General features: G+C 42.8%; 2 protein-coding genes across 4 annotated transcripts; both read right to left on the bottom strand.

Moving 5' to 3' along the window:
- Window positions 1–9,895: 9,895 nt before the first annotated feature.
- LOC124596178 (proline-rich protein 2-like) lies at window positions 9,896–12,240 on the bottom strand. Its single transcript, XM_047135218.1, has 2 exons — window positions 12,096–12,240; window positions 9,896–10,313 (listed from the first exon to the last, which is right to left on the bottom strand). Exons 1-2 carry the CDS (start codon window positions 12,132–12,134, stop codon window positions 10,053–10,055), a joined length of 300 nt encoding a protein of 99 aa, XP_046991174.1. The 5' UTR covers window positions 12,135–12,240; the 3' UTR covers window positions 9,896–10,052.
- Window positions 12,241–17,069: 4,829 nt separating this feature from the next.
- On the bottom strand, window positions 17,070–57,496 carry LOC124596177 (proline-rich protein 2-like). Of its 3 annotated transcripts, none has more exons than XM_047135217.1 (2): window positions 57,345–57,400; window positions 17,070–17,487 (listed from the first exon to the last, which is right to left on the bottom strand). In XM_047135217.1, exons 1-2 carry the CDS (start codon window positions 57,381–57,383, stop codon window positions 17,227–17,229), a joined length of 300 nt encoding a protein of 99 aa, XP_046991173.1. In that variant the 5' UTR covers window positions 57,384–57,400; the 3' UTR covers window positions 17,070–17,226. The 3 variants fall into 3 exon arrangements, with proteins under 3 accessions (XP_046991173.1, XP_046991172.1, XP_046991171.1); XM_047135216.1 differs by lacking the exon at window positions 57,345–57,400 and adding an exon at window positions 19,870–20,022; XM_047135215.1 differs by lacking the exon at window positions 17,070–17,487 and adding an exon at window positions 50,075–50,530 and having other exon boundaries at window positions 57,345–57,496.
- Between the last annotated feature and the right edge of the window lie 14,593 nt (window positions 57,497–72,089).

Below are 72,089 nucleotides of genomic sequence, written 5' to 3'. Positions count from 1 at the left end.
AAACACCCTGTAGGTAGCATCACTTATAGTGTTACACTAGAGTAATTTTTGTGTAGTTCCAGCTCATTCTTCCCTTTCACAACTTACAAGGGGAAGGCCTCAGACACGGCAGTTCGCTTGTGTACAACCTAAAACGAAGGAATCTAAGTTATTTTGAGAAAATCACCCCTAATGATTATGACGGGCAATCGACTCAAAATTGGAGGGATCGATAGACAATTGTTAATACAGCATTTTTCATCATCAGGTATGGGGTCCGCAAACGCAAACTTTACCAGAAATCGGGGTAAGAATTTTTTACAACTGCCGTTTCTGTAACCACATGGTAAACACTTTTCGCCCGCAGCACCGATAGCGCAATGGGCAAGGTAACTGGCAGGGAGTCGGAAACCCGGGTACGAATGTCAAGGAAACCTATCCGATGTTATTCTTTTCGTTTTTATTTTTCCCTATTTCAATTGATAGGGATAGGAGGGTTAATAAGGTAAGTAAATTAATAAGGAATGATAATAATAAGACAGGCAGACTAATTTCCCAAACGCCGTGAGTTGTTAAAGTATTAAAATTTTAAGCCTTGTCACATGAAAGCAACTACTGTAGGTAGTTTGTAGTAATAATGGAGCATGTGCACCCTTCGACTAGCGCTGTAATATACGGGGTGTTACAAAAACATCTTTTCTTTATTTGTGTGTGAGGAATGTTTCCTGATAGTTTGGCCGTACCTTTCTGTAACACCCTGTATAGTTGGAAGCCTGTCACGGACGATGGCAAGCGGGAAGTTACCGCACGTCACTAAATACGTCTCTCATAAGGAGGTACAAAATATAGAGGATATATAGAAAGTGACGGCTCTTGTCAGCACGCAAACGGCGTCTCTGATGACCAGTTTTAATCGTGAATACGTGATCAATACCGATCAAACAGAATGCGAGTATCGGGTGAACATTCGACGCACATTATCGCATATGGGAGAAAAACGAACCCTTGCGCAGGTGGTAGTAAAAACAAACACATTCGTACACGGCGCAATATGCCATCACAGCCTCTGGAATAATTTTGCCTAAGGTTTTCCTGTGTTTACAAGAAACGAATGTTACATTTGCTCCTCGGGTTATAGAAGTGGTCAATCGTTTAACCGACTCGTTGAAAAATGTTTACATTACGTGCTTCAAATCCCGGAAACTGACGAATGCGATTTACTACAATATTTGACACAATGTGTATAGATGTCGAGGGTCAGCCGACGTGCACAGCAAACGTAATACCGCCAAACTGCACACCTGTGTGCCAGCCGTGTGATGTTTATTTCTATCGCCAGGTTAAAAACTCTATTTCTAGGCTTCAGAATTGCAGTGTGCTTCTGGAAACCCAACGGGAATTGCACAAGCGCAAGGATGTAATAACTATTCACAGCATAATTCATAACTAACTTTCAGCATCGATTTTTCAGACAATGATATCGTATGCGTGGTACGCCTCAAAATTAATTCCCGAAAATAGACATATTTTTAAATGTAAACCAAGTTTGTTTTTCGCCCATTCTTCAGAAGGAACAGTGTAGCTGTCGAAAGAATGCAATCATTAGATGTTCTTGGTACCGTGAGTATATTTGTTTCGAATGTTTATATGACAAGTACCATCCATCCAGTTGTTTGAAGAAAAGTGAGGACACGTAACAGTGACTGGAAGAGCCCTTGTAAAGTGACCTGGAGTAACATTTCAGTTGTTTACTATCCCAAAAGGTTTGAGAAATTTATTTGCCTACCTTATTATTATCATTCCTTATTGATTTACTTACCTTATTAACCCTTCTATCCCTATCAATTGAGATAGGGAAAAATAAAAACGAAAAGAATAACATCCGCTAGGCTTCTTTGATATTCGAAACCGGGTTCTCCGATTCCCAGCCAGTTACTTTGGCCATTGCGCTATCGGTGCTGTCGGCGAAAAGTGTTTGCCATGTGGTTACAGATGCGGCAGTTGTAAAAGTTTCTTACCTCGATCTCTGGTAAAGTTTGCGGGCCCCATACAAACGCGGGGGTGTTGACCCTAAAATACCTTAGATTCCTTCGTTTTTGGTTGTACACAAGCGACCTGCCAAATTTGAGCCGAACCGGTTGGCCGTGTCTGAGGCCTTCCCCTTGTTAGACGCAAAGCTAAATTGCTAGACGATCTAAATTAGTCACAATTAATAATAAATAGAGATCCATAAGGCGTACCTTAACGGAGATCGTGGTTATATGACGCATACCTTAAGTTTTAGGACCGGCCGCTGTGGTCGACTTGTTCTAGGCGCTTCACTCTGGAACCGCACGACCGCGACGGTCGTAGGTTAAAATCCAGCCTAGGGTGTGGATGTGTGTGATGTCCTTAGGTTAGTTAGGTTTAAGTAGTTCTAAGTTCTAGGGGACTGGTGACCTCAGATGTTAAGTCCTATAGTGCTCAGAGCTCAGAGCCATTTGTACCATTTTAAGTTTTAGGAATCGCGAGCTATGTAATATAGATCGATTCACATTCTTGAGAAGTTAACGCATCAATGCTCTTATGCAAGGTAGCCTTTGAAAGGGATAAAATAATAACACAGATACTAGACTCGTATTAAGAGGACCAAAGTTAAGATGACCCTGTGCCCGTCAAGATTTCGGTTTCTGTGGATCCCTGACACTCTCAAGGCAACTGTTGTGAGACTGATTGTCAATACGACTCGTCCAATTCCCTTCCTCATAGCTATGTTATTAGTGAACCCGCCGTCGACAGGAAAATAAAACTCAGTTTTCATTTTCTCTTTACTATGTTTGACTGGACAGAAAAAATTTCTTTCCCGTAAGACATTATGGGGAGAAAACGTTTCTCGATATGTCCGCTGTAGATAACTGTTTCCTGATTTCTCACAGTTATATATCCCACCTAACCACAGGGGAGACAGAGTATCTGATCAAAAGCATTCGGACAGCCTTACATGACACAGGAATGAGCAATAGATGTAACGAGAGGCGGACGTGTAACCATAAATGAAGGCAGGGAGTATAGTAGTGTCAACAGGAAAGCAGAATGGGTCTGTCGGGAGAGCTCAGTCACTTCAAATTTGGACCAGGCAGCAGATGTCACCTGAGTAACCAATCCCTCAGTAACATTTAGACCCTAATAAAGCGCACTAATTTTGACGTGATGTTCAAGTGGAAACGCGAAGTAACAGCCACAGGTAAACTGACACCAGGCAGGACTCCGAGCATTGCAAAAGTGCCTGAAAACGGGGCGAGGATACACTCGTGAGTTCAAAAGCGCTACCAGAAGTTCAGCAAGTACAGTGACTGCCAGTAGGGAATGCAAAAGAATGGGATGCAATGGTCGAGCAGCAACTCATAACCCACACATTTGAGGTGCAATACACAGCGAATCTGCTGAAATCTGGATGAACGGAAACAGGTGGTCTGGAACGAAGAATCATGCTACACTATGTGACTATATTATAGCGTCCCCTTAGAAAAATCATAAATAACTATGCTGGTAAACTTCTACGTGATTTGATTTTCAAACAGCTGAGCAAAACTGAACCTTTTGAACAGACAGTTTTCTCGTTACTTATTCTGATCATCACTAAACTGACACACAATATTTTAGCGCAACGCAATCTGACTTTCAATAATACCTACAAAAGAATGGCTCTGACTAACAATAACCTTTACCTTTCATGAATCACTTTTAACAAAAATCTTCGTTACTCGAACTACTGCAATACAGCGAGCGCAAATACTGCCAGCTAAATAAAAGATGCTAATTCTTGAAGGCACTAACTACTGATAGGCATAGTTAGCACATGAAAGATTTTGATAGAGAACAAACAATGTATTTACCTTAATAGTGTTGAGGTGGCATAGTATATACACTCCTGGAAATGGAAAAAAGAACACATTGACACAGGTGTGTCAGACCCACCATACTTGCTCCGGACACTGCGAGAGGGCTGTACAAGCAATGATCACACGCACGGCACAGCGGACACACCAGGAACCGCGGTGTTGGCCGTCGAATGGCGCTAGCTGCGCAGCATTTGTGCACCGCCGCCGTCAGTGTCAGCCAGTTTGCCGTGGCATACGGAGCTCCATCGCAGTCTTTAACACTGGTAGCATGTCGCGACAGCGTGGACGTGAACCGTATGTGCAGTTGACGGACTTTGAGCGAGGGCGTATAGTGGGCATGAGGGAGGCCGGGTGGACGTACCGCCGAATTGCTCAACACGTGGGGTGTGAGGTCCTCACAGTACATCGATGTTGTCGCCAGTGGTCGGCGGAAGGTGCACATGCCCGTCGACCTGGGACCGGACCGCAGCGACGCACGGATGCACGCCAAGACCGTAGGATCCTACGCAGTGCCGTAGGGGACCGCACCGCCACTTCCCAGCAAATTAGGGACACTGTTGCTCCTGGGGTATCGGCGAGGACCATTCGCAACCGTCTCCATGAAGCTGGGCTACGGTCCCGCACACCGTTAGGCCGTCTTCCGCTCACGCCCCAACATCGTGCAGCCCGCCTCCAGTGGTGTCGCGACAGGCGTGAATGGAGGGACGAATGGAGACGTGTCGTCTTCAGCGATGAGAGTCGCTTCTGCCTTGGTGCCAATGATGGTCGTATGCGTGTTTGGCGCCGTGCAGGTGAGCGCCACAATCAGGACTGCATACGACCGAGGCACACAGGGCCAACACCCGGCATCATGGTGTGGGGAGCGATCTCCTACACTGGCCGTACACCACTGGTGATCGTCGAGGGGACATTGAATAGTGCACGGTACATCCAAACCGTCATCGAAACCATCGTTCTACCATTCCTAGACCGGCAAGGGAACTTGGTGTTCCAACAGGACAATGCACGTCCGCACGTATCCCGTGCCACCCAACGTGCTCTAGAAGGTGTAAGTCAACTACCCTGGCCAGCAAGATCTCCGGATCTGTCCCCCATTGAGCATGTTTGGGACTGGATGAAGCGTCGTCTTACGCAGTCTGCACGTCCAGCACGAACGCTGGTCCAACTGAGGCGCCAGGTGGAAATGGCATGGCAAGCCGTTCCACAGGACTACATTCAGCATCTCTACGATCGTCTCCATGGGAGAATAGCAGCCTGCATTGCTGCGAAAGGTGGATATACACTGTACTAGTGCCGACATTGTGCATGCTCTGTTGCCTGTGTCTATGTGCCTGTGGTTCTGTCAGTGTGATCATGTGACGTATCTGTCCCCAGGAATGTGTCAATAAAGTTTCCCCTTCCGGGGACAATGAATTCACGGTGTTCTTATTTCAATTTCCAGGAGTGTATATATATATATATATATATATATATATATATATATATATATATATATTCATGACATGCAGTCTTACAAATTTCCTTTTTTCTGACGGACGCACGGCCAGATCGTCCGCTCTCAAATCTCTGGTATCTCTCTCCCCACATCCACCACTGCTGGCGGCTCACCTCCAACTGCACAACGCTACGTGCTGTTCATATCCAACAGCCCAACAGTATATAAGCGAATATTATGAGTCCAACCAGCCACAGACTTCACACTGCACAGTCAATGGCGGCGTTACCAACATAAAAACCGAAAGAGCCTTCTTACAATATGATGGAAGATTTGGATTTGGCGGAAATCTGGATGAAATTACCTGCCATCATGTGTCAACAGTGAAGCACAGAGGAGATGGTGTTTCAGTGTGGTCGCATTTTTGGTGGTTGTACTTCTGGTACCCATATTACGTTTAGGAAAAGGTTGAATGTGGCATCATATGGACACACTTTAAAGCATGGTTTACTGTGTACAGTAGACATTCAGTTTGGTGACGATGGTCCCGCTTAAAAGACATCATTGTTCCTGAAATGGACTGGCGTGCAAAGACTTACGACCTGAACCCAATGGAACAGAGTCAGAACGTCGAGACCGCCCTAGCCACCAGCGTTCAGCGTCACGATTTTCACTGGTATCGGCTCTTGAGGATGAACGGTCTGCCATTCCTCGCCAGATATTCAGATACCTCAACGAAAGTGGAGTTCAAGACGTCAAGTTGGCAAAACCCTGCATATTAATGTGCACTGATAAATGTCCAGATATTTTTGATTGGATAGTGTATATTTAGTAGGGATAGATATAGTGCATTTGCCTCTTCATAAACTCGCTCTCCGATACACTATTATCTGTGTTTTCGCCATCAATGCTCGACATCAACTCAGTAGCCACGCACAGATGGCGGGTGGCAGCACTAACAGTTAAGTGTATATAAGGCGTGTCAGGGGGACGAGGATAACAGTGCATCCGTTGTCGTTATGCATTAGCAGGGCTATTTATTTAGGCAAACCAAAGACTACGTTTTACTGACAGAAAACCTGTAACAGTTCTGCTAAAGAGACGGCCTTCACTGTGCTTGTTCGTCCTCTACTGGACTACTGCTGTTCTGTATGGGATCCTTACCAGACAGATCAGGTCAAAGAAGGGCAGCTTTCTACTATCGGAAAACAGGCGAAATACTGTCATGGATATGATAAAATAGTTTGGTGGTCATTAAGACAAAAGGGTTATTTGGTTGCAGTGAGATCTTATAACGAAATTGCAATGACCAGATTTCTCCTCTGAATGTGAAACCTTTTTATTATCGTCAACATGCTTAGGGAGAAATGATCATCATGATAGAATAACACGAATCTGAGCTCGTACAGAAAGATGTGTGTATTCTTTTCCCCCACATGCTGTTAAACAATGGAACGGTAGAGAAATATTCTGAAGGTTTTTCGAAGCATCCTTTACCACGCACTTAAGCGTGAATTACAGAGTAGTTACGTAGATGTAGATGTTTTCTAAATCTACAATATTACAAACGTGTATTTGCTTTTCATAGACTGTCTGCTGAGATTTTATAAGAACGAAAATATTTAGTTGTGATCTAATTTTTATGACTCAGTACTTTGACAGAGCTTTTCCTGGTGTCTCACCCTTCCTTCTCCTCCGTAACGAAAGATAACGTCTGTGATGAGATGTTCGTCCACTGCTGCAGAGATAAACTTTTTTACTTTTTTTTAAACTTGTCCAAACTTAATAATCTATTTCAATGTCTGAAAACATTTTCTCACTGATGTGCCACGATCAGTTATTTCCTGACAGTCCGAGCTATCTCTTTTCTCCTTCCTTGGACCTCATAAAAGCTCCTGACTTTTCAGTGTGATATCAGATTTTGTACGAAACATCTGATACACAAGATTTGGCTGTATTATTGTAGCTTACTACTGGCTAAGTACTCCGAGCACATATCCCAAAGTAAAATGTTGTATAATTTTGATTGTGTATAAATTAACAGGTTATGGGTTCATATGCTGGTTTGTGTAGTATTTGTGTGCTATAAACTAATGACATTTTCCAGATTATGTTATGATTTATTGATGACTTTCACTTATTGTTCCAGAGTTGCCATAACATCTCCGAAGTCGACGTTATTAAACTTATATTCAAAAAAGTGTATTTAAACAGGATGCTCATAAAATATTAGCTGGAAATGTATAACCAACCATCTGTGTTACATCTTCCTACAGTTGGCGCACGTGGGACAGTTTGAGATGGCGAGTCTCAAGACTAACATAATACCTTTGTTGTTGCCTTTGTATTGTATCTTTATTACACAGCACTTATGACATGCCTGAAAATTGCTTTTGTATGTACATCAAGCCTACATGGAAGTAATCAGTAACAAAATAACTACAGTTTTTTGTATAAATGTGGAGAACGCTCCTAGCTGTAATGTGGTATAAGATAACATCAACTACGACGTCCTCTGTAAAAAAGTTTCAAGCATATGAGGACCAGAGATCTTGTCCAAACTACGTTGCCCACTCTCTCAATTTGATTCCGTGTAATCCCATTGAGACACTTATTTAGTAACTCAGAGTCAGACCAGTCTCTGAAAATTTACTTTCTAATGCCCATGACAATATTTGGTAGGTAATTACGTGCATATACACGCTTTGGTCGTTGGTACCTATCGTATGTCAACCAAGTGTCTGGAGCGTTTAAACATAATCAATATAACTGTTCAAGGTTTGTAGGCAGAGCACATTATACGCTATGGAGTATACCATTCTACTGCCATATGCACCAAAGCGAATATTATTAGGTGTCTTGTTCTCTAAAAATCACGTATTCAGTAATACGTCATTCACAAACAATAAGAGAAGGAGGAGTGGTGCGAGGAAAAATAAATACTTTCACGAGCAAGATACACAAAGCACGGAACCTGCTTAAAGAATTCATGAACTTCTGTTAAAATTTCAAACATCGTTTCCCCCAAATATTCTCTTTCGCTATATAACGAACATTTTCCTGTCAACCACTAGCAATAATGACCTACAATTTGCCGTATTTTTGCTGCCTATCAATTGGCACATTTTATCATTTTTAATTTTCTAGTTTTGCAAAAGTATTATCTGAAGAATAATTACCACTTCTTTGAAGTCCTTTTGGGAACAGGCGTCCAACAAACTCATCATCTCTCTATACAACATTATCTTTACAGGACATGCAGCACAATAGAATACGTTCCATTTATTTACCATGGCTGGGATAGCAGTGTTTGGGTCTCCTGAAAGAGTGCAGTATAATAACATATTGTTTGTTCTTAACCGTGGTCCCATTCGTGTTACATTGAAGTATGCTGTGCGAGAAAAATTGAGCCTTTAAATATGTGGACATGCATTAAGCTTATCTAGTGCTAATATCTTGCCCCTACATATAAATGGGCACCAGTACATTCCCATATGCATTTCGAAAACGTAGTTCGGAAATTTTTGGAAGGCCAACCTTGAATTATCAGAAAAGTTATGGTTTGAGAATTTTTTACTGAAGTTTAATTATCAATTACATATTTCTTCTTTAGACTTTCAATAATATTTCAGTCTACCCAATTTGATATGGGTGGATGTGTATTACTCAGAGCACATATTGCTGAGAGAACCGTCAAGAATATTTCCGCTATAAAGAAGATGCATCCACTAGTTATTTCCTTAATGACTCTCAGTCTGTTTTCTTTCCTATTTAATCTTTTACACTGAATGTAGTAGCGTTCACATAGCCATTCTGCTACAGACTGAAGGGAATGGTCATATCGGTCTGATTAAGTTTAGTGACTTCTATTTTTATTGGTGACGTTATTCTAAAACAATACTGAGTACACCATCTACTTATAATGATTAATATTCATATCTTCATGAAGGAAGCTTAATTTCTCATTAGCGACAGGTTCCCTGCAACTGGCAGCACGAACGGTCTAAAAGGGGTACGTACCCTTCCCTTCTGCCATTGCTACCGCTGGTGTAACGCTGAATTGCGGTTAATATTCGTTCTAGATGCTGTTATCTACGAAACATAAAGTCCAGATCCCAGATAAATACTGTTGTCGAAGGCAACTTATTAATCAAATAACAGAAGCATAGTTAAATTTAAGAATCACACTATCAAACTAATGTTTGCTAATACCCATACATAAAAAGAGGTAAAAAATATATAGTTGAAGGAGGAGTAAATAGGCTTCAAGGAAACCATCTTAAACCGCAAGTTGTATTAAAGAGCATCAAATCCTTTTCGTTCAAAAGTTATGTATCAGTAATCTTTCACAGGGCTCTCTATAGATGAGAAGAGTGTTTTCTCAAAGTATGTTATTTGCACATATCAGTTCATGAAGTACACGTAGTCTGTAACACGGGCTCCTTCGGCAACGTACAGCATCTTTTGGAACTGCAAATGAAGTGGTAAAGAATTTGATGAGGTATGAAGCGATAGTAACTCCTGTAATAATTTTTAAATATTGGTACCATATTTTTGGAGAACTGGTTGCTTTTACAGCACACAGTAAATAAAGCATTAATGGAGCTTTTTCATTGCTAGTTCAATCAGAATTGGTTTTTATGAATCATAAGAACACTTCCATCAATTAATTCGGTTAAAGTCAACTACAAAGGTAAAAACTGAAATCCTTTAACGTTCCCAGATGCGCTGATCTTGCACCAATAGAAAACACCACTCTAAAACAGGGGAGGCGGCCCTGGTTGTCCAGTTGGTTCAGGCCCACCAGTTGGTTGTGGCCCTCCAGTTGGTTGGGGCTCTCCAGTTGGTTCAGGACCTCCAGTTGGTGGGCCTGGTGGTCCAGTTGGTTCAGGACCTCCAGTAGGTTGACCTGTTGGATCAGGACCTCCGGTTGGTGGGCCTGGTGGACCAGTTGGTTGTGGCCCATCAGTTGGTCCAGGAGGGCCAGGAGGAGTCTCTTGGCTGCGGCATGCTGATACCTGTATTTGAATGTCATACTGTGAACTACGTCATATATGTAGATGGAAATTAAGTGGTATTCCATCTGAATGGAGATTAAGATTCCGCTAATGTAGTTTTGAAACAAAGACAATAAATCGCGGAAATTATGATGTGTGACTATTCTGTCTGTTGTGATCTCTGATGAAAGTTGATTTCGCCTCAGTGCCAGTGATGGCTGTGTGTTGGTTAGCTGGAGGTAATGCGAGGGCCTGCAGCCTATCAATTGCCGTGCTAGACACACTGGACCTACAACTGGAATTATGGTCTGGTGTGGCCTGCCACTCTGCATGGCAGCACCAGCAGTCTCAAGGTCATCCCACGCACTCTGACTGGAGGTATGCACATCAGTTTGGTGATTCGACCTGCAGTGCTGCCATTGATGAACAGCGTTTACCAAAAGGACAATGCTCGTCCACATACTGCTGTTGTAAGCCAACATGCTCTACAGTGTCCACATGTGCCTTGGCCTTCTCGATCGCCAGATCTGTCTCTGGTCGAGAACGTATGGGACGTCATCGGCTGACAACTCCATCGTAGTCCACAAACAGCATTAACCGTCCACGTATTCACCGACCAAGTGCAACAGGCGTGAAGCGCCATCCCAAAAACTGACATCCGCACTTGTGCAACACAATGCATTCGCCTTTGCGTGCTTGCATTCAACAGTCTGACGGTTACGCCGGTTATTAATGTACCAACATTTCATATTTGCGATACCTTATCTCGCACTTACACTGTCCTGTCGTCTTGCTATGTAAATGATTTAAATATGATACGTAGTTAAATCTGTTCCCGAAATTTCTTTACTCTATATTAATTATTTTTTGTTGTTGCGGTTTTCCCGTAACGTCGACTTGCGACCATATGGTGTAATCACTGTTGCCTCAGAAATCGCAATGGAGCAAAATCTCTAAGTGTTTCAGGCATTCTTCAGAATTTCTTGAAGAGAAGCAAAGTCTGTACAAGGTTTGTCCCATTCGGGTTGTCTCATGAACGAAAGCAACTATGCCCGGGCACATGCCGTGACTAGCTTGAAATCAAACACGTGGACAATTCTTTTCTAGAACAAGCCATCACGGGTGATCAGATTTGGTGTTATGAAATCGAAGCTATCGCAGAATGATAAAATGCATAATTTCATATGAAGTTTTAGCGATTTGACGACATAACTGACATTCAAATCAATGGGACACACCAGTTGAACAACGTGTCAAAGACAGATTTCACTGACAGTTACTCATGGGTGTATGAATGTTCTGTGCCTTCTAATTAGGTGGGACAGGGGAGGGGATGTAGAACACCTAGAGCGTTGAAATCAACATCTTAATTTTCCTGTACTTTGTATTAATTTATTGTCGAATCTTTTTGGATTGATGTCGTGCGATTTAGGAAATCCCCTTTAATCGCGTGTGAATGGTGAGACAGTGATTGCAACTGTCACCCTCTCAAACATTTGTCCAATAAGAAGAAATATGCCGATTATTGAATGAAATTATGGATGTATAGCTTATAACGAGTCACACGTAGTTGAGAAATTTTTAACAATCTCGTACACTCTCTTCACTTATGCGTGTAGAACTAATTTGAAGTCGCTTACAGATCCGAAAATGTTGGAAATAATTTTCCACCCTTACACTCGAGAATACCATGTTGTAGGTACATTTTGAAGCATACAGTGTTTGCAAGTTAATATAGAAATAAGTACCAGTAAAGATACGTTGAGCACAAATTTCGATAAAGTCTCAGTCCTTACTACTCACCACAAGACACACGAGAAGAGCTGCCACTGTCGCCCTCATGGTGATGGAAGTGTTGTTGTGAACATGGGCTGCAGAGCTTTTATAAGGCTCGCCACTGCGTGATGTGGAGTACTCGTGATTCCGTGACTCTTCAACAAAGGGACGAGCAGAGACTGTAGTCTAAATGTGGCAGTGGAGTATCTGGTTATATCACAAGGTCACAGAGCACAGCTGCGACGAACTGAATATCTTACTGTCGCTCAGTTTTTCATCGACACCCGCTTGTTCCTAGATGTCTGCCTCAAAGAAATAAAGAACCAACAAGGCATGACGAGAGTACTCGTACATGAAACTCTTTGTGCCCTGACAGAACAAGAGATAAGTCGTCCTTACCGAGTGAGGTGGCGTAGTGTTTAGCACACTGGCCTGGCATTCGGGAGGACGACGGTACGATCCCGCGTCTGGTCATCTTGATTTAGGTTTTCCGTGATTTCCCTAAATCCCCTCAGGGAAATGCCGGGATGGTTCCTTTCAAAGGGCACGGCCGACTTCTTTCCCCATTCTTCTCTAATCCGACGGGAGCGATGACCTTGCAGTTTGGTCCCCCTAACAAAAACCAACCAACCAACCAAGTCGTCTTTCGCCGCACACTCCTTCATCGACCTGCTGATTCTCGAAGCTCAACCTAACTCCAGTGTGTAAATTGGGAGATTATCTGTCACATCGACGGGATGACGTATACCATTGTCTTACGTATGTGACTTCATGAAGTATGTGTATGGTCCGCTACCGCCGTATCACCCGTTTAAATGACTAATATACCTGTAGCTGCCTTGTAGAAGCTTATATTTGAAGTAAATCATCAATGCAATTTGTAGGATAGACATCCTGAAACGCATAAAGCAACCTCGGTTCTGCAGGTGTTCAGGACTGCGAAGACTGTGGTTAAAACCCTTGCCCACCGTATAGAGTTACGTCGTCCGTGGTTGCGATAAATATGAATGCTGATGTGGTCCTGTGGTAAAAACACGACGCAGTTACTGCCCAGGTTTTTCCCATTTCAAGCTTGTGGTCTGTCCCTAACACGTTGTCGTGAAGTTAACTCCCTATCATTCTTTCTATCCCAGCCGCCGAACAGAGGTTCCTTTGCATATTTTTATGCTGAACTAGCATTAAACTATCGCGGATCCTCGATATATAATTACTAATCTATATTTCGCAACTACTCCTGGAAATTTGTCTCCTGGTGCACAGAAAATGGCATAGCCAAGCTCTTTTAACGTATTAGAGTATGAGGAATGTTCTTCTTTTCCTTTCGTTTCGGCCTTTGTGGCACCACATGTAGCCACGTCATGAATTCCGCTTTCTACTCTTGGCCATATATCCTCTTCATCCTTCTCTTCCGCCCTTCTTTCGTGATCGTCAGTATCATTTTGTCCGCTCCACTGGTGACCCTGTGTCGTATTCCTGGCCTTCTCTGTCATCAATCTCTGGTGCGTTGAAAAATATATGTGTGCAATTGCCTCCTTAGTTTCCAAACTTCATCCGCAATTTCGACCAATACTTAACAACCCAACTCCTACTTACCTCACGGCTCGTCATACCATTCTTCCCCTACACTCATTTTTCATACTATCCACATTCATCCTTATCACATATCCTGGAGGAGGAGGAGATTAGTGTTTAACGTCCCGTCGACAACGAGGTTATTAGAGACGGAGAGCAAGCTCGGGTGAGGGAAGCATGGGGAAGGATATCGGCCGTGACCTTTCAAAGGAACCAGCCCGGCATTTGCCTGAATCGATTTAGGGAAATCACGGAAAACCTAAATCAGGATGGCCGGAGACGGGATTGAACCGTCGTCCTCGCGAATGCGAGTCCAGTGTGGTAACCACTGCGATCACATATCCTGCAAATCTTACAGTTTTCAGTTTGGTTTTCCTGATACAAGTTGCAGGCACTGCGCCTCCAATGTGATAGAAGTATCCGATCTATAGGAGGCGTCATATATGGTGGGCTGCGGACGTCCGTTGTCTTGGCACTACTGCACGCTCCGTGTGGTACGTCACCGCCAACGGTAAACAATCGTTCTTGTCTCCACAAAGTTCATCTCGCCGACTCTCCGTTTTGCAGGGCGGAGATCTCCAGCAGTAGATGTCTGGCATCTGGTCCAGCGAATTCTGGCATTCTTCACACGTGCCACTCTTGACAGACTTACACCACAAATGATACCTATGTTCCAAGTTTATGTGTATTACCGGCAGGCGAACAGTCACTGTGTGAATTGGTTCACACAGTGAGTTCACTCGAAGAAAGAAAAATTCTGCTCTGCTACATACATAAACAAACCACTAAAACGCAACCTGATCATTAGAATAAAAAACCGCTCTTACAAGCATATGATATCCTCTCGCTCCTTTCCTTTCCACCTTTGTTATGTTTAGGTACAGCTATTCGGATAGGCGTAGTTAGGGGTACATGTCTGAAGTGGCGTTATTGTTACTTTTTCTTTTAGGGTCAAAGTGGTGGTGACAAACAGATCCTTCTTCTCTTGTAGTTTCCTTTATAATCAGGAAAAAAAGGATGCCTCGCTGCCATTTGTAATAAAAGACTCTGTGGGAAGAAAAAAGTATAGAGTTTTTGACTAGCAATGAAAAAGTCTTGGATTCCAGATGCCAACCTCTCCACTACTTAAAAAAATTGATTAAAAATCATCAGCAATGGCAGCCGAATAAATCTGGCATAAGAAATCACCCTTGTTCTGCCAACTTCATTGTTAAAGAGGATGGAGGTGCGGACGGAGATCCACGGCACTCTCTCGCCCCATGGTGTAGGAGACTGCTCCTAAAAGACGGAAGAATCCGCAGTGATCAACTACAGTTTTTTGTATAAATGTGGAGAACGCTCCTAGCTGTAATGTGGTATAAGATAACATCAACTACGACGTCCTCTGTAAAAAAGTTTCAAGCATATGAGGACCAGAGATCTTGTCCAAACTACGTTGCCCACTCTCTCAATTTGATTCCGTGTAATCCCATTGAGACACTTATTTAGTAACTCAGAGTCAGACCAGTCTCTGAAAATTTACTTTATAATGCCCATGACAATATTTGGTAGGTAATTACGTGCATATACACGCTTTGCTCGTTGGTACCTATTGTATGTCAACCAAGTGTCTGGACCGTTTAAGCATAATCAATATAACTGTTCAAGGTTTGTAGGCAGAGCACATTATACGCTATGGAGTATACCATTCTACTGCCATATGCACCAAAGCGAATATTATTAGGTGTCTTGTTCTCTAGAAATCACGTATTCAGTAATATGTCATTCACAAACAATAAGAGAAGGAGGAGTGATGCGAGGAAAAATAAATACTTTCACGAGCAAGATAGACAAAGCACGGAACCTGCTTAAAGAATTCATGAACTTTTGTTAAAATTTCAAACATCATTTCCCCCAAATATTCTCTTTCGCTATATAACGAACATTTTCTTGTCAACCACTAGCAATAATGACCTACAATTTGCCGTATTTTTGCTGCCTATCAATTGGCACATTTTATAATTTTTTAATTTTCTAGTTTTGCAAAAGTATTATCTGAAGAATAATTACCACTTCTTTGAAGTCCTTTTGGGAACAGGCGTCCAACAAACTCATCATCTCACTATACAACATTATCTTTACAGGACATGCAGCACAATAGAATACGTTCCATTTATTTACCATGGCGGGGATAGCAGTGTTTGGGTCTCCTGAAAGAGTGCAGTATAATAACGTATTGTTTGTTCTTAACCGTGGTCCCATTCGTGTTACATTAAAGTATGCTGTGCGAGAAAAATTGAGCCTTTAAATATGTGGACATGCATTAAGCTTATCTAGTGCTAATATCTTGCCCCTACATATAAATGGGCACCAGTACATTCCCATACGCATTTCGAAAACGTAGTTCGGAAATTTTTGGAAGGCCAACCTTGAATTATCAGAAAAGTTATGGTTTGAGAATTTTTTACTGAAGTTTAATTACCAATTACATATTTCTTCTTTAGACTTTCAATAATTTTTCAGTCTACCCAATTTGATATGGGTGGATGTGTATTACTCAGAGCACATATTGCTGAGAGAACCGTCAAGAATATTTCCGCTATAAAGAAGATGCATCCACTAGTTATTTCCTTAATGACTCTCAGTCTGTTTTCTTTCCTATTTAATCTTTTACACTGAATGTAGTAGCGTTCACATAGCCATTCTGCTACAGACTGAAGGGAATGGTCATATCGGTCTGATTAAGTTTAGTGACTTCTATTTTTATTGGTGACGTTATTCTAAAACAATACTGAGTACACCATCTACTTATAATGATTAACATTCATATCTTCATGAAGGAAGCTTAATTTCTCATTAGCGACAAGTTCCCTGTAACTGGCAGTACGAACAGTCTAAAAGGGGTACGTACCCTTCCCTTCTGCCATTGCTACCGCTGGTGTTACGCTGAATTGCGGTTAATATTCGTTCTAGATGCTGTTATCTACGAAACATAAAGTCCAGATCCCAGATAAATACTGTTGTAGAAGGCAACTTATTAATCAAATAACAGAAGCATCATTAAATTTAAGAATCACACTATCAAACTAATGTTTGCTAATACCCATACATAAAAAGAGGTAAAAAATATATAACTGAAGGAGGAGTATATAGGCTTCAAGGAAACCATCTTAAATCGCAAGTTGTATTACAGAGCATCAAATAGTGTTCGTTCAAAAGTTATGTATCAGTAATCTTTCACAGGGCTCTCTATAGATGAGAAGAGTGTTTTCTCAAAGTATGATATTTGCACATATCAGTTCATGAAGTGCACATAGTCTGTAACACGGACTCCTTCGGCAACGTACAGCATCTTTTGGAACTGCAAATGAAGTGGTTTATTTTTAAATATTGGTACCATATTTTTGGAGAACTGGTTTCTTGTACAGCACACAGTAAATAAAACATTAATGGAGCTTTTTTATTGCTAGTTTAATCAGAATTGGTTTTTATGAATCATAAGAACACTTCCATCAATTAATTCGGTTAAAGTCAACTACAAAGGTAAAAACTGAAATCCTTTAACGTTCCCAGATGCACTAATCTTGCACCAATAGAAAACACCACTCTAAAACAGGGGAGGCGGCCCTGGTTGTCCAGTGGGTTCAGGCCCACCAGTTGGTTGTGGCCCTCCAGTTGGTTGGGGCTCTCCAGTTGGTTCAGGACCTCCAGTTGGTGTTCCTGGTGGTCCAGTTGGTTCAGGACCTCCAGTAGGTTGACCTGTTGGATCAGGACCTCCGGTTGGTGGGCCTGGTGGACCAGTTGGTTGTGGCCCATCAGTTGGTCCAGGAGGACCAGGTGGAGTCTCTTGGCTGCGGCATGCTGATACCTGTATTTGAATGTCATATTGTGAACTACGTCGTATATGTAGATGGAAATTAAGTGGTATTCCATCTGAATGGAGATTAGGATTCCGCTAATGTAGTTTTGAAACAAAGACAATAAATCGCAGAAATTATGATGTGTGACTATTCGGACTGTAACTTTAGAAGCGTATTTTTACACTGACACACATTAGAAGCCAGTTTCATTATTTTATTGCAAAATCTGAATGAAGGAATGTGTTCAACCGTTATTGATGATTACTTCAAGTAAGCATAACGAAATGCATGCACTGATGCCAATTGTCGTTAGTACCAAGCCGTTATTTGTGTTTCGCCAGAAACACATCACTGAGTTTGAACAAGGTCGTATAAAAGGGTTTCGAGAAGCTGGATGTTGCTTACGTGACATTGCAGAAAGACTTGGCAGGAATGTGGCCACTGCAAATGATTGCTGGCAGCGATGGTCGCTAGAATATCCAGTAGCAATAAATTGGGATCCGAAGAGCCATGTGGTACTACCGAGGGGGAAGAGCATCGTGCACTGTCTGGCTCAGGCACATCGTACTGCATCTGCAGCAGCAATCTGAGCAGCAGTTGGCACCACAATAATAGAACGAACGGTTATAAATTGGTTAATTCAAGGACGGGTCTGTGGCACACGGTCTGTGGCGTCCACTTGACTGACCCAAAACAACCGCCATTTGCGACGTCAGTGTTGTCAAGCGAGAGCCTGCAAGGGGGCAGGGCAAAAGTCTGTTGTGATCTCTGATGAAAGCTGATTTCGCCTCAGTGCCAGTGATGGCTGTGTGTTGGTTAGCTGGAGGCAATGCGAGGGCCTGCAGCCTATCAATTGCCGTGCTAGACACACTGGAGCTACAACTGGAATTATGGTCTGGTGTACACTGCCACTCTGCATGGCAGCACCAGCAGTCTCGTGGTCATCCCACGCACTCTAACTGGAAGTATGCACATCAGTTTGGTGATTCGACCTGCAGTGCTGCCATTGATGAACAGCGTTTACCAAAAGGACAATGCTCGTCCACATACTGCTGTTGTAAGCCAACATGCTCTACAGTGTCCACATGTGCCTTGGCCTTCTCGATCGCCAGATCTGTCTCTGGTCGAGAACGTATGGGACATCATCGGCTGACAACTCCATCGTAGTCCACAAACAGCATTAACCGTCCACGTATTCACCGACCAAGTGCAACAGGCGTGAAGCGTCATCCCAAAAACTGACATCCGCACTTGTGCAACACAATGCATTCGCCTTTGCGTGCTTGCATTCAACAGTCTGACGGTTACGCCGGTAATTAATGTACCAACATTTCATATTTGCGATACCTTATCTCTCACTTACACTGACCTGTGGTCTTGCAATGAAAATGATTTAAATATGATACGTAGTTAGATCTATTCCCGAAATTTCTTTACTCTATATTAATTATTTTTTGTTGTTGCGGTTTTCCCGTAACGTCGAATTGCGACCATACGGTGTAATCACGGTTGCCTCAGAAATAGCAACGGAGCAAAATCTCTAAGTGTTTCAGGCATTCTTCAGAATTTCTTGAAGAGAAGCAAAGTCTGTACAAGGTTTGTCCCATTCGGGTTGTCTCATGAACGAAAGCAACTATGCCCGGGCACATGCCGTGACTAGCTTGAAATCAAACACGTGGACAATTCTTTTCTAGAACAAGTCATCACGGGTGATCAGATTTGGTGTTATGACATCGAAGTCATCGGAAAATGATAAAATGCAGAAGTTCATATGAAGTTTTAGTGATTTGACGACATAACTGACATTCAAATCAATGGGACACACCAGTTGAACAACGTGTCAAAGACAGATTTCACTGACAGTTACTCATGGGTGTATGAATGTTCTGTGCCTTCTAATTAGGTGGGACAGGGGAGGGGATGTAGAACATCTAGAGCGTTGAAATCAACATCTTAATTTTCCTGTACTTTGTATTAATTTATTGTCGAATCTTTTTGGATTGATGTCGTGCGTTTTAGGAAATCCCCTTCAATCGCGTGTGAATGGTGAGACAGTGATTGCAACTGTCACCCTCTCAAACATTTGTCCAATAAGAAGAAAGATGCCGATTATTTAGTGAAATTATGGATGTATAGCTTATAACGAGTCACACGTAGTTGAGAAATTTTTAACAATCTCGTACACTCTCTTCACTTATGCGTGTAGAACTAATTTGAAGTCGCTTACAGATCCGAGAATGTTGGAAATAATTTTCCACCCTTACATTCGAGAATACCATGTTGTAGGTACATTTTGAAGCGTACAGTGTTTGCAAGTTAATATAGAAATAAGTACCTGTAGAGATACGTTGAGCACAAATTTCGATAAAGTCTCAGTCCTTACTACTCACCACAAGACACAGGAGAAGAGCTGCCACTGTCGCCCTCATGGTGATGGAAGTGCTGTTGTGAACATGGGCTGCAGAGCTTTTATAAGGCTCGCCACTGCGTGATGTGGAGTACTCGTGATTCCGTGACTCTTCAACAAAGGGACGAGCAGAGACTGCAGTCTAAATGTGGCAGTGGAGTATCTGGTTATATCACAAGGTCACAGAGCACAGCTGCGACGAACTGAATATCTTACTGTCGCTCAGGTTTTCATCGACACCCGCTTGTTCCTAGATGTCTGCCTCAAAGAAATAAAGAACCAACAAGGCATGACGAGAGTACTCGTACATGAAACTTTTTGTGCCCTGACAGAACAAGAGATAAGTCGTCCTTACCGAGTGAGGTGGCGTAGTGTTTAGCACACTGGCCTGGCATTCGGGAGGACGACGGTACGATCCCGCGTCTGGTCATCTTGATTTAGGTTTTCCGTGATTTCCCTAAATCCCCTCAGGGAAATGCCGCGATGGTTCCTTTCAAAGGGCACGGCCGACTTCTTTCCCCAAACTTCCCTAATCCGACGGGAGCGATGACTTTGCAGTTTGGTCTCCTTAACAAAAACCAACCAACCAACCAAGTCGTCTTTCGCCGCACACTCCTTCATCGACCTGCTGATTCTCGAAGCTAAACCTAACTCCAGTGTGTAAATTGGGAGATTATCTGTCACATCGACGGAATGACGTATAACATTGTCTTACATATGTGGCTTCATGAAGTATGTGTATAGTCCGCTACCGCCGTATCACCCGTTTAAATGACTAATATACCTGTAGCTGCCTTGATGAAGCTTATATTTGACGTAAATCAACAATGCAATTTGTAGGATAGACATCCTGAAACGCATAAAGCAACCACGGTTCTGCAGGTGTTCAGGACTGCGACGACTGTGGTTAAAAACCCTGGCCCACCGTAAAGAGTTACGTCGTCCGTGGTTGCGATAAAGATGAATGCTGATGTAGTTCCTGTGGTAAGAACACGCCACAGTTACTGCCCAGGTTTTTTTCCATTTCAAGCTTGTGGTCTGTCCCTAACACGTTGTCGTGAAGTCAACTCCCTATCATTCTTTCCGTCCTCAGCCGCAGAACAGAGGTTCCGTTGCATATTTTTATGCTGAACTAGCATTGAACTATCGCGAATCCTCGATATGTAATTACTAATCTATATTTCGCAACTACTCCTGGAAATTTGTCTCCTGGTGCACAGAAAATGGCATAGCCAAGCTCTTTTAACGTATTAGAGTATGAGGAATGTTCTTCTTTTCCTTTCGTTTCGGCCTTTGTGGCACCACATGTAGCCACGTCATGAATTCCGCTTTCTACTCCTGCCCATATATCCTCTTCATCCTTCTCTTCCGCCCTTCTTTCGTGATCGTCAGTATCATTTTGTCCGCTCCAATGGTGACCCAGTGTCGTATTCCTGGCCTTCTCTGTCATCGATCTCTGGTGCGTTGAAAAATATATATGTGCACTTGCCTCCTTAGTTTCCAAACTTCATCCGCAATTTCGACCAATACTTAACAACCCAACTCCTACTTACCTCACGGCTCGTCATACCATTCTTCCCCTACACTCTTTTTTTTTCATACTATCCACATTCATCCTTATCACATATCCTGGAGGAGGAGGAGATTAGTGTTTAACGTCTCGTCGACAACGAGGTCGTTAGAGACGGAGAGCAAGCTCGGGTGAGGGAAGCATGGGGAAGGATATCGGCCGTGCCCTTTCAAAGGAACCATCCCGGCATTTGCCTGAAGCGATTTAGGGATATCACGGAAAACCTAAATCAGGATGGCCGGAGACGGGATTGAACCGTCGTCCTCCCGAATGCGAGTCCAGTGTGCGAACACTGCGATCACATATCCCGCAAATCTTACAGTTTTCAGTTTTGTTTTCCTGATACAAGTTGCAGGCACTCCGCCTCCAATGTGATAGAACAGAAGCATCCGATCTATAGGAGGCGTCGTATATGGTGGGCTTCGAACGTCCGTTGTCTTGGCACTACTGCACGCTCCGTGTGGTACGTCACCGCCAACGGTAAACAATCGTTCTTGTCTCCACAAAGTTCATCTCGCTGACTCTCCGTTTTGCAGGGCGGAGATCTCCAGCAGTAGATGTCTGGCATCTGGTCCAGCGAATTCTGGCATTCTTCACACGTGCCACTCTTGACAGACTTACACCACAAGTGATGCCTATGTTCCAAGATTATGTGTATTACCGGCAGGCGAACAGTCACTGTGTGAATTGGTTCACACAGTGAGTTCACTCGAAGAAAGAAAAATTCTGCTCTGCTACATACATAAACAAACCACTAAAACGCAGCCTGATCATTAGAATAAAAAACCTCTCTTACAAGCATATGATATCCTCTCGCTCCTTTCCTTTCCACCTTTGTTATGTTTAGGTACAGCTATTGGGATAGGCGTAGTTAGGGGTACATGTCTGAAGTGGCGTTATTGTTACTTTTTCTTTTAAGGTCAAAGTGGTGGTGGCAAATAGATCCTTCTTCTCTTGTAGTATAAACAGGAAAAAAAGAATGCCTCGCTGCCATCTGTAATGAAGGACTCTGTGGGAAGAAAAAAGTATAGAGTTTTTGACTAGTAATGAAAAAGTCTTGGATTCCAGGTGCCAACCCCTCCACTACTTAAAATTTTGAATAAAAATCATCAGCAATGGCAGCCGAATAAATCTGGCATAAGAACTCACCCTTGTTCTGCCAACTTCATTGTTAAAGAGGATGGAGGTGCGGACAGAGATCCAGGGCACTCTCTCGCCCCATGGTGTAGGAGACTGCCCCTAAAAGACGGAAGAATCAGCAGTGATCACCGGTATGAGGATGCAGAATCCAATGGAAACCACTGCGCTAAGGACACGTAATGTGTATCCCTAGTACGTGAGACCAGTACTGAACAAGTGTCATGATGATCTCTCTGTAAGCAAAAGATTTCGGACAGTCCCCCATCCAGATCTGCCGAGGGGAAATGACTGTGAGAAAATATTGAATGACCAATGAAAGATTGACGTTCTAAGAGTCGGGGTGTGGAATGTCAGAAGTCTCAACATGTTAGTTAAGCTAGAAAGTCTAGAAGAGATAGGAAAATTGTAATTTTGAACTGGTAATTCAGTACGTAATGGGACACGAAAATCTAGTAGTCATTGAGGATTGGAATGCGGTTGAAGGGGAAAGAGCTGAAGAAAACTCTACGGGAGAATATGGGATTGGTAGTTTTGCAATAAACTTCGGCTAGCAACAGCAAATAAGTACTTTCTTTACGAACGACAAGAGGACGATTTGCACTTGGATAAAACGGGAGATATAGGAAGACTCCAGTTAGAGAAAGATCAGGCAAAGATTTCGAAACCAAATATTGGACTGTAAGGTGTACCAAGGAGCAGATACAGATTCAGATCACAATTTGGTAATGATAAAGAGTTGCCTGACATTTAAGAGTCTAGTGATGATGAATCAGTGCATAACTTAGTAGTCAATTCAGTTGTAGAGGAAAGGACGATTATAGAAGGAATTCACAGAAGCTGGAAAGAGAAAGATAGGTGCAAGGAAGGTCTCTGCGAGGAAGCCATGGCTAACACAAGAAGTAGTTCAGGTGGTTGACGAAAGAGGGAAGTACAGAAATATTCACGGAAATTCGGGGATACTGAAATACAAGTCACTTAGGGTGAAATAAATAGGAAGTGCATGGAAGCTAAGGATAAATGTGAAGAAATCGAAAAATAAATGATTGTTGGAAGAACTGACTCAGCAAAGAAAGAAGCCAAAGCGATCTTGAGGGAAATTAAAAGCAAAGACGGTAAAATTAAGAATGTAGTCGGAATATCACCCTTAAGCAAGAGCCTACAAGCTGCTGACCGGACTAATAAAATAATAAATACGTAAAATAATGGAAAAGAAAATGAGGATCTGTTAGATGATGATCTGTTTGACTTTAGCGTCCGACGATGTAAAATGTAAAAACATGTTCGTAATTCTGAGAAACATGCGGGTGAGCTATAGGGAAAGACGAGTACTATAGAGTATGTACAATAACTATGAGAGAACAATAAGACTGGAAGAACAAGAGTGTAAGACAAGGATGTAACCTTTCGCCCTTATTCTACGATCTGCACGATGAAGAACCAATGACGGAGAATTAAAGCTTTAAGAGCGTGATTAAAATTCTACGTAAAAGGATATGAATGATGAGATTCGCTAATGACATTACAGTCTTAAGTGAAAGTGAAAAAGAACTACAGGTAGTGTTAAATGGAATGAACAGTCTAACTTAATACGCAGATGATAAGCATTTCAGCACACACCCACAAAGTAGGTGGGAGTAACAACGCATACATTCTACATATATGGACCAGATACCGTATTTGAAGATTGATTTGTCATATGAAGATGATGTCATACGTCTCGTAAGAAGGGGAAAAGTCTACCAGCATGTTTTGGAATTCGACAGTGGTGGTATCATGGCATTTCAAAACTGCAGTTTATCGACGACTGACGTGCAGATATGGAATCTATGGGTTCAAGAGAGAGAGGCTGAACACATTACGTGGGATCAACGGCTTCATCTTCTCATAACTAGCTCTGGAGAGTTCAAGCACATCGCTTGGTCGACTGTGTAAGATAGTGCAGCCACGTCTCGCAGTGTCAGTCGGTAAATGGGCTCGTAAACAGCAAGGCAAGTGTCTAGACTGAGAGCACTAGTGCCTGGCAGCAGGACGACCATTGTTGAGGCTTCCCATGAGGTGGCAGCAGCGAGAGGTGCGCCGACAGTGGGCACTCAACATCATTACCGGACAGAGGGGTGACTCCACGTCGTCCTAATGGCGAATTTCAGTTGTGACGAAAGCATCAAGTTAGACATATCTGTATACTGAGACACCAAGGAGAACTAATGTTGCCAGATTGCATTCGAAATCGTCATACAGTGCCAAACACACGGCGTAATTGTATGGAGAATCTCTGGGCAGAGAACAGGATAACTTGTGGTTTACGTGACTTGTAATTTAGACAGCAAGCATGACATTACTAACGTGTTAAGGCTAGTGCGATTTCTCTGCCTCTGAGGAGGCCATGACGCAATTTTTTAACAACACAAGACAACACTGAATGTTGCTGTCATGTCTGGTGGTGTTCGACTGCTTCTCTGACCAGTGCATTTCCCAGATGTCTCATCCACTAGCAACAACTGGTCACGGGTTGCTGAGACGGCCAGTAACTACAATTGATAAACTCTGACATATATACTGACGCAAAGAAATCGTAATACCAAGAATGAGTTTTGCGACATGCATGCTTCTGCATCTGACAAATGCTGTCCATTCAGTTCCATACTAGTGGGTCCAGTAGCTCCACTACAACTACGCAAATCAGGTTTGCTTCAATTGCAAGATGTAGTGGTCGTGAGCCTTCGTTACGTTTGAGATTGGACGTGGTGCGTTGATGTTCGTCAAGAATGTCTGTAAGGCAACAAAGACGCCAATATTAACACCTTACAGAGTATAAACGAGATCGTGAAACAGGGCTACAAGAACTGAATGATCGTTCTGCGATACTACAGTAAGACTTGGCAGTAAAGTAGCTACTGTACATGATTGCTGGCAGCGGTGGTCACGACACTATACAGTCGCAAGATGACCAGGTTACGCTCGCTAGGTTGGCACTACCGAGACGGAAGACCATCGTGTTTGGCGTATGTCTCTGGCGCTTCGTACTACATCTGCAGCAGAAATCTGAGTAGCAGTTGGCACCACTGTGACACCACGAACTTCTATAAGCGATTACTTCAAGGACAGCTCCGAGCCAAGCGTCCTGTAGAATGCATTCCATATACCTCAGACTAGCGCCATGTTCGATTTCTGACGTGTCAAGCGAGAACTCGTTGGCGGGCAGGGTGAAGTGCGAGTAATGGCCATGAGTTGGCTAGTAGGCGGACAGCTGAGGGCCTGCAAGCTGCCTATCTGTGCATTACGTGCACTAGACCTACACCTGGAGTTATGGTCTGGGGTGGAGTGCCGTTTCATATGACACCACGAGCTCTGTCGTGGTTATCCCACACATCCTCACTGCAAATTCGTAGGTCAGAGAAGTGATTCGAGCTGTTGTGCTGCTATTCATGAACAGCATTCCAGCGGATGTTTTCCAACCGGATAACGCTTATCCATATATTGCTGTTTTAACCCAATATCGTCTCCTTCATGGACATATTGCGTTAGCCTGCTGGATCGTCAGATCTGTCTCCAATCGATCGCATATGGGACATCATCGACCGACAATAGCATTAACTGTCCCTGTATTGACCAACCAAGTGCAACAGACGTGGAACTTCATTCCAGAAACTGACATCCGGCTCCTGTACAACACAATGCATGGACGATTCTATGCTTGCATTCAATATGCTGGCGGTTACACCTGTTATTAATACACTAGTATTTCCCTTTTGCAATGACTTATCTCACGCTTACATTACCCACTTAAATATGTTACTCAGACAAATGCATTCCCGAAAATTCAATACTCTGCGTTAATTATTTTTCACTGTTGTGATTTTTTTCTGCCCTTGTAGCTGAAGCAGCATAGAATGACGAATCCTTGTCTGTCATTCAAGTTCTGTTCGATTCGATGCCTAGCTGGAATGAGCAATTGTTACTACCAGAGGTTGCACTCAATCCACAAAATTTTTCACTCTGTACTTCTCTAAATGATCTACAATTTGAATTTCCCATTTGTGTGTGTGTTTTCCTACTAAACTGTGTCTATATAAGTAAAATTTCGTAATTTGCTCTGTTCCTGCTCTTGCAGTTTTAATGGCCTGAGTGTATTGTACACGGTGACTCAAAGATAAGTTTGCATTCGAAAATGCACAAACTCACGGAATAATGTAGGTAACGAATTAAAACTTGGCAAAAATACCTGAAATGACATGGGGTTTCATTGAAAGCAACAACGACTGAAAACTCCGGACAACAGAGGACACTGGGTAGAAGAAAGTTAGTGACGCAGCATAGTCGTGAGAGGTGAAAGGTAAGCCGATATGCTACAGAATCGCATCATCCCTAGCCTGGCTGATAAACATCTGCTGAACGATAGAACTTTTTTGTAGAATGGCGCTCCCCCCTTTATTGCTACACTTGTGAAAAATCTCTTGCGCACATCGTTTAGTGCGGATGGCGCGCTGAGTCGCCACTTCCGTTGTGCTTGGGCTCCCAGATCCACACATCTCAGTCCGTGTGATTATTGGTTGTGGGGTTACATGAAGTCACAAATCAACCGTCTTATTAGGGATGCTGAAGTACAATATTTGATGGAAATTTTCCACCACATGTTCTGATGTGGTGTATCCTGCTATACACAACGTTGTCCCTCTTGTACGAGTATTAGCGATCAATGAAGGCCGACATGTTGGGAATTTGTTAACAAGAACATTACCTTTCGCTGAAAGTCAGTTGTTGGCAGATTCTTTGTTTCTAATTTCAATCATGAATGTCCATTTTTACCTCTCTGCCTTTATTATTCCGTGAAGTATTGAACTGTCAAACGATAACGGAATTTTGCACGATCGTCCGATTCCTCTATGTGCATCAGAGTTTTACATGGATTCTTTGCAATCAAGCCAGCTGCTGACCGCAACTTGCTTCAGTGTTGGAACACATACTCGCATGCCTCAGCTCACAATAAGGATTGGCAGGCGAGATGAGCAGGTTGCTAAAAGGTTTTGTGCACAAAAATGACCATTGGCTTCCCTGCAGCCACCTATAGCTCCACTGGATTGCGACAGGTTACGCCATTACCCTTGCATGGCATATGATCATAGCTGACGATCAGCCATAGGCGTCACAAACAATGTCAAAGATTCTTCAAAATGTTTTTTGGCATAACCAAGAAGCACTGTTTGTCTGTTTCAACGAATAATACTACAAAATTGAAAGTCAGTGTCTGAAGGCTGTAGCTAAGAAACAAACAAGTTGGTAACATAAAATGAAAATGCTGGGTCTCGTTGCGACTGTCTTGAAGCAATGTTCAACTAACAGTACAGTTCATCCACCAGTTCATGGAGTTAAAGTTCCACAAAATATCTAAGTTCTTCCGACTAGACATGGAACAGCCAATAGCCAATGTACTAGAAGAATAATTCAAGCAAAGTTTTACGACATCCACAACCAAAATACAAATCTGTGAGTGGCGTTATGGCGTTCTCCGAAACAGTGGTGGACATGGCGGTGTCGGCGTGGGCTGGATATTCTAACTGTCATCGTATGGTCGTGAACTGGTCTAAGTACTATCTGAAAGCGAGGATATCTTAGATCTATCTATTTTCATTCACGTGTATTGTGGAAAGAACTAGGTCTTCCCGACCCAGGACCTCTTGTGGCGCTGCCATTACCGCCTAGTAGCAAACTATGAAAACTGCCCTTCTTCGAGAAGTGGTTGCGTCGCAATTTGGCAGGCCCCGACACTGGTAAGTATGATGTTTTGTCGACCTTCGATACCAGTGACACATGTGTGTGGTATGATGTGAAGCCCCCTTGGATGGTTAATTCCGGACTGGGTGGGCAATTTGTTCAAAACGTTCAAATGTGTCTGAAATCTTACCTGCTAAGGTCATCAGTCCCTAAGCTTACACACTACTTAACCTAAATTATCCTAAGGACAAACACACACACCCATGCCCTTGGGAGTACTCGAACCTCCCACGGGACCAGCCGCACAGTCCATGACTGCAGCGCCTGAGACCGCTCGGCTAATCCCGCGCGGAGATGGGCAACTCTCGAGGTTCTGTACATGCAGGTTTTTTTGTTTTCTTTTGAGTCATCAGCCTTCTGATTGGTTTGATGCAACCCACCACGAACTCATCTCCGGTGTCAACCTTTTTCTGTCACAATAGCACTTGCAACCTACGTCCTCAGTCATTTTCTGGATGTATTCTGATCTCTGTCTTCCTCTACAGTGTTTGCCCTCTACAGCTCGCTCTAGTAACATGCAAGTCATTCCCTGATATCTTAACAGATGTGCTATAATCCTGTCCTTTCTCCTTGATAATGTTTTCTCCATATTCCTTCTCTGATTTTGCGCATAACCTCCTCATTCCTTATCTTATCAGTCCACCTAATTTTCAACATTAGTCTGTAGCACCACATCCCAAATGCTTCGATTCTTTGCTGTTCCGGTTTTCCCACAGTCCATGTTTCACTAGCTTGTTCCAAACGTACATTCTTAGAAATTTGTTTCTCTAATTTAGGCAAATGTTTGATATTAGTAGACTTATTTTGGTCGGGGATGCCCTTTCTCCGTCCATCACTGTTTATTTTGCTGCCTAGCTACTAGAATTCTTTAACTTCAGCTACTTCGTGGTAAGTACATGCTGGTCTAATTTTCTACTTTTCATTGCTTTCGTCTTTCTCCGATTTACTCTCAATCCTCATTCTGTACTCGTCAGACAGTTCGTTTCATTTAACTAATTATTTAATTCTTCCTTATTTTCACTCGAGATACCAATGTCATCAGCGAATCATACCATTGGTAACCTCCCACTCTGGATTTTAATCCCACTCCTGAAACTTTCCTTTATTTCCATCATTCCTTCTGTGATGTTCAGATTGGACAGTAGGGGCGAACGACATCCCAGTCTTACAACCATTTTATTCCGCGAACTCTTTCTTGGTCGTCCACTTATATTATACCCTCTTGGCTCTTGTACACATTGTACATTACCCGTCAGTACTTCCAACAATAATTTCTTTTTCGATTTCTTTACATTTCTCCTCCTGTCATTTCGTCTTAGCTTCCCTGCACGGTCTATTCATTTCATTCCTCAGGGAATTGTATTTCTGCGTTCCTGAATATCCCTGAATATTTTTGTACTTCCTTCTTTCATCGCTCAACCGAAGTCATTCTTCTGTTACCCATGATTTCTTCGCAGTCACCTTCATTCTACCTATGTTTTTCTTTTCAACTTTTATGATTTCCGTTTTTAGGGATGTCCATTCCTCTTCAAGTGTACTGACTACAAAGCTGTTTTTTATTGCTGTAGATATAGCCTTAGAAAACTTCAAGCGCATCTCGTAAGCCCTTACTTTCCGTATCCCACTTCTTTGCGTATTGGTTCCTACTGACTAATCTCTTAAACTCCAGGCTACTCTTCATCACTTCTAAATTTTGTTCTGAGTTTATGTCTGCTCCTGGTACGCCTTACAGTCCAACATCTGATATCAGGATCTCTGTCTAATCATGATATAAACTGAAATCTTTCTGTTTCACCTGGCCATTTCAAAGTAAACTTCCTCCTCTTGTGATTCTTGAACAGAGTGTTCGCTATTACCAGTTGAAACGTATTACAGAACTCAATAAGCCTTTCTCCTCTCTCGTTCCTTGATTCAAGCCCATATTCTCCTGTGCCCCTTGCCCTACAACTGCATTCCAGTCCCCCATGACTGTTCGATTTTCATCTCCCTTTACTTAGTGCATTCCCCTTTTAATATGCTCAATAGTTTCTCTACTCTTCATCTTCAGCTTGCGACTTCGGTATGTATACCTAATCTATCAACGCTGGCACTGAACAGTGCACCGTAACACTCTCTCTGCCCTAGCTTCTTATTCATAACGAATCCTATTCCTGTTATACCAATTCCTGCAGCAGTTGATCTTAGCCTATACTCATCTGACCAGAAATCCTAGTCTTCTTTCCGTTTCACTTCACTGACCCCAATTATATTTATATGGAGCCTTTGGATTCCTTCTCCGTGGTCACCTCCTCCTTGGCACACCCCTCCTGCGGATCAGAATTCCGAACTATTCCGGAATCTTTTGTCAGTGGAGAGATCATCGTGACACTTTTTTTCCATTACACCCCACATATCTTGTAGATACACATTACGTGTATTTGATGCAGTGATTTCCGCTTCATTCTGCATCCCTGTGCTGTTGATCATTGCTGATTCTTCCGCCTTTATGGGCAGTTTCCCATTCCAAAGTCAAGAGCATGCCCTGCACCTCTGTCCACTCCTCCGCCCTCGTTGAAAAGGTCTTCAGCAGAATGAGGGTGACTTCTTATGCTGGAAGTCTTCGGGCGCCAATGCTGATTATTAATCAAAATTCAAGAGGTGCTGGTTTCGATCCCGAAACCTATGACATTTTGATCGAGGTCGCTACGCCGAGACTACGGGTGCAGGTAGACTTACCAGCCACTAAACGACACAACTTATTTAAAATATTGCAGAAACTGGATGCAGAAGTTTGTTCAGAAATTAAGTAGGCAAAAATACAGGATACCACATTGCAGATGACAGATACGTAGTCTTCAGGGCATGCTGTTGGCGCAAAACGATTTCTTTTTGAGAAACATGCAGAAGCACTGAAGAACTGGAACAAGGTCTACGAACCTGGCTATATCGAACAATTTAAGCACAGTACTAAGTAGAATTTGAACAAGTATACAGAAGTACTCAATCGTTGTCAAAAGGGCACATCCAGTTTGTTACAGAATTGAATAAACAGACAAAGAGGTACGACACAGTTAAAATGACTAGAAGTATTATTATAAAGAAAGATTAAGTTCTTCGACAAGAGACACGGTGCTTTGTAAGAGTTCGTCATTTGAGTTGCAAACAGCACACTTAGAAATCTTCGTAACTGTGGTCAACAGTATCTCCGAATACTACTATCTGATAACTTTACTTATCGAAGCTAATATCACTAGTGTAACGAAGATAAGTAAGAGCTAAGATACAGATGAGTGAAGAATTTGTAATGTATGAGGATATTGAGCTAGACGTTACATTAGGGTTGAAGGAAGTGGCACATCTACAGAGGTTGTGACTACAGCGCTCAGACTGCAGTAACCAATCTCGCAGCTCGATGAAACCAGCAAATCAATGAGTTAAGCGAGACGAAATCTTCAAAGGTCCCTCAGAATTGGGTACTGTCCGGTGGTGCACGGCATACATCGAAGCAACGAGCCACAGGAATGAAGCTCAAATCACACATTAATATAATATTTCTCATAATCATACACATATTGACGCACATAATCTTTGATGACAATTTTTGTTTGTTGTAAAGCGTATTTTAGCCATACTGTAACTATACTTTCGTGCATAAAACCATCAGTCTAATGTCGGATGTAATCCTGGAATGTAGGTTCTACACCACATCCAACTTATATGGCAAATCATCGTGGAATGTAACCAGTAACAAGGATTAAAGCATGTAATTTGCAAAAACAGTTCGTATGTTACAGTTGGGAAGAAATTAATATGAAGAGATTATTATCATCACCATAAACCATTTCATCTCGATTCACGGTAATGGTTTCCTTTAGATTTCTTCATGCATTATGATTTTCAGCTATTTCCATCCGTATTGGTTATGCATGTTTTCAAAGGTTGCTGGCTCCATATGCAGCCCGATTCTGACTGTGAAGTGGCACTTCCAACAATGCGAAACTCCGTACTGTCTCCACAGCGTACTCTTTTTTTTTATACAGACTGCAGCGTGATCTACCCAATTAACATCCATATCACCTGTTGTAACATAAGTACGTTATTGCTTTTCAAGTAGGTGCTGCTTATGAAATCATCTTTAAATGTACCAAATTAGGTCAGGTAGATGCTATTTGGCACTGATCCTTTCAGGCAAATTGTTTGTTACAGTTGTTTAATGAAATTAAGCCTCTCTTTCAAGTTTGGCATTCGTGTTACATATAAGAGCCAAGCAACTGCTTTTTGAAAAGACGCTCATCATTGTCTCCACCTCTGCATAGAGCCATACCTTTAAGTGTGGCCGGCCGAATCTAGGCGCTACAGTCTGAAACCGCGCGACCGCTGCGGTCGCAGGTTCGATTCCTTCCTCGGGCATGGATGTGTGTGCTGTCCTTAGGTTAGTTAGGTTCAAGTAGTTCTAAGTTCTAGGGGACTGATGACCACAGAAGTTAAGTCCCATAGTGCTCAGGAGCAATTTTAACCATTTGAATCTTTAAGTGTGATAGATATTCTTCCATACGTGCGTGACAGTTTACAAAGGTAGTCTTACATTCCTTCATATCAGATCTTCATTTTAAAATTTTTTTGGGGATCAGATGAAAATTTTGAGAAGCTAGTAGTAATAGCATTTTTCTACAGAAAACTCACACCACGAGTGTCGCGAATCACTGTTTTCAGAATACATTATCGAACATCGTATGTCAGCTATGCTTCTGCTCTCGGTCAAATTTCCTATGTAGCAACTAGTTCGTTTCCAACCTTCGAATTTCTTATACTAGGCTTTCTTACTTTGTATATACAATGAATCGCGAACTTTCCATATCATGTACCTGCTTTTTGCGTTAGTAATCCATTTTCTGTCCCACAATTCCGTGGCTTCCTAGTACTTTGATTCCCGGTAACTGTTTTCCATAATATGGTGAACCATCTCCAACCTACAACCAGATGGGTAACATAAAGCATAACAAATAGTTGTCACCACTATTGTCTGTTGATGTGCGAGCCGTACTTCATCCCCCTCCTACCAACTATACCTGGGGCATACATCCGTATTCGCCAGTACACTTTCACGCCCTTCATCTACGTGTGCCCCTCCACCCTGACGGCAACAAAGGATTTTAGAAAATGTAATGTGAAACGTCCCCTCAGAAAAATTAATGAATTACTGTGCTGATAAACCTCTTACATTATTTGATTTTCAAACAGCTGAGCAAAACTGAAGTACTCAGACATTTCTCTCTTGACTTATTCTGATCACACAATATTTTTAGCGCACCGCAATCTGACTTCAAAAATCGCTACAAAATAATGGCCCTGACTAACAATAACCTATACCTTTCACGAATCACTTACCTCACAAAAATCTTAGTTACTCGAACTACTGCTATACAGCGAGCGCCACTACTGCCAGCTAAATAAAAAGATTCTAACTACTGAAGGCACTAAATACTGACAGGCATAGTTCGCAAATGAAATATTTTGATAGAGAACAATCAATGTATTTACCTTAATAATGTTCCAAAGTCATCATATATGTATCAGTTCATGATATCAATTATTGCAAATTTACTCTTTCTGATGGACACACGTCCAGATCGTCCGCCCTCAAAATTCTGCCATCTCACTCCCCACATCCACCATTGCTGGCGGCTCACCTCCAGCTGCGCAATGCTACGCGCTGTTCACATCCAACTGCCCAACAGTACAATGGCGAATATTCCAACAATGCCAACGAGCCATAGACTTCACAAAGCACAGCCAGTGATTTTCATACAGAGCGCTAGGTGACGTTACCAACATAAAAACCTAAACAGCCTACTTACATCTAAACAGCCTACTTAGAAATGTAATCAGAGTAAGTAATAAGAAATTTTACTTCATGAAACGCAATAAATCAGAAACTTCGATTCATAAAGCCTGAATCTTGGCACGATACTGACCAGAATGGTATCAGGGAATATGGTGCCTCTTTGGGCAACGTTTACACGTGATGAGAAACTAGACATTGCCACAACATTTACACCATCATGAAAATAGTTAGAGGTGCGCTTCCGCCAGAGAATGCATGTTGAGTAACGACAGGTAGCTGATGAGTCCTACAATGAAAAACAAAAATTTCTGATAATGAGCACATTAAAGCTACACTCTCATACCTCTACTTTTCAACGTTTCATCAATGATATTGTTCTGAACACCCTAATTTTTTAAACGACAGAGTAACATACTATAAGAAAAAGAATAACCTACCCAAAGGAATTATTTGAATGGGACGGAAATCGATAGATGTGATTCACATGTACAGACAAACAAATGATGAAAATATCAGAAAAATTGGATGACTTAGTCAAGTCAACGAACTTCACAAACTCAGCAAATCAATAACACGTTGGTCCAACTCTGAGCCCAGAGGTAAGTTATGCAAGCACCGACAGACTGTGTTGTTGGATGTCTTCCTGAGAGATATCGTGCCATATTCTGTCCAAATGGGGCCTTGGATCGTCAGACTACTAAGATGGTTGGAGAGCCCTGCCTGTAATGTTCCAAACGATCTCAGTGTGAAAAGATTCGGTAACTTTTCAGGTCAAGGTAGGGTTTTGGCAAGGATGAAGCCAAGTAGTAGAAACTCTCACCATGTGCGAGTGGGCAGTATCCTGTTGAAATGTAAGCCCAGGATGACTTCCCATGAAGGGCAGCAAAATGGAGTGTAGAATATCGTTGACACACCACTATGCTCTAATGGAGACGCAGATGAAATGAAACGACCGCCAAGACCATCACTTATGGTTATCGGGCCGTATGGTGTGCAATAGATTGGTATCCAAACGCTGGCTGAAGCGCCTCCAAACAGGTCTTCGCCTGTCCTCGGAGCTCAGTTCGAAGCGGGCCACATCACTATAGAAAATTATATTCCAGTCAATAAGCTTCCAGGCCGAATGTACCTGACACCACCACATACGGGCTTGTTGGTGTAACAAATTCCAAGGTGGTCGGCGCAAGGGGAGCCATGAGCTCATTCCCCCTTTTGCGAGCCGCCTATTAATGGTTCCTGCGGCCACTGAAGCACCGGTTGCTTGTCGTATCGACGATAATGATGTATCCAGGGCTTTGAGTGCCTCTGTCTTCATGTTCTATCGTATCTTTTCGTCAACCACTTCCTTCCTGACAATGTGTTCGGCCATGGTTCACTCACTGCCTGCCAATATCGTCGAATAGTGGCATTGCGCCTATTCCAATGTCAAGCGATTCGCCAATTACTCCGACCAAACAAAAAGGCCTCTCCCAATTGCTCATGTCTGCGTTCATCGTTTACATGCCTGTCTGTAAAGCCTAGTTAATGTCCAACTCAGCACACGGAATGAAATTTGCAAAGATATTATGCCGTGGTATCAACTAGTGTCCTGTTTTCTGTCTTTGCCAGCTGCACGATGAAATTGCCCTGCAACGTCACACATTCATGCACCAGTCGCCAAAGTTTACAATTTTGCATATTCCGTCGATATAGGTATGAATATTATTTACTGACCAATTTGTGTAACTCCTACCTAGTGAACTACTGGTCAATACACATCTAATTCAAACAATAGTTACTACTAAAAGAATAACTAACTCATATGACATTAACATATTGGGCAAATATCGCTTCAGAAGTCTTGAGATTACTGAGAGTCAAGAAAACTGGCACACCTGGCCGAGATCGTGTAGTGCCCCCGCGAACCCGCAGAAGTGCCGCATCACAACGTGGCATGGACTGAAGTAGTGCTGGAGAGAACTGACACCATGAATCCTACAGGGCTGTCCATAAATCCGTAAGAGTACGAGGGGCTGGAGATCTCTTCTGAACAGCACGTAGCAAGCATCCCAAATATGCTCAATGATGTTCATGTCTGGGCCGCTTTGTCGCTAGTAGAACAGTTTAAACTCAAAATAGGGTTCCTGGAGCCATGCTGTAGCATTTCTGGACGCGTGAGGTGTCGCATTGTCCTGCTGGAATTGCACAAGTCCGTCGGAATACACAATGGACATGAATGAATGCAGGTGATCAGACAGGATTCTCATATACGTGTCACATCTACACGTATCAGGGTTCCCATATCACTCCAACTGTCCATGCCCCACACCATTACAGAGCCTCAAGCACTTGAACAGGCCACTGCTGACATGAAGTGTCCATGAATTCATGAGGGTATCTCCTTATCCGTAGACGTCCACCCGCTCGATTCAATTTGAAACTGGACTCGTCCGACCAGGCAACGTGTATCCTGTCACAACAGTCCAATGTCGGTGTTGACTGGACCAGGCGAGGCATAAGGCTGGGTCTCGTGCAGTCATCAAGGGTACAGCAGTGGGCCTTCGGTTCTGAAAGACTGTGTCGGTGATGTTTGGTTGAATGTTTCAAACACTCATACTTTTTGATGGCCCAGCATTGATATCTGCAGCAGTTTGCAGAAAGGTTGCACTTCTGTCATGTTAAACGATTCTCTTTAGTCGTGGGTGGGCCAGTTCTTGCAGGACCTTTTTCCGGCCGCAGCGATGTTGGAAATTTGATGTTTGACCGGGTAAATAACGAAATTTTATTCACATAGCATACAGTTTAACAGGAAAACGTACACACAATCTCGTGATTGAAATTGTAGGTGATTTGGAGAACTACAGATTTTTGTAGATAGAATGCAACCTCTGGTAGTAACGATTCCTCAGTCCAGCTGGGCGTCCAGTCGCACAGAACCTGAAAGATACGGTTACTTCATTCTGTGCTACTTCAACTACACGGACAGAAAAAAAAATCGCAACAGCGAAAAGTAGTTCATGTAAAGTAATGAAATTCTGAGAATGCATTTGTCTACGTAAATTATTTAAGTTTTTAACGTTGCAAGCTCACCGGATAATGTAAGAACGACATAAGACACTACAAAAGGGAAAGGCTGGTATATTAACAATCGGTGTAACCGCCAGATTGTCGAATGCAAGCATACAAACGTGCATGCATTGTGTTGTTCAGGTGGCGGATGTCAGTTTGTGGAATGAAGTTCCATACCTGTTGCACTTGGTCGGTCAATACAGGGATGGTTAATACTGTTTCTGGACGTAGCTGGAGTTGTAGTCTGATGACGTTCCATGTGTGTTCAATTGGAGACAGATCTGATGATCCAGCAGGCAAAGGCAATATGTCGATCATGTAGAGCATATTGGGTTACAACAGCGATATACGGACGAGCGTTACCCTTTGGAAAATATCCGCTGGAATGCTGTTAATGAATGGCAGCACAACAGGTCCACCAAACTGACAGACGAATTTATAGTGAGGATGTGTGGGATAACCACGACATTGCTCGTGGTGTCATACGAAACGGCACTCCACCATAGACCATAACTTCAGGTGTAGGTCTAGTGCGTGTAATGCACAGATAGGCAGCTTGCAGGCCCTCAGCTGTCCGCCTACTAGCCAACACATGGCCGTCAGTCGCACTTCCCTCTGCCCGCCAACGAGTTCTCGCTTGACACGTCAGAAATCGCACATGGCGCTAGTCCGAGACTATGGAATGTTTGCTACAGAACGTCTGGCTCGGAGCTGTCCTTGAAGTAATCGCTTTATAGCAGTTCGTGATGTCACAGTGGTGCCAACTGCTACTCAGATTTCTGCTACAGATGTAGTACTAAACGCCAGAGCCGTACCCAAAACATGATGGTCTTCCATCTCGGTACTGTGAAGCTACCGTGCGGAGCCTGGTCATCTCTCGACCGTATATTGCCGTGACCACCGCTGATAGCCATATGTACAGTGACTACTTTACTGACAAGTCTTTCTGTAGTATAGCAGAAGGAGCATCCAGCGTCTCCTACCCCTATTTCACGACCTCGTTTATACTCTGTGAGGTTTGGAAATTGGCGTCTTTGTTGCCTTACAGACTTTCTTGAAGAACATCAACGCACCACGTCCTATCTCAAACGTAACGAACACTCACGACCACTACAGCTTGCAATTAGAGCAAACCTGATTCGCATCGTTGTATTCGCGTTGCTGGAGTCACTCGTATGGAACTGGCGCGAAATGTGTATAGGCAGCATATGTCAGATGCAGAAGCATGCATGCCACAAAACTCATTCTTGGTATTGCGATTTCTTTGCGTCAATATGTATGTCAGAGTTTATCAATTGTAGTTGCTGGCTGTCTCATCAACCCGTGACCAGATGTTTCTGGTGGATGAGACATCTGGAAAACATGCTGGTCTGAGAAGCATTCGAACACCACCTGTCATGACAGCAACATTCAGTGCTGTGTTGTTTTGCTAAAAAATAGCGTCATTGGGTCCTCAGAAGCAGAGAAATGGCACTAGCCTTAACACGTTAGTAATGTCACGGTTGCTGTCAAAATTGCAAGCCACGCAACTAGGTATCGTGTTCTCTGCCAAGAGATACTCCGTACCATTACGCTATGTGTTTGGGACTGTATGACGATGTCGAATGCAATCTATAAAAATCTATCAACATTCGTTCTCCTTGGTGTCTCCGTATACAGATATGTCTAACTTGATGCTTTCGTCACAACTGGAACTCGCCATAAGGATGACGTGGTGTCACCTCTCTGTCCAGTTCAAATGGTTCAAATGGCTCTGAGCACTATGGGACTCAACTTCGGAGGTCATTAGTCCCCTAGAACTTAGAACTAGTTAAGCCTAACTAACCTAAGGACATCACACACACCCATGCCCGAGGCAGGAATCGAACCTGCGACCGTAGCGGTCCCGCGGTTCCAGACTGCAGCGCCTAGAACCGCACGGCCCTCTACCAAGGTTCTGATGTTGAGTGCACGCTGTCGGCGCACCTCTCGAAGCTGCCACGTCATGGGAAGCCTGAGCAATGGTCGCCTTGCTGCCAGGTCTCAGTCTAGACACTTGCCTTGCTGTTTACGAACCCATTTACCGACTCGGGGTATGAGACGTGGCTGCACTGTCTTATACGGTCGACCAAACGATGTGCTTGACCTCTCGGGAGCTAGTTGTGTGAAGCCGTTGATGTTATGCAATGCGTTCGGCGCGTCTCTCCTGAGCCCACGAGTTACATATTTGCGTGGCAGTCATGAGTTCCCGATCACTGCGAGCAAAACATCGCGGAATGTCAAACTGCAGTTTTGAAAAGCCATAATCCCGCCACTGCCGAATTAAAACACATACTGATAGACTTTTGCCCTTGTTACCAGACGTATGACATCATCTCCTCATAACTAACCAAACTTCAAATCCGGTATTTGACTGAGAAACCCTCTGTGTAATCTGCACTTATATGTTGAATCAATGCATTGTTACTCCGACCCACTTTGTGAGTGTGTGCTGAAATGCTTATCATTTGCACATCCAGTTATGTTCACTGTCCAGTCTTGTTAATGTGATTATGGGTCAAAAGCTTAAGTAACTAAATGTTGCGTCGTGGACCACAGCGAGACAATCGAGAAGAGAGCCAGTGAGGTTGTGGAAGGATCCGACATGAATCTGGAGCAAGAACCACTCCACTGTCATGGCCAGCTGCGCTAGGTCTCTCGGTATATGCGTTGTGAATACTATCCGACAGATTAGGTTTCACAGTTCTCGACTGGCAATAAATCCAGTTCTTGTTCTCTTCAGACCAAGCATGTACACTGTGAGGTGTATGACACATTGTGTTGTCCTGCTCTAAGTGCTATTGTGCGAAGGAAAAACAAAATGCATGTAGGGGTGGACATGCACGCCAAGGATATATGTATTTTTGTGATGACCAATTGAGCGTTCCATAATGACGAGATCACTCAGGGAATGCCACGAAAACATTCCTCAGAACATACCACTTTCAGACATTTCACGCCGTAATAGCCAATGGCCATCTGTCCGATGCTGCATGAAACACGAACGAGTTTTGCGACATGCATGCTTCTCCATCTGACAAATGCTGGCTATAAGGATTGCACACCAGTTCCACACTAGTGGCTGCAGTAGCGCCACTACAACAATGCAAATCAGGTTTGCTTTAATTGCGAGCTGTAGTGGTCGTGATCGTTCGTTAAGTTTGAGATTGGACGTGATGCGTTGATGTTCGTCAAGAATGTTTGCAAGACAACAAAGATACCATTATCAACACCTCACAGAGTACGAACGAGGTCGTGAAATAGGGCTACGAGAAGCTGAATGATCCTTCTGCGACACTACAGGAAGACTTGGCAGTAAAGCAGCTACTGTACATGATTGCTGGCAGTGGTGGTCACGAAAGTATACGCTCGCAAGATGACCGGGCTCCGCTCGCTAGGTTGGCACTACCGTCACGGAAGACCATCTTGTTTGGCGTACGCCTCTGGCGCTTCGTACTACATCTGCAGCAGAAATCTGAGTAGCAGTTGGCAGCACTGTGACACCGCGAACTGCTATAAAGCGCTTACTTCAAGGACAGCCCCGATCCAGACGTTCTGTAGCAAACATTCCATAGTCTCGGACTTGGGCCATGTGCGATTTCTGACGTGTCAAGCGAGAACTCGTTGGCGGCAGGGTGAAGTGCGAGTGACGGCCATGTGTTGGCTAGTAGGCGGACAGCTGAGGGCCTGCAAGCTGCCTATCTGTGCATTACGAGCCGGCCGAAGTGGCCGTGCGGTTAAAGGCGCTGCAGTCTGGAACCGCAGGACCGCTACGGTCGCAGGTTCGAATCCTGCCTCGGGCATGGATGTTTGTGATGTCCTTAGGTTAGTTAGGTTTAACTAGTTCTAAGTTCTAGGGGACTAATGACCTCAGCAGTTGAGTCCCATAGTGCTCAGAGCCATTTGAACCATTTGTGCATTACGCGCACTAGACCTACACCTGGAGTTATGGTCTGGGGTGGAGTGCCGTTTCAAATGACACCACGAGCTCTGTCGTGGTTATCGCACACATCCTCACTGCAAATTCGTACGTCAGTCTGGTGGACCTGATGTGCTGCTATTCATGAACAGCATTCCAGCGGATATTTTCCAAAGGGGTAACGCTCGTCCATATATCGCGGTTGTAACCCAATATCCTCTACATGAACGACATATTGCCTTGGCTGCTGGATCATCAGAACTGTCTCCAATTGAACACATATGGGATGTCGTTGGACTACAACTGCAGCTACGTCCACAAACAGCATTAATCATCCCTGTATTGACCGACCAAGTGCAACAGGCATGGAACTCCATTCCACAAACTGACATCCGCCACCTGAACAACACAATGCATGCACGTTTGTATGCTTGCCTTCGACATTCTGGCGGTTACACTGATTATTAAAGTTACATCCTTTCTCTTTTGTTGTGTTTCATCTCACGCTTAGCTTATCCGATGAGCTTGCAGTGTTAACCAATTAAATAATTTACATAGACAAATGCATTCTCAAAATTTCATTACTCTACACTAATTATTTTTCGCTGTTGCGATTTTTTTTCTGTCCGTGTAGTTGAAGTAGCATAGAATGACGTATCGTTGTCTGTCATTCAAGTTCTGTTCGACTCGATGCCCAGCTGGACTGAGGAATTGTTACTACCAGAGGTTGCACTCTTCAAAATTTTCCACCCTGTACATCTCCAAATTATCTACAATTTGAATCAGGAGTTTGTGTGTGTGTTTTCCTGTTAAACTGTATGCTATGGAAACAAAATTTCGTTATTTACCCGGTTAAACATCAAATTTCCAACATCGCTGCGGCCGGAAAAAGGTCCTGCAAGAACTGGACCAACCACGACTGAAGAGAATTGTTCAACGTGACAGAAGTGCAACCCTTCCGCAAACTGCTGCAAATTTCAATGCTGGGCCATCAACAAGTGTCAGTGTGTGGACCATTCAACCAAACATCACCGATACGGTCTTTCAGAACCACAGGCCAACTCCTGTACCCTTGATGACTGCACGAGACCCAGCCTTATGCCTCGCCTGGTCCAGTCAACACCGACATTGGACTGTTGTGACAGGATACATGTTGCCTGGTCGGACGAGGCTAGTTTCAAATTGAATCGAGCGGATGGACGTCTATGGATAAGGAGATACCCTCATGAATTCATGGACACTACATATCAGCAGGGGCCTGTTCAAGTGCTTGAGGCTCTGTAATGGTGTGGGGCATGGACAGTTGGAGTGATATGGGAACCCTGATACGTGTAGATGTGACACGTATGTGAGAATCCTGTCTGATCACCTGCATCCATTCATGTCCATTGTGTATTCCGACGGACTTGGGCTATTCCAGCAGGACAATGCGACACCTCACGCGTCCAGAAATGCTACAGCATGGCTCCAGGAACACTCTTCTGAGTTTAAACTGTTCTGCTAGCGACGAAAAGTCCCAGACATGAACATTATTGAGCATATTTGGGATGCTTGCAACGTGCTTTTAAGAAGTGCTCTCCAGCTCCTCGTACTCTTGCGGATTTATGGACAGCCCTTCAGGATTCATGGTGTCAGTTCCCTCCAGCACTACTTGAGACATTAGTCGAGTCCATGCCACGTCGTGTTGCGGCACTTCTGCGTGTTCACGAGGGCCCTACACGATATCGGGCAAGTGTACCAGTTTCTACGACTCTTCAGTGTATATAATCTCAAGACTTCTGAAGCGATATTTGTCCAATAATGTTAATGTCATCTGAGTTAGTAATTCTCTTAGTAGTAACTATTGCTTGTATTAGATGTGTATTGACCAGTAGTTCAGGAGGAAGGAGTTATACAAATTGGTCAGTAATTAATATTCATACTGATATCGACGGAATATGTAATATTGTAAACTTTGGCAACTGGTGCATGAATGTGTAACGTTGCAGAGCAATTTCATCGTGCAGTTGAAATGAAATGTCGTGTGACGAGGGCTTCCCGTCGGGTAGACCGGTCGCCGGGTGCATAAGGTCATTGTTACGTCGTGCCGGTGGTTCCATCTCAAAATTCGGTGAACCTTGCAATTTCTTTCATAATTTACGAAAGCCCTTTGTTTCTATTTTGTGGCTTTTCCGTATTTCTAAGACCCTCTTCCCGTGTTGGAGCGCGAGTCTTCTCTGAAATACGCAATTCTCGTATTACTTGTGACAACTGATCTTGTACTGCCCGGATTTCTCTTTTGTGTTGCGTATTAATTTGATTCTGATTTTGTTTGAATTTCCTAATTTGTTCGTAATCCTCTGTGCCATTAAAGACTACCGGCCTTGTGTCATTCAGATTGTCATCTACCTTCGTAGATAAATTATTTAGCTGATTTGAAAGATCCACTACTTCCTTCGATGATGAACTAATTACCTCCATGTGCCTTCCTGAACAAATTTTCAGAGTATCTACTGTGTCCTTTAAGTTTTCCTGAGTTTTTGCATGTTTCGTAACCGAATCGGTAGATGCAACTGACTCGATTTTAGCCGCGAGGTCACGTGATTTTTATGAACAATAGTTTGCAGTTCTTTTATTACTGCTTCGTGATTCTGTAATGCATTTTCATGCAGCGAAAAAACAGGTTGAAAATGCTCACAAATTTGTGTTTTTACGTCATTACAGACTTTTTGACGTTCCGATTCGATGCTATGTAGCTCAGTAGTTAAATCTTTATGTGTTTGTTGAAGTGTTTCTTTAATTTGTTTCTGATTTCGTTCCATTTGTTGCTGTGTTTGTCTCTGGTGTTATTCCATTGCGTCTAACTTTTGATGCTTTTGTCCCATTTGTTGCATTAATTGTAATAACAATGCACTGGTGTCTGAAACATGTTCGTTCCTCAGTACTATTCGGCAGTGCATTTTGAAAAGCAGAAAATGTGTCTTGACTTATTTGAGAAAACGGTGAGGACGCAAAACCTGAATCTACAGTATTTGCAAGATTGTATCCTGTCAATTTGGATTCCTGAGGCGAGCTGTTGCCGACCGATCGATCGACAACACTTCCCTGTTCACTAATTGTTTCATTGTTTACAACATTATTTGCCGCCTGGTCCAATTCCCTATGCACAATTACCAAACTACTACGCTGAATGTCTGTTAATTCATTATCAGTGGTGCTGATAAGCTACGCTCGGTGTCATTTCACAGTTTACCGTGGTGCCTAGTATTAGGTTTTTCACACTCCATAATTGTCACATTATTTCACACAGTAACACAGAAAAGCACAATTTGAAGAGTAAAATAAGAAAACACATTAAAATAGCACTGAAAATAATATCTAACTAACTGCAAACACAGCTGCAAAATACTTGGTGCAAATCTACATGCATGCCACATCTGTTTTACTGTACAACAATGAAAAACTACAACAACAAAGAAGATTCTCTCTACAATTACACACTAGCAATAAACAATAGCTACACTAATTACACAAACTACAAGAAAAAAAAATCAGAAGATTCCAGTGAGGCATCCTCGGCTAAGGGTCGACATATGAAACATCCCCTTGAAAAATTAATGAATTACTGTGCTGGTAATCCTCTTACGTTATTTGATTTTCAAACAGCTGAGCAGAACCGAACGTACTCTGACATTTCTCTCTTTACTTATTCTGATCAACACTAAACTGACACACAATATTTTTAGCGCAACGCAATCTGACTTTCAATAATCCCTACAAAAAAATGGCCGTGAACAACAATAACCTATACCTTTCATGAATCACTTACCTCACAACAATCTTCGTTACTCGAACTACTGCAGTACAGTGAGCGCCACTACTGCCAGCTGAATAAAAGGTTCTAACTACTGAAGGCACTAACTGCTGATAGGCATAGTCAGCAAATGAAAGATTTTGGTAGAGAACAAACAATGTATTTACCTTAATAATGTTCAAAAGTCATCATATATATATATATATATATATATATATATATATATATATAAACCTAAACAGCCTACTTATATAATGACTGCTGTCTACAAAGGACCTCAGACCGATTCCATATTCCTCGATTTCCAGAAGGCTTTTGATACCGTTCCTCACAAGCGACGATTAATCAAACGGCGTTCATATGGAATATCGTCTCGGTTGTGGGACTGGATTCGTGATTTCCTCTCAGAGAGGAAACAGTTCGTAGTGATAGACAGTAACACATCGAGTAGAACATAAGTGATATCTGGCGATCCGACAGGTAGTGTCATAGACCATCTCCTGTTCCTGATTTATATACCGGGTGATCAAAAAGTCAGTATAAATTTGAAAACTGAATAAATCACGGAATAATGTAGATAGAGAGGTACAAATTGACACACATGCTTGGTATGACATGGGGTTTTATTAGAACAAAAAAAAAGTTCAAAAACTGTCCGACAGATGGCGCTTCATCTGATCAGAATAGCAATAATTAGCATAACAAAGTAAGACAAAGCAAACATGATGTTCTTTACAGGAAATGCTCAATATGTCCACCATCATTCGTCAACAATAGCTGTAGTCGAGGAATAATGTTGTGAACAGCACTGTAAAGGATGTCCGGAGTTATGGTGAGGCATTGGCGTCGGATGTTGTCTTTCAGCATCCCTAGAGATGTCGGTCGATCACGATACACTTGCGACTACAGGTAACCCAAAGCCAATAATCGCACGGAGTGAGGTCTGGGGACCTGGGAGGCCAAACATGACGAAAGCGGCGGCTGAGCACGCGATCATCACCGAACGACGCGCGCAAGAAATCTTTCACGCGTCTAGCAATATGGGGTGGAGCGCCATCCTGCATAAACATCGTACGTTCCAGCAGGTGTTTATCAGCCAGGCTGGGGATGATGCGATTCTGTAACATTACAGCTCCTTTTATACACGATTATCATGCGCAGTCACTGACGTTTTGCTGTCCAGCGCCATCTGTGGGACATTTTGTGAACTTTTTTTTTTTTTCTTCTAATAAAACCCCATGTCATTCCAGGCATGTGTGTCAATTTTTACCTCTCTATCTACATTATTCCGTGGTTTATTAAGTTTTCAAATTTATACTGACTTTTTTATCACCCGGTATACACTACTGGCCATTAAAATTGCTACATCACGAAGATGACGTGCTACAGATGCGAAATTTAACCGACAGGAAGAAGATGCTGTGATACGCAAATGATAAGCTTTTCAGAGCATTCACACAAGGTTGTCGCCGGTGGCGGCACCTACAACCTGCTTATTTGACGAAAGTTTCCAACCGACTTTTATACACAAACAGCAGTTCACCAGCGTTTCCTGCTGAAACGTTGTTGTGATGCCTCGTGTAAAGAGGAGAAATGCGACCCATCACGTTTCCGACTTTGATACAGGTCGGATTGCAGCCTATCACGATTGCGGTTTGTCTTATTGCGACATTGCTGCTCGCGTTGATCGAAATCCAAGGCCTGTTAGCAGAATATGAAATCGGTGGGTTCAGGAGGCTAATACGGAACGCCATGCTGGATCCCAACGGCCTTCTATTACTAGCAGTCGAGATGACAGGCATCTTATACGCATCGCTGTAACGGATCGTGCAGCCACATCTCGATCCCTGAGTCAACAGATGTGGACGTTTGCAAGACAGCAACTATCTGCACGAATAGCTCGACGACATTTGCAGCAGCATGGACTATCAGCTCGGAGACCATGGCTGCGGTTACCTTTGATACTGCATCACAGACAGGAGCGCCTGAGATGGTGTACTCAATGACGAACCTGGGTGCACGAATGGCAAAAAGTCATTTTCTCGGATGAATCCAGGTTCTATTTACAGCATCATGATCGTCGCATCAGTGTTTGGCGACATCGCGGTGAATGCACATTGGAAGCTTATATTCGTCACTGCCATACTGGCGTATCACCCAGCGTGATGGTATGGGGTGCGATTGGTTACACGTCTCAGTCACTTCTTGTTCGCATTGAAGGCTCTTTGAGCAGTGAACGTTACATTTCAGATGTGTTACGACCCGTGGCTCTACCCTTCATTCGATCCCTGTGAAACCCTACATTTCAGCAGGGTAATGCACGACCGCATGTTGCAGGTCCTGTACGGGCCTTTCTGGATCAAGAAAATGTTAGACTGCTGCCCTGCCTAGCACATTCACCAGATCTCTCACCAAATGAAAACGTCCGGTGAATGATGGCCGAGCAACTGGCTCGTCACAATACGCCAGTCACTACTCTTGATGAACTGTGGTATCGTGTTGAAGCTGCATGGGAGCAGTACCTGTACAAGCCGTCCAAGGTCTGTTTGACTCAATGCCCAGGCGTATCAACGACGTTATTACGGCCAGAGGTGGTTGTTCTGGGTACTGATTTCTCAGGATCTATGCACCCAAATTGCGTGAAAATGTAATTACATGTCAATTCTAGTATAATTTACAATGAATACACGTTTATCATCTGCATTTCTTCTTGGTGTAGCAATCGTAATGGCCAGTAGTGTATGATCTAGGTGATAATCTGAGCAGCCTCCTTAGATAGTTTCCAGATGACGCTGTAATTTACCGTCTAGTATAATTAGCAGACGGTCAATTCCAATTACAAAATGATCTAGAGAGAATTTCTGTATGGTGCGAAAAGTTGTAATTGTCACTAACAAAGAAAAGCGCGAGATCATCCACATGGGTACTAAGAGAAGTCCAATAAATTTTGGGTGTACGATAAATCGCATATATCTAAGGGCTGCCAATTCGACTAAATACCTAGGAATAACAATTACGAGCAACTTAAATTGGAAAGACCACATAGATAATATTGTGGGGAAGGCGAAACAAAGACTGCGGTTTGTTGGCAGAACATTTAGAAGATGGGACAAACCCACTAAATAGACAACCCAGATTAAACTTGTCCGTCCTCTGCTGGAATATTGCTGAGCGGCGTGGATTCCTTACCAGGTAGGATTGACGGAGAACATCCAAAATCTGCAAAGAAGGGCAGCTTGTTTCGTGTAATCGCTCAATAGGGATGTGAGTGTCACTGAAATGATACACGAGTTGAGGTGGCAGTCACTGAAACAAAGGTGGTCTTCTTTGGGGCGAGATCTGTTTACGAAATTTCCGTCACCAACTTTCTCTTCAGAATGCGAAAATATTTTGTTGACAGCCACCTACGTAGAGAGAAACGATCATCATAATAAAATAAGAGAAATCTGAGCTCGAACGGGACGATTAGGTGTTCCTTTTTCCCACGCGCCATTCGAGAGTGGAATGGTAGAGAAGTAGTATGAAAATGGTTCGATGAACCCTCTGCCAGGGACTTAAGTGTGAAATGCAGAGTAACCGTGTAGATGTATATGTAGATGTAGTGTTTACTGCTAGTATCTTTCCCCTACATAGAAATTAACAGCAGCACATTCTTATATTCATCATGAAAGACTCGATCGGAAATTTTTGGAGGGCCAACCTTCGGTAATTTGAAACTTTCAGCTTGAAGAATTTCCTACTGAAGATTGATCACAAATTACACAGTTCTGCTTTAGCCTTTGAAAAATTTTCAGTCCACCCAATTTTATATGGATAGCCATGTATTACTCAGAGCTGCGTATTGCATAGAGAGACTTCAAGAATATTTTCGCTGTAATAAAGATGCATCTGCTCATTATGTCCTTTATGACTCACACTATGTTATGTTTCCTTTTTAATTTTTTACCTTTAATGTCGTAACATTCATGTAGCCATTGTGCTTCAAATAAAACGGAATGGTCAGGTCAGTGTGATTAAGTTTAGTGACTTCTATTTTTATTGATGAAGTTATCCTCAAACAATACTGAGGACATTCATCTACTTATGTTGATAAATAGTCGTATCTTGATGAATGCAGCTAAAGTTCTCACTACCGACAGGTTCCCTCTAAATGGCAGCACCATCTACAAGCAATCTAAAACAGCTACATTCCTATCCCTTCTATTATTGCTGCTTCCTTCGTTACGCTGAGTTCCGCTTAATATTCTTTTCGGAAGATATGCTAGGATCTAGAAAACATACATTCCGGATCCCAGATAAATATTTTTGTTACAAGGCAACTTATTATACTAGTAGGCCCTTGAAATTTAAGAATCACACTATCCAACTAATTATATATGTGTACTAGTTCACATACATAAAGAATGGTAAAAAATGGAAAAAATGGTCGTGTGGTGTCAGTGGCTGGGAGGTCCCAGACGGGAAGTTCGGTCGCCAAGTGCAAGTCTTAGTGAGTGCGTCGCAAGGTTGGGTGACTTCCACGTTGACATTGGGGATGAAATGATGATGAGGACAGCACAACACCCAGCAGCCTGGAATCGTACCCGGGCCCCAATGCGTGGCAATCCAACGAGCAGACCATTGAGCTATTGGGGCGGACATGGTAAAAAATTTGTAAGCGAATGATGGGCAAATAGGTTTCAAAGAAATCTCCTCAGATCACAAGGTGCATCACAGAACATCAAAGGCTGAATATCGTTGAAAGACCAATTAGTTTTTTTACCCTGACACACATTAGAAATCAGTCTTACTGTTTTATTACAGAAAATGAATGAGTGAACATGATCAACCATTATTGTCGATTGCTTCAAGGAATCATAAAGAATGGCATGCATTGATGCAAATTTGATATAGTTTCACGACATTATTTGTTTTTCGCCAGAAACGAATCAATTCATGAAGCTCACATAGTCGGTAATACGGACTCCATCGGCCATGCACAGCATCTTTTGGAACTGCTAGTGTTGTGGTGAAGGATTTGATGAGGTAATGATTTCTGTATATTGGTATCATGTCTTTGGAGAACTGGCTGATTTTACAGTATACAGTAAATAAAACAATAATGGAGCCTTTTCTTTGATGGTTTAATCAGAATTAACTTTTACGTATCGTAAGAACACTTCCATCAATTAATTTGGCTAACATCAACTAGAAAGAGTTGAAATCCTTTAATGTTTCCTGGTGCACTAATCTTGCATCACTAGAAAACACCACGCCAAATACGGCTAGGCGGTGCTGTAGGTTGAGGTCCTCCAGTAGGCTGAGGTTCGCCAGTTGGCTGAGGGCCTCCAGTTGGTTCAGGCCCACCAGTTGGTTGGGGCCCTCCAGTTGGCTGGGGCTCTCCAGTTGGTTCAGGACCTCCAGTTGGTGGGCCTGGTGGGCCAGTTGGTTCAGGACCTCCAGTAGGTTGACCAGTTGGATCAGGACCTCCAGTTGGTGGGCCTGGTGGACCAGTTGGTTGTGGCCCTTCAGTTGGTCCAGGAGGGCCAGGTGGAGTCTCTTGGCTGCGGCATGCTGATACCTGTAGTGGAATATAGATGGAAATTAAGTGGTATTCCTTCTGAAGGGATATTAAGATTAATGTAGTTTTGAAATGACGACAATGAATCGCAGAAATTATGACTTGTACTATTAGGACTGAATTATCAGATGCGTTTCTTTACCCTGACGTACATTAGAAACCAGTCTTACCGTTTTATTGCAGAAACTGAATTATTGTCTATTGCTTCAAGGAATCACAAAGAAATGTAGGCCTATGCATTCATGGAAATTTAATGTAGTTTCATGTCATGATTTGTTTTTCGCCAGAAAAGAAATAGTAAACAACTACTGTTATGGTATACTTGATATCCCAGAACAAGTGATAAAAAAAGTTATATAAGAAATAGATAATGAATTATTTATATTTGTTGAAAGCATTAGCTTATGAAGGGGCCTAAAAGTAATTTTGTTGTTTTCTCAGCAAAATAACAGTCGCCGAAGAAAAGAGGGTATAAATTGTGAATATATAAATTGTGGATGACAATAGTGAAGCCATGTGTTTCTGAAACACACAAAATTGTTGATCTCGAATATGAGCTTCAGTGTTAGGACATATTTCCTGAAGGTATTTGTGTGGTACGTAGCCCTGTACGAGAATGAAACACTGATGATAAGTTCTTCAAACAGGAAGAGAATAGAAGCTTGGAAAAGTATTGCTTCAGAACCTTGATGAGGATTAGACGGATACTCTGAATAACTATTGAGGAGGTACTGAATACAACTGCAGAGACAAGAAATTTATAGCACATCATTATTAAAAGAAGGGATCAGTTAGTAGGACACATCCTGAGGAGTCAGTTTGGTAATAGAAGGAAGTGTGAAGTGTTTTGGGGGGGGATTATAGTGGGAGAGCAATGCATCACTTTATTAAGGTGGTTCAAATTGTTAGAGCTTCCAGTAGTTACACAGAGACGAAGAGGATTGCTCAGGTTAGACTAGCAGGAGGACCTGCATCAAACTAGTTTCCGACGCTTCAAAGGAAGAGAAACGGTGATGAAATTTGAAATTTTTTTTCTTTTTTATTACTGAAATTATGTGCAAACAATAACTTGCAAGATATGTGTACAATAGTTCTAACATTAGTTGGCATGTTAAGTTTTTGGCCTTCACATGTAACTACACTTAAGACCTAGGTGTTTTTATTATTTTTACAGACTACCAGTTGTTAGAGAAAAATTCGTCTATGGAATATACCGAACAGTTCTGAAGAAATGGTGTTAAATTACCTTTAAAACTTGCTTTGCTGTATGTCAATTATTTTATGGCATTAGGGAGGTGATCAGAAATCTTTGTTGACAGATATTCAGCTCCTTTCTAAGTCATTGACCTCTTTAATAATTGTTAATATAAGTTTTTTCCTTCTATCTTGTAGGTATGGATTAAAAGGAGAAATTGTACCGTTGGAGTAAGACACCACTGGCATTCTTATGTTCTGGGTGTAAATGTGACATATAAAAGTAATAGTTGTCGTATCCATAGTGTCTGTGGTTATTGAGTTGATTGGTGACGCTGTTGATGAAGTCAAATCCTCAAGGTGGCCGTGGTGGCAAGCAGGAGTGACATGTGAAGCATAGCTGTGAAGCACTTGGAGAAAATTGGAGAAATTCTGAACTGTGGCGCCGACTATAAGGATGTAACTCGTAAAAATTGCACAAAACAACGGACGTTAATGTTCATGACAGTCTCAGTGCTGTTTCACGTCTAGGAGTTTGATCTGTAACGAAAGATATCGGCGTATGAAGAAAATCAAAAGGAACTGACGCTCGTGTCTCATTCTCGACACCACAATAGATTCTATTGACACCCCAAATGTCTGGACAGGGTTCCAGTTGAATTAGCATCAGATCATCTTTTACTTATTCTGAAGCGCCAAACAAATTGGTAAAGGTTTGCATATTCAAACACACGGATGTGCAAACAGGTAGAATACGGCGCTGCGGTCGGCAAAGCCTATACAAGACAACAAGTGTCTGACGCAGTTGTCAGATTGGTTTCTGCTGCTACAACGGCAGGTTAGCAAGATCTAGGTGAGTTGGAAGTGGTGTTATAGCGTACCAGCAATGGGACACAGCATCAACGAGGTAGCGATAAAGTAGAGACTATCCAGTACGACCATTTCACCAGTGTACCGTAAATATCAGGAACCCGGCAAAACATCTAATCTCCGACATCGCTGCAGCCGGTAAAGATACTGCAAGAAAGGCAGCAACGACGACTGAAGAGAATAGTTCTAAGTGGTAGAAGTGCAGTCCTTCCGCAGATTGCTGCAACATTTCAATGCTGGGCCGTCAACTAATATCAGCGTACGAACCATTCAACGAAATATCATTGATATGGGCTTTCGGAGCCGAACGCTCACTCTTGTACCCTTGATGACTGCACGACACAAAGCTTTACGCCTCGCCTAAGCCCGTTAACATCGACATTGGACTGTTGATGGTCGGACGAGTCTCGTTTCATATTGTAACGAGCTTATGAACGTGTACTTGCATAGAGTCAACCTCATGAAACCATGGACACTGCGTATCAGCAGGGGACGGTTCAAACTGGTGGAGGCTCTATAATGGTGTTGGGCGTGTGCAACTGGAGTGATATGGGACCCCTGATACGTCTGGTGACACTTATGTAAGCATCCTATCTGATCACTTGCATCCATTTATGTCCACTGTGCATTCCGAAAGAGATTTGGTCAAGTGCAGCAGAACAATACGACGATCCACATGCGTAGAATTGCTACAGAGTGACTCCAGGAACGCTCTTCTGAGTTTAAACACTTCCGCTGACCACCAAAGTCTAAGAACATAAACGTTATTGAGCATATCAGGATGCCATGCAAAGTGCGGATCAGAAGAGATACCTACCAGTTCGTATTCTAACGGATTTATGGACAGACCTGAAGCATTAATGGTGTCAGTTCCTTCCAGCACCACTTCAGACATTACTCGCTCCATGCCACGTCGTGTTGTCGTGATGCGACACTTCTGCGTGATCGCGGCGGCCCTGTACGATGTTAAGCAGTTTCTTTGGCTTTTCAGAGTAAAATGAGATTGCAATTATCTTGTATGGAATTTATATCCGTCACAACTTTGCAATAATACAAGACCTATAAGGATGATGCTGGGATATTTAACTGAAGAGAAAATCTTAACAGGATGGGTATGTAGTAAAACAGTCTTTATGTCCTGCAATCAACTCTTTTCAACATATCTTGCTTTTAACTTCAGTGACCTTTAGTGTGCCATTCATTCTCTATTATGATCAGTAAATCAAAGGGATAGTCTATTGGAGATAAGTAGATTACACCTAGAAAAAGATGTTTCTTACTGAAGATTCGGTTCATACATACTGTAGCATACTGACCATATACGACAATATTAATGTGAACTAGAACAGTGTATTCCAGCAGCATTGCCAGCAGACTAGCGTAGGACATTCTCACTCTGATAATTCGACAAGGCCGATGCACTGTAGCGAGGACTCAACAGGACTGCACAAGCTCGTGCAGCAAGTGGAAAGGCAGATTTCGACATTGGTAGTGATAGTGGTGTTTTAGGATATGTTACTGGTACTGGAGCATATGCACAACAAATATGCCACTGCCAACTGTAAGTACCAGACGGTTTGCAACGAAATTATTCTCAGGTTTGCATGACAGGATTGTGGCAGGTCGTCACATGGACCTGCAGCAGAAGTCACCAGTTTGAGGTCACAGCAGGGCAACAGATCTACACACTAAGTCCCTCCCGGATTTAGTGCCACAGCGCAGCAGACAATCCCTCAGCAGCTAGGCAGTCTCCTGCTCAGGATGCAGCGGGTCACCCCCCCCCCCTCACCCCATGCATGCCAGCCAGGTTCCTCTATCGGAGGACGGGCGCCTCTAAGCGATGGGCATTTCCCACTGTGAAACAACCGAGGCACCGCACAGGGCCGTAGCAGATACTGACGAGGATACACGCCTGGAAACCGTGGGCCAGCTTATGCAACGAGGCCGCCCGCGCACTGTAGAGAATTTGCGGCAGCATTGTGGGGCATGCAGGCACGCAGCCTAGCACAAATCAGAGGCCACTGACCTGGTGTGCTACGCAGATGCTTCAATGAAGAATTTTTGACCTTCTCTGGAACCTCTTGTGCTCACTCTTCATCTCCATCACCCCTCCCTGCCATTGTGGCTCTATATACACTGACGGAAAGATTTCGTAGTATCAAGAAGGAGCTGTGCCACATAAACGAAAGTTGGTACTGCATCTGAAGGAAGATGCCTGTTCAAATTTCGCGCCAGTCGCATTAGAGTCGCGCTACTTGCGGCAGTATATGAATGTAAATCAGGTTGCTGGATCTTCCTTCTGTGACACTGTAGAAAGATTTGGAAGGACAGCCACTGTATAGGGCTGCTGGTGGTCACGAGAACGTACAGCAGCAGGAGCCACGTGGCTCTACCGAGACAGAAGACCATTGTGTTCGGTGTACTGCATCTGCAGCAGCAATTTGGGCAGCAGCTGGAAGCACAGTGACTCAACGAACTGTTGCAAATCGGGTACTTCAAGGACAGCTCCAAGCCAGACGCCCTGTAACGTGCGTTCCACTGATCCCAAGCCACCGCTATTTGCGATTTCCGTAGTGTCAAGAAAGAGCTCACTGTAGGGCATGGTGAAGGCCAGATGTGTTTTCTGATGAAAGCTGCTTGTGTCTCGGTACAGTGATGGGTGAGACCTGGTTAGAAGGATGCCAGATGAAGGCCTGCAACCAACCTGTCTGCATGCTAGACACACTTGACCTACGCCTGGAGTTATGGTCTGAGGTGTATTCGATTTCGTATGACAAATGGACCACCCCGGCGGTTATTCCACCCACCCTGACTGCAAAATTGTACGGCAGTCTGATAATTCGACCTGTCGTGATGGCGTTCATAAACGGCAATCCAGGTCGTGTTTTCAACAGGATAACGCTCACCCACGTACCGCTGTTGTAACTCAATATGCTCTCCAGTGAGTCGTGATATTGCAGATCATCCACAAACAATATTAAGTGCTCTTGTATTCATCGACCAAGTGCAACAAGCGTGGAACCCATTACCGCAAACTAACAGCCGGTACCTGTACAACAGATCGCATTCACATTTGAATGCTTTAATTCAACATTCTGGAGGCTACACCGGTTATTAATGTACCAGTATTTCAAATTTGCAGTGGCTTATCTCGCACTTACGTTAACCTGTGATCTTGCAATTTTAATGATTTAAATATGTTACCTCGGCAAATCTATTCCCGTAATTTCATTACTCGACGTTAATGATTTTTTGGTGTTGCGGTTTTCGCCGTCAGTATATAAGATTTGATTTCCCTTTCTGTCTACCATCACAATGGAATAAATAAGCAAGCCAACTACTCCCGGTAACGAGCTTCTAGTACACTAAATAATACTGTTGTTCTATTACTCTATAGAAATATTTTAGGGTTTTGATTCATGATGAATTCAATTCTTATCTTCGTGATTAATCGCTATGTTTGTTTACTTCTCATATTTAGCTGTGTGTCATGAGAGTTGTACTACTCGGATTTTTACCACAACATGAGTGAAGAACAAGGATTGACACAGACGATAACAAATATCCTGTAATCATTCATAAAAATGAAGGTATGCAGATGCAAGATCATTAGAAGCATTAGAAATGGAGTACCAGCACGACACGAGGAAGAAAATCTGATGGCATTTTTCTACATTCACCGTCCATCCAGAAAATTCCGAGACAGATTTTATTTCTGGTGTATAAGCGAATCAGTCCAGTAACTACAGTGGCAACCTTAACAACTAAAAAACACAGACATACTTCAACGAGTCAGTTTAAGCAGGTAAGTAGGCTGTGTCAAGTACATAGTCGACGTGCGACCATACGGTGTAATCACGGTTGTGTCAGAAATCGCAATGGAGCAACATCTCTAAGTGTTTAAGGCATTCTTCAGAATGTCTTGAAGAGAAGGAAACTGTGTAACAGGTTTGTCCCATTCGTCTTGACTCCTGAACGAAGGCAACGATGCCTGGGCACATGGCGTGACTACCTTGAAATGAAACACGTGGACAATTCTTTCCTCGAACAAATCATCACGGGTGATGAGATTTGGTGTTATGAAATCGAAGTCACTGCAGAATGACTAAGTGCAGAAATTCACGTGAAGTGTTAACGCTTTGACGACATAACCGACTTTCAAACCAATAGGACACACCAGTTGAACAACATGACAAAGACAGATTTCACTGACAGTTACTCGTGGGTGTGTGAATGTTCTGTGTCTTCTAATCAAGTGGGGGAGGGGTACGTAGGATACCTTAAGCATTAAAACCACCATATTAATTTTTCTGTACATTGTACTAATATATTCTCGAAACTTTTTGGACTGTTGTCTTACGATTTTTGAACTCTGCCAGTAATAACGCGTGGATGCTCAGACGCGGATTTCAGCTGTTACTCTCGCAAATATTGATCCAGTAAGAAGGAGGATGCAGATTATTTACTGATATTATGCGTGTATAGTTCATTAACGATTCACACGAAGTTGATGAATTTGATACAATCTCACAACTCTTTTTATTTGTACGTGTGGAACTAATATGAAGTCGCCTACAGAACCGACGAAGTTGTAAACACTTTCCGACCCTTAGATTCGAGATTAGCATGTTACAGGCAGAAAATTGTGGTACATTTGGAGCATTCAGTGTTTTAAGTGGGTGTAAAAGTAAGTACCAATAAAGATACGTAGAGCACAAATTTCTATAAAGCCTCAGCCCACACTACTCGCCACAAGACAGAGGAGAAGAGCTGCCACTGTCGCCCTCATGGTGATGGAAGTGCTGAGGTGAGCGCGGGCTGCAGAGCTTTTATAAGGCTCGCCACTGCGTGATGTGGAGTACTCGTAATTCCGTGACTCTTTAACAAAGGGACCGAGCAGGGACTGCAGTCCAAATGCGACAGTGGAGGATCCGGTTGTATCACAAGGTCACAGAGCACAGCTGCGACCAACTGCATATCTTATTGTCGCTCAGTTTTTCATCGACACCCGCTTGTTCCATGATGTCTGCCTCAAAGAAAAAATTAACCAATAAGTTATGTCGGGAGTACTCGTACATGAAACTTTTTGTGTCTTGACTCAACAAGAGAGTAGTCGTCTTAAGCCGCACACTCCTTCATCTACCTGCTGATTCTCAAAGCTCAAACTAAGTCCAGTGTGTTACTTTGGAGATTATCCGTCACATCGAAAAAGAAAGTGGTCATGCGTTACTGAGGGTGGCGTACAACGTTACCTTACATACGTAATTTCATGAAGCACGTGTATGGCCATGTACTGTGGTATTAACGATTTAAATGACAAATATACCTGTAGCTGCCTTGTAGAATCTTATATTTGAAGTAAATCATCAATGATATTTGTAAGGTTGGCATCCTGAAGCTCTTAAAGCAAGCACATTTCCGTAGTTGTTCAGGACTGGGTCCTCATTTAGGAGAGTGTGGCCAGCCACATATACACTCCTGGAAATGGAAAAAAAACCCACCATACTTGCTCCGGACACTGCGAGAGGGCTGTACAAGCAATGATCACACGCACGGCACAGTGGACACACCAGGAACCGCGGTGTTGGCCGTCGAATGGCGCTAGCTGCGCAGCATTTGTGCACCGCCGCAGTCAGTGTCAGCCAGTTTGCCGTGGCATACGGAGCTCCATCGCAGTCTTTAACACTGGTAGCATGCCGCGACAGCGTGGACGTGAACCGTATGTGCAGTTGACGGACTTTGAGCGAGGGCGTATAGTGGGCATGCGGGAGGCCGGGTGGACGTACCGCCGAATTGCTCAACACGTGGGGCGTGAGGTCTCCACAGTACATCGATGTTGTCGCCAGTGGTCGGCGGAAGGTGCCCGTGCCCGTCGACCTGGGACCGGACCGCAGCGACGCACGGATGCACGCCAAGACCGTAGGATCCTACGCAGTGCCGTAGGGGACCGCACCGCCACTTGCCAGCAAATTAGGGACACTGTTGCTCCTGGGGTATCGGCGAGGACCATTCGCAACCGTCTCCATGAAGCTGGGCTACGGTCCCGCACACCGTTAGGCCGTCTTCCGCTCACGCCCCAACATCGTGCAGCCCGCCTCCAGTGGTGTCGCGACAGGCGTGAATGGAGGGACGAATGGAGACGTGTCGTCTTCAGCGATGAGAGTCGCTTCTGCCTTGGTGCCAATGATGGTCGTATGCGTGTTTGGCGCCGTGCAGGTGAGCGCCACAATCAGGACTGCATACGACCGAGGCACACAGGGCCAACACCCGGCATCATGGTGTGGGGAGCGATCTCCTACACTGGCCGTACACCACTGGTGATCGTCGAGGGGACACTGAATAGTGCACGGTACATCCAAACCGTCATCGAACCCATCGTTCTACCATTCCTAGACCGGCAAGGGAACTTGCTGTTCCAACAGGACAATGCACGTCCGCATGTATCCCGTGCCACCCAACGTGCTCTAGAAGGTGTAAGTCAACTACCCTGGCCAGCAAGATCTACGGATCTGTCCCCCATTGAGCATGTTTGGGACTGGATGAAGCGTCGTCTCACGCGGTCTGCACGTCCAGCACGAACGCTGGTCCAACTGAGGCGCCAGGTGGAAATGGCATGGCAAGCCGTTCCACAGGACTACATCTAGCATCTCTACGATCGTCTCCATGGGAGAATAGCAGCCTGCATTGCTGCGAAAGGTGGATATACACTGTACTAGTGCCGACATTGTGCATGCTCTGTTGCCTGTGTCTATGTGCCTGTGGTTCTGTCAGTGTGATCATGTGATGTATCTGACCCCAGGAACGTGTCAATAAAGTTTCCCCTTCCTGGGACAATGAATTCACGGTGTTCTTATTTCAGTTTCCAGGAGTGTAGTTACACCCCCAAAATATACGTTTTCCATATCAGGCTCATTTTGCTGCCACCTACTGCCCTGTACTCCACATCAGCAACCTCAGTAGTCATTAGACATCGTGAGAGAGCAGAATGGAGCACTCCGCGGAATTCACGGACTCCGAAAGTGCCGAACGGTCTACCAGACGGGAGACCCTAGTCCCACGACTTTCTATCGCAACAAGACTGATAGAAAATTAAGAAACGCTCACAGAATGTGTTGATCTGAAAAAAGCGTTCGACACTATAAAATGGTACAGGATGTTCGAAATTCTGAGAAAAATGCGGGTGATGTACACTATTTGATCATAAGTATCCGGACACCCCCAAAACATACGATTTTCATATTATGTGCATTGTGGTTCCGCCTATTGCCGGGTACTCCATATCAGCGACCTCAGTAGTCATTAGACGTGACACTGCAGAATGGGCCTCTCTGTGGAACTCGCGAACTTCGAACATAGTCAGGTTAGTCGGTGTCACTTGTGACATACGACTGTGGGCGAGATTTACAAACTCCTAAACATCCCCATATCCACTGTCTCCGATTGATAGTGAAGTGGAAACGTGAACGGACACTTACAGCACAAAAGCGTACAGGCCGACCTCATCTGTTGTCTAACACTGACCAGCGACAGTTGAAGAGGGTCGTATTGTGTAACAGGCAGACATCTATTCAGACTATCACAGAGGAATTCCAAACTCCATCAGGATCCACTGAAAGTACTGTGACAGTTAGGCGGGAGGTGAGAAAGCTTGATTTTCAATGCCGGGCGCCTGCTCATAAGCCACTCATCACGCCGGTAAATGCCATACGACGCCTCGCTTAGTGTAAAGAGCGTAAACATTGGACGATTGAAGAGTCGAACAACGTTGTGTGCAGTGACGAATCATGGTACACAATGTGGCGATCCGATGGCAGGCTGTGGGTATGGCGAATGAAGAACGTCGTCTGCCAGTGTGTGTAGTGCCAACAGTAAAATTCGGAGGCGGTGTTGTTATGGTGTGGTCGTGCTTTTCGTGGAGGAGGCTTGCACCACTTGTTGTTTTGCGTGGCACTATCACAAAGCAGGCCTACATTGATGTTTTAAACGCCTTCTTGCTTCCCACTGTTGAAGATCAATTCGGGAATGTCGACTGCATCTTTTAACCCCATCGAGAACCTGTCCATAATGCACAGCCTGTGGCGGAGGGGTTACACGACAATAACATTCCTGTAATGGACCAGCCTGCACAAAGTCCTGAAATGAATGCTAAGAACTTTTTTGCGATGTTTTGGAACGCCGAGTTCGCGCCAGGACTCACCTACCGACATATATACCTCTCCTCAGTGCAGCACTCCGTGAGGAATGGGTTGCCATTCCCCAAGAATCCTTCCTGCACCTGATTGAAAGCATGTCTGCGAAAATGAAAGCTGTCATCAAGACCAAGGGTGGACCAACACCAAATTGAATTCCAGCATTACCGATGGAGGGCACCACGAACTTGTTAGTATTTTCAGCCAGGTGTCCGGACACTTTTCACCACATAGTGTATACCCTCCGTGGTTACGATAAAGGTGTATGCTGATATGGTTCCTGTGATAAGGACAAGCCGCAATTTCTGTTCCAAGTTTATCCATTTCAAGCTTGGTCTGTCACTAACACATTCGTTGTGACGTTAGTTCGGAATCATTCTTTCCATCCTCACCCTCAGAATAGAGATTCCTCTGCATATTTTTGTGCTGAACTGTCTTTAAAATATCGTGACATCTCGATATATAATTATTAAACTGTATTCCAAAACTATGACTCCTGGAAATTCCTTTCCTGGTGCAAGGTAAATGGGGCAGTTAAGCTCTCTTCGCACATTAGAGCATGATAAATGTTCTTCTTTCCCTTTCGTTTCGGTCTTTTGGCACCACAGGTAACCCCGTTGTGAACTGCGTTTTCTACTCCTGCCCATAGAACCCTTTGATCCTTCTCTTTCGCCCTTCTTTCCGGATCGTCAGTATCATTTTGTCCGCTCCACAGGTACCTAACTTCCGTTTTCCTGGCCTTATGTGTCATTGATCTACGCCTCAAATGATACCTTTGTTCCAAAATTATGCGTACCACTGGCAGGCGAAGGCTCACTATGTGCAATGGTTTACACAGCGAGTTTACTCAAACAAAGAAAAATTCTTCTCTGTTACAAACATAAACAAGCACTAAAACGTAACGTGATCACTAGAATACAAAATACTTTCCTCTCTCTTACAAACATATGAAAACCTCTCGCCCCTCCCCTTTCCTCGTTTGTTATGTTTAGGTAGAGTTACTGGAATATGCGTAGTTAGGGGGGCATGTCTAAAGTTAGCGTAGATGTCATCCTTTCTTTAGGGGTCAAAGTGGCTGTGGCAAATAGATACTTCATCCTCGTAACTTCCTTTGTAATCAAGGAAAAAGGGAGGACGAGCTACCACCTGTAACAAGAAAACTGAGAGAAAAGAAAGTGTAGCGCTTTTGACTATTAATCAAAACGTCCTGGGTCCCAGGTGCGAACATCGAAACTGCTTAAATTTTAAATAAAAATCATCATCAATGGCAACCGCAGACTTCTGGCATAAGAAGTCACCCTGGCTGTCTCAACGTCATTGTCAAAGTGGGTGGACGAGTGGACAGAGATCCAGAACAATCTCTCGCCCCATGGGGTAGGAAACTAAGCTAAAAAGGCGGACGAATAGTCAATTATCATCGGCATGAGCATGTAGAAGGCAGTGTAAACCACTACATTAAAGACACATAATGTGTATCCACAGCATATGATACCTGTAACTGAACAAGTGTCCTGATAATCTCTCTGTAGGCAAAAGATTTCACAACAGTCCCCGATTTCGATCTCCGGGAGAAGACTGCCAAAGGGAGGTAACCATGAGAAAAAGACTGAATGACTAATCAGAGGTTAACGTTCTAAGAACCGGGTTGTCGAATTTAAGGAGTCTCAACGTGGTAGGGAAGCTAGACAATCTGAAAAGGGAAATGCTAAGATTAGATTAGATTAGATTTACTTCCAATCCAATTGATCCATAGTAAGGAGGTCCTACAGGTTGCAGAACATGTCAGACAATTAACAATACATGACAGATATTTACAACTAAAACAAATAAGCTAATGTACCATTCCACAGGTCCCAAGTGGAATGATCATCATTTTTTTATGAACACTATAAGAAAGAGTCATTTTACAGATGCTAATGCACTGAATTTAAAATAAAAAAGGTTTTTTTATTTATTTATAGGGTAATGAACGTGTAATACAACTACTATAGTACAATGAACACATTACTGCACAGAAATGGTGCAGAAGTTAGATTGTACTTACACACACACACACACACACACACACACACACATATTTTGACAATGAACACATAACTGCACTGAAATTGTGCAGACGTTATATTAGTTGGTTTTACTGAGAAATTAATCAATGGAGTAGAAGGTGTTGGCCACCAATAAATCGTTTAGTCTTCTCTTAAACTGAATGTCATTGGTTGTTAAGCTATTTATGGCTGCTGGCAAGTTATTGAAAATGTGTGTTCCTGAATAATGCACACCTTTTTGTACAAGACTAAATGACTTTAAATCCTTGTGAAGATTATTCTTATTTCTAGTATATATTCCATGAATTGAGCTGTTGCTTTGAAAAAGTGATATATTTTTTAATGACAAATTTCATTAAGGAATAAGTATATGGGGAAGGAGTAGTTAGTATCCCTAGTTCCCTAAACAGGCTTCTGCAGAATGTTCTTGAGTTAACACCACGTATAACTCTTACTGCACATCTCTGTGCCCGGAAAACTTTAGCCCGGCTTGATGAATAATCCCGAAAAAATAATCCCATATGACATTATGGAATGAAAGTAAGCATAGTATGCCAGCTTTTTCATTTTTATATCCCCTATGTCTGACACAATTCGCATCGCAAATAGAGATTCGTTAAGATGCTTCACCAGTTCTGTGGTGTGCTCCTCCCAGTTTAATTTATTATCAAGCTGTAATCCCAAGAATTTAACACTGTCCACTTTTTCTATCTGCTTGTCATCGTATGTTAGGCATATACTCGTGGGACGCTCCTTACAAGTTCTGAACTGCATGTAGTAGTTTTTTTTCAAAGTTTAGTGACAAAGATTTGGCTAGGAACCAGTGATTAATGTCCACAAATATTTTATTAGCTGATCTTTCTAAGACTATACTTGTTTTGCTCTTTATTGCAATTTTTGTATCATCAGCAAACCAAACGAACTTGGCATCTGGTAATGTTACTGATGAAAGGTCATTGATATACACAAGAAAAAGTAAGGGCCCCAAAATCGAACCATGCGGGACCCCACATGTAATTAGTTCCCAATTGGTTGATTCCTGATAGCTTGATACATGTCTCTTTCCTAATAACACCCTTCGTTTCCTGCCAGAGATATAAGATTTGAACCATTTTGCAGCATTTCCTGTTACACTATAATATTCTAATTTATTTAAAAGGGTATTGTGATTTACACAGTCAAATGCCTTTGACAGATCACAAAATATACCAGTTGCTTGAAATTTTTTGTCTACTGGATTAAGCACATTTTCACTGTACGTGTGGATAGCCTTATCAATATCAGAACCCTTTAGAAATCCAAACTGTGACTTTGACAGTATGCTATTTGAGATAAGATAGTTATAAAGCCGATTGTACATAACTTTTTCTAAAATTTTTGAGAATCCTGGCAACAGTGAAATTGGACGGAAATTTGATGCTGTTTCTTTATCTCCCTTCTTAAACAGTGGCTTGACTTCAGCATATTTCATCCATTCAGGAAATATTCCACTGATAAACGACTGGTTACACGGATTGATTAATATGTTACTTATCACAGAATCACATTCTTTAATTAACTTTGTTGATATTTCATCATATCCACTATATGCTTTTGATTTTAAAGATTTTATGATGGACATTATTTCTGCTGGGGTAGTGAGGGTCAAATTCATATCATGGAAGTTACTTGAAATGTCTGGTCTGAGGATTCCATAGCAGCTTCTACTGAACCTGACAACCCCAACATTTCAGTAACAGTTATAAAGTGTTCGTTAAAAAGTTCTGCAACACTATACACATCTGTCACCAATGTATCATTTACTCTTAATGCTATTTGTTCCTCTTCATGTCTGTTTCTACTAGTCTCCTACTTCACTATATCCCATATTGTCTTTATTTTGTTATTTGATATGACTATCTTCTCCTTGTAGCATATTTGCTTTGATGTCCATTTTACAGTCTTTAATATTTTGCAGTATTTCTTGTAATGTGCTATAGCATCATATCATAACTGTTCGGGACTGACAGATACAGTTTTCTTTTTGTTTTACAACATACCCCTATTCCTTGAGCAATCCATGGCTTCTTTGTAGACTTTGCTCTAACCTTGGTAAGTTTTGGGGGAAAACAGTGTTGGAATAAGGTAAGCACTTTATTAGCAAAAGTGTTATATTTTTCATTCACGCCATAAGCACTGTAAACATCAGTCCAATGAATGTCTCTGAGGAGTGTCCAAAAATAATAAATTTTCGGCTTATTGATTACCCTCTTGAGCTCAGATTTAACAGGTTTTATATCCTGTTCAGTATTAACATTTAGCAGAACGAACTGCATGTCATGGTCTGAGAGGCCATTGACTATTGGTTTTGTAATATAATTTTGTTCATTGGACTTTTCTATAAAGATATTATCAATGGCTGTTTGTGAACAATTGGCTACCCTAGTGGGGAACTTTACAGTAGGAATTAAGTTGAATGATAGTGTTACTAACTCAAATAAGTTCCTATTGGGAGAGACTTGAAGGAAATCTACATTGAAATCACCAGCAACCACTATTTCTTTGTTTATGGTTGTTAAATGGGCCAGTACAGCTTCAAGGTGGTTTACGAATAGATTAAAGTTACCTGTAGGTGCTCGATATACACTTAATATCATGAAGAATTTTTTTGTGAAATTCTACTTCTGTTGCACATGCTTCCATATGCTGTTCTAGGCAAAATTTATGAATGTCTATGTTGTTAAATTTGTGACAGTTCCTGATGAATGTGGCAACTCCTCCTTTCTCCATTTCTGATCTACAAAAGTGAGATGCCAAGCTAAACCCTGTAACACTTAAAAGTTCTATACCAGTGGTCGCATGATGTTCAGAGAGGCAGATTATGTCAGTTGGGTTTGAAGACTCTAATTCATCTATGCAGATAATTCATTAATTTTATTTCTCAGGCCTCAAACACTTTGATGCAATAAAGATGGCTGACATTCTAAGGCTCATTCTAGATACAGTGGTGTTTAGTGAAGTGAATTGGAGAGCAGGCTACGATTTCTGGTCAGACGAGTATAGCGTAAAATCAACTGCAACAGAAAATGATATACCCGTAGTAGCATTCGTTTGAATAGGAGGACAGGAAAAGAGTGAGTTACTGAGAACAGTTCAGTGATACGGTTGTTCTCCTCAAAATCGACATCAACTCAACACCGACAACAATGCTCAGGTATACATAGAGATAGGAAAACTGTATGAGAATATCGAACGGATAATTCAATACATAAAGGGAGATGAAAGTGCAACAGCCACTGAGGATTGGGACTCGGTTGAAACGGAAGGAGCAGAAGAAAACGTTACGGGAGAATGTGGACTTGATATTTGAATGAGAGAAATAAAAGACTAATTGACTTTTGCAATAAAATTCGGCTAGCAATGTAAAAAAAAAAAAAAATTCCGGATCACAAGAGGAGGATGTATGCTTGGAAGAGACTGGAAGGTATAGGAATACCCCAGTCAGAGCATGGTCAGGCGAAGATTTTGAAATCAAATACTGGACTGTAAGGCGTACCAAAGAGCAGACACAGATAATGATCACAATTTAGTAATGATGAACAGTAGGCTTAAGTTCAACAGAGTAGCCAGGAAGAATCAATGTACAGCTTAGTAGTCAGTTCAGCTATAGAGGTAAGGACAGTTGTAGAGGGCATTCACAGAAGCTGGAAAGAAAAAGGTAGGTACAAGGAAGTCAACTGGGAGTAAGCCATGGCTAACACAATACATAGTTCAGGTGATCGACGAAAGAAGGAAGAACAAAAATTTTCTGGGAAATTCGGTGATACTACAATACAAGTGACTTACAGATGAAATAAATAGAAAGTGCAGGGAAGCTAAGGATAAATGTGAAGAAATCGAAAAAGAAATGATTGTCGTAAGAAACTACTCAACAAACAGAGAGGCTGAACCGATCTTCAGGGGAATTAAAAGCAAAGGCGGTTACATTAAGAATGTTATGGGATACCACTGTCAAGCAAGAGACTACAATTGGGATAATTAAGGCACAAGCAATTAGACAGGTTATTTATTCAAAATGCTGACAGTAATAATGTATCAAATAATGGAAAAGAAAATAAGGATATGTTAGATGACGATCGGTTTGGCTTTAGGAAAAATCTGTATGAGAAAATTGAACGCGTCATTCAGTACCTAAAGGGAGATGAAAATCTAATAGTCATTGAGGATTGGAATGCGGTTAAAGGGGAAGGAGCAGAAGTAAACGTTACGCTAGAATATGGGTTTTGTAATTGAATGAGAGAGGAGAATGACTAATTGAGCTCTGCAATACATTTCGGCTAGGAATTGCGAATACGTTCTTCAAGAATCACAAAAATATTGATATATTTAGACAGGACCGGTATATGTAGAAAGGCGCCAACCAGAGCATGGTCAGGGGAAGATTTCGAAACCGAATATTGGACTGTAAGTCGTAACAAGGAGCAGATAAAGATCCAGATCACAATTTAGTAATGTTGAAGAGTAGGCTGACGTTTAACAAACTACCCAGGAAAAATCACTGCGTAGCTCAGTAGTCTGTTCAGTTATAGAGCTAAGGACAGTTGTAGACGGCATTCACAGAAGGTGGAAAGAAAAAGTTACGTACAAGGAAGGTAACTGCGAAGAAGCTATGGCCAATACAGAAATAGTTCATTTGATCGACGAAAGAAGGAAGTACAAAAATATATGCAGGGTAATTCTGGGATACTCAAATACGTGTCACTAATGGATGAAATGAATAGGAAGTGCATGGAAACTAAGGATAAATGTGAAGAAACTGACAAACAAATGATTGTCAGAAGAACTCACTCAGCAAACAGAGAGGCCGAACCGATCTTCAGAGAAATTAAAATCAAAGACGGCAACATTAAGAATGGATCGGAATATCACTGTTAAGCGAGAGTCTACAAGTGGGAGAATTATCGCACAGCTCATTCATCAAAGCTGCTGACAGGAATAATATACAAAATAATAGAAATGGAAAGGAGGATCTGTTAGATGACGATCGGTCTGGGTGTAGGAAAGGCAAAAAGACACCTCAGAGGCAGTTCTGATGTTGAAGTTGAAAATGGCAGGAAGGATGAAGAAAAATCAAGACACGTTCACAGGCTCTTTTGACCTGAGAAAAGCGTTAGACATTTAACATGGTACAAAATGTTTGGCATTCTGAGAAAAAGGCGGGTGAACTATTGGAAAAGACGGGTAATATACAGTATGTACAAAAACTATGAGGGAACAATAAGACTGGAAGACCAAGGAAGAAGTACATGGATTACTGTAAAATGGGTGTAAGACAGGATGTAGTCTTTCGCCACCACTTTTCGATCTGTACAACGAAGAAGCAATGACGGAAATAAAAGGTAGGTTCAAGAGCGAGAATTAAAACGCAAGGTGAAGGGATAATAATGATAAGATTCGCTGATGCCATACTGTCTTCGGTGAAAGTGAAAAAGTATTCTAGGATGTGTTACAAGGAATCAATAGTACTAGAGCGAGCTGTAGAGGGCAAAAACTGTAGAGGAAGACAGAGACTGGCATACACCTAGAAAATAACTCTGGACGTAGGTTGCAGGTGCTACTCTGAGAAGGAAAGTTTCGCACATGAGAACTCTGATGACGTTTGGAGCAAACATTGTGTGCTGGTTACACATGGACTGTGGAAAAACCAGACCAAAAGAGGATCGAAGCATTTGAGATGTGGTGGAATAGAAAAACGCGGAAAATTAAATCACTGATAAGTTACGGAATGAAGAGGTTCTCAAGAAAATTGGAGAGGAAAGAAACAGTGACAGGTAGAAGGGACAGAATCGGAGATAAAAGGACTATATGGAAATCACGGACAAGAAGGAGCGACAGGATGGTAAAGCATGCGTCAAGACTTTAGAGAATGACTTCCATAGTACTATAGGGAGCTGTAGAGGGAAGAAACTGTAGAGGAAGACAGAGAACGGCATACACCTAGAAAATAACTGTGGACGTAGGTTGCAAATGCTATTCTTCTGATATGGGAAGGTTGGCAGAAGGGTGGTATTCGCGGGGGGGGGGGGGGGGGGGCCGTCACAGCGGTCTGATGACGTGCCATTGAGTAGCTCTTGCTTTCTTTCTAACATGGGAATCAAACGTTACCAGACATGGATTCCTATGTAAAACGAGATATCCTTAGTCCCCTCTACAAGCTCTTGAAGTGTGTAAGATGACTTGTGAAAAATCTGAGGTAGCATTACTTATAGTGTTACACTCCCGTAATTTTTGTGTAGTTTCAGCTCATTCTTCCCTTTCACAACTTAGACCCCAAGCTAAATTGCTAGTCGACCTATATTACTCACAATTAATAATAAATAGAAATCTAGATGGCTTAATGAAAAGGAGATCGTGGTTACATGACGCATACCTTAAGTTATACGGCTGGCCTCTGTGGCCGAGCGGTTCTAGGCGCTTCAGTCTGGAACTACGCAAGCGTTACGGTCGCAGGTTCGAATCCTGCCTCGGGCATGGATGTGTGTGATGTCCTTAGGTTCGTTAGGTTTAATTAGTTTTAAGTTCTAGGGGACTGATGACCTCAGATGTTAAGTCCCATGGTGCTCAGAGCCATTTGAAACATTTTTGAACCATTTTAAGTTTTGGGAATCGTGAGCGATGTTGTGTATATGGATTGTCATTCTTGAGAAAATAACGTGTCGATGCTCTTATCCAAGGTAGCCTATGCGAGGGATAAGACAATAATAAAGATACTAGACTCGTATTAAAGAAGACCGAAGTTCAAATGACCCTCTGCCCGTCAAGATATCGCTTTCTGTGGATCCCTGACACTTTCAAGGCAAATGCTGTGAGACTGATTGTCAATAGTATTCGTCCAGTTCCCTTCCTCATAGCTATGTTAGTAGTGACCCCGTCGTCGTCAGGATTAAAACTCAGTTTTCATTTTCTCTCTTACTATGTTTGAGTGGACAGAATAAACATCTTTCCCAGAAGACTTTATGGGGAGAGAACATTTCTGGATATGTCCGCAACAGATAACTGTTTCCTGATTTCATACGGTTATATATTCTACCTAAGCACAGGCGAGGCATAGGATCAGATCAAAAGCATTCGGACAGCAGAATGAGTGGGTCAGGAGAGGTCACTCACTTCAAATTTGGACCAGGCATCAGACGTCACCTGCGTAACGAATCCGTCAGTAACATTTACGCCCACATAAAGCGCTCATATCGACTAATTTTGACGTGATGTTGAAGTGGAAACGCGAAGGAACAGTCACAGGTAAACTGATTCCAGGCAGGACTCCGAGCATTGCAAAAGTGCCTGAAGTCGAGGCAAGGATTCACTCGTGAGTTCAAAAGCGCTACCAGCAGTTCAGCAAGTTCAGTGACTACCAGTAGGGAATTTAAACGGATGGGGTGCAATGGCCGAGCAGCACCTCATAACCCACACATTTGAGGTGCAATATAGAGCGACTCTGCTACATAGTTGATGACTGGAAACAGGTGGTCTGGAACGATGAATCATGCTACACTGTGTGACTGTATTGTAACTTCCCCTTAGAAAAATTATAAGTGACTGTGCTGGTAATCTTCTACGTTATTTGATTTTCAAACAGCGGAGCAAAACTGGACGTCGATAGACAGATTTCTCATTACTTACAATGTTCACCACTAAACTGACACACAATTCTTTAGCGCAACGCAATCTGACTTTCAATAATCATTCGAAAGAATGGCCCTAACAATAACCTTTACCTTTCATGAATCACTTATCGCAAAAATCTTCGTTACTCGAACTACTGCAGTACAACGAGCGCCAATACTGCCAGCTAAATAAAAGATTCTAACTACTGAAGGCACTAATTACTGATAGGCATAGTTAGCAAATGAAATATTTTGATAGAGAACAATCAATGTATTTACCTTAATAGTGTTCAAATGGCTCTGAGAACTATGGTGCTTAACATCTGGGGTCATCAGTCCCCTAGAACTTAGAACTACTTAAACCTAACTAACCTAAGGACATCACACACATCCATGCCCGAGGCAGGATTCGAACCTGCGACCGTAGCGGTCGCGCGGTTCCAGACTGTAGCGCCTATAACCGCTCATATATATATATATATATATATATATATATATATATATATATATATATATATATATATATATATATATATATATCTGCGGCTGGTTGGACCCATTGTTAGAATATTCGCTTGTATACTGTTGGGCTGTTGGATGTGAACAGCACGTAGCGTTGTACAGTTGGAAGTGACCAGCCAGCAGTGTTGGATGTGGGCAGAGAGATACCAGAGTTTTGAGAGCCGACGATCTGGACGTGCAGCCGTCAGAAAAAGGAAATATATATATATATATATATCAGTTCATGGCATCCAGTTTTACAAATTTCCTTTTTCTGACGGACGCACGTCCAGATCGTCGGCTCTCAAAACTCTGGTATCTCTCTGCCCACATCCAACACTGCTGGCTGGTCACTTCCAACTGTACAACGCTACGTGCTGTTCACATCCAACAGCCCAACAGTATACAAGCGAATATTCTAACAATGGGTCCAACCAGCCGCAGACTGCACACAGCACAGTCAGTGGTGGCGTTACCAACATAAAAACCTAAAGAGCCTTCTTAGAATATAATGGAAGATTTGTATTTGGCGGAAGGGTGGATGAGGTTACCTGCCATCATGTGTCAACAGTGAAGCACAGAGGAGATGGTGTTAAAGTATGGTCGCATTTTTACTTCTGGTAGTCATATTACGCTCAGGGAAAGGTTGAATGTGTCATCATGTGGACACACTTTAAATCATGGTTTATTGTGTACAGTAGAGATTCAGTTTGGAGACGATTGTCCCGCTTAAAAGACAGCATTATACCTGAAACGGACTGGGGGTGCGAAGACTTCCTACCTGAAGCCAATGGAACAACTTTGAGATGAGTCAGAACGTCGAGGCCGCTCCAGTCGTTAGCTCCACTACCTTCACTGGTTGCGGCTCTTAAGGAAGAACGGGTTGCCACTCTTCGCCAGAAATGCAGATAACTCAACGAAAGTAGAGTTCAAGACGTCAAGAAGGCAATACCCCGCATGTTAATGCCCACCGATAAATGTCCAGATACTTTTGATTAGATAGTGTATACTTAGTAGCGATGCGGCATTTTGCATTTGCCACTTCATATACTCGCTCTTCCATACACTATTATCTGTGTTATCGCCATCAATGCTCGACATGAACTCAGTAGCCACG

The sequence above is a fragment of the Schistocerca americana genome, chromosome 2, assembly GCF_021461395.2.
Source record: "Schistocerca americana isolate TAMUIC-IGC-003095 chromosome 2, iqSchAmer2.1, whole genome shotgun sequence".
Taxonomy (NCBI): Eukaryota; Metazoa; Arthropoda; class Insecta; order Orthoptera; family Acrididae; genus Schistocerca; species Schistocerca americana.
The sequence above is the reverse complement of the archived record's forward strand: the minus strand, read 5'-3'. Positions and strand labels throughout refer to the sequence as shown.

What these genes read in the sequence shown, in the direction of transcription:
- LOC124596178 (XM_047135218.1), bottom strand. Translation starts at nt 12,134, where the DNA reads ATGAGGGCGACAGTGGCAGCTCTTCTCGTGTGTCTTGTG. An exon ending in CTCTTCTCGTGTGTCTTGTG is followed by an intron (nt 10,314 to 12,095) that starts GTGAGTAGTAAG and finishes ATTCAAATACAG; the next exon opens with GTATCAGCATGCCGCAGCCA.
- LOC124596177 (XM_047135215.1), bottom strand. Translation starts at nt 57,383, where the DNA reads ATGAGGGCGACAGTGGCAGCTCTTCTCCTCTGTCTTGTG. An exon ending in CTCTTCTCCTCTGTCTTGTG is followed by an intron (nt 50,531 to 57,344) that starts GCGAGTAGTGTG and finishes ATTCCACTACAG; the next exon opens with GTATCAGCATGCCGCAGCCA.